We start from the raw sequence: 61,301 nt of genomic DNA on the forward strand, positions 1-61,301 counted from the left end.
CACACACAATCCATGAGTGCACTGAACTACTTGGATGAAATACCATGCTTGCTTCTACCTCTTTGTCTTTCATACGCAGCCCACTTTATCCAAACCTGCTTCCTCCTTCATTTTCTGGTTGTTGCTCGTCCAGCTCAGGCATCCATTAACCTGGAAAAGCTGTTTTGACCACCCCTTCACCTCAGTCTGGGAAGGTGCCTCTCCTATGTACTCCCAAAGCTTTTGGTACTTCTGCTATCTGCACTTTCCTCCTTTCCCTCCTTCCATCCCCCCTTCCTTCCTTCCTTCCTTCCCACTCTGTATTGTAACGGTTGATTTATTTTCTCCCTCCACCAGTCTGTGAGCAACTTGAGGATAGAAACCTCATTTTACTTATCTTTGCATTCCCAGAACTGGTAAAGTAACTGGCATATAATAAATGCAGGTCTTGAGTACTGTAAGTACTATAATACCAAGTGTCACTTAATCCTTACAACTACCTTGCTTCTCAGATATGCAGAAATGTTTACATTCTGGGGCGCCTGGGTGGCTCAGATGGTTAAGCGTCAGCCTTCGGCTCAGGTCATGATTCCAGGATCGAGCCCCACGTTGGGCTCCTGGCTCAGCAGGGAGCCTGCTTCTCCTTTCCCTCTGTCTCCCCCCACTCATGCTCTCTCTCTCTGTATCTCAGATGAATAAATAAAATCTTAAAAAAAAATGTTTACATTTCAGTAAGTTGAACAATGCATAAATTTTTTCATTTACATCCTTCTGCTAGTGTAGTTGATAATTTAAGTCATAAGAATATTCTTTTTCTCGTATCTGAAGCCCAAAAGATACAAGAATAGTTTCTGTATTCATTTAAAATGTTCTATCCAGATACAACTTAAGTCTTAAGGATCACCATCCCCCTCCATTGCAAAAAAGATGGCTCTGGTAGGAGCTACAGAGCCAAATGTAACAGAGGGTAGAGTGCTCAGGAATGGGAGGAGCATTCATGAGTGCCCTCTTTTCTTTAGAGTTCTCTCTATTCTCTTCTTGTGATACCTGAGGAGTAAGGCAGGTTTGGGGATGACCTCCTTTGGGTATGTTTCCCATCTTCTCTCACTTTGGGAACTCCTAAGAGGTCCAGGGCAGAGTCTAGGGTGGGGGAGACAGGGAACAAATAGTTTTTGCAGGTATGGCCCTGGGCTTAGGGAAATATCTCTACATCATGGACTTACTTTCCCCCTGACTCTTTTGGTCAAAATTTAAAATCTAGAGGAGCAAGATCAGAGAGTGAATATCCAGGGTTAAAAGGTGTGATTACCTAGAAGATCTTCTCTGTTTAAATATCATTCATCTCTTTTTTCCCCCATATCTTTGCTTCCAATCCTGTTTCTAAAACAAAAACATTGCTTCCAGAGTTTACACAATGAGAGGTATCCCCTGCAGGAAAAGGCTGGGGGAGTCCTGAAGGAGAAAGACAGAGACAGGGAATCCTGGTCAGCCACTCTTCTTGTTATCAATCACTGTTTTGCCCTGCAGTGCTGGTTGGCTGAACACAGTCAGTCCCTTAATTAGCATTCTCTACTCTGACCCCTCCCTGAATCCGTAATATGATCCTCTGACATGTCTGGGTCAAAAGGTTTAATGAAGAAGCCAAAATGTAAGTTTTGGTTAAAGGATGATCATCATCTTTAAACAGAACCTTTGGTATCCACAGAAATACGCACAGAGCCAAGGACACAGATTTTCTTTTCAAAGAAAAAAAATTTTTTAATCTATTCCCAAAGCCCTAAATTACATCTTCGCTTAGATTTAATCTCCAGGAAGACATTTTTATCTTCCCTGGATCATCCTCTACCTCCATATCCTCTCTGGAGAGTCCCCTACATGGCTAAACCACATCTCCTCTCCTAGTGGTCTTTTCCATGTAATTTCTCCTTTGTGTGATTATTCTTACTTCATTTCCCACAGCCCTTTATTCTAGCACCTATGCATCTGTGAATAGTAGTAGAAAGTAGCTGAAGTTCAAGCCTGCTCATCTGTTACTCACTCACTAGTCAGTCAGAGAAATCACATTACTGGATTGAATGTGTTTTGCTTTAAGAGGCAGAAGAATGCTGTCCAGTAATGTCACAGAGGATTAAATTAGTCTCTTTCCAACTTCTATCCTGGGAGAGGAAAAAAAAAAAAAAAAAGAAGACATCATTATACTCAGAAAATCCTCACAAGTATAGAGGAGCCTTTTCTTACTCATTTATTTTAATTATTTTTAAAAAGTTATCTCTATGCCAATGGTGGGGCTGGAACTCACAACCCTGACATCAAAAGTCACATGCTCTCCTGACCGAGCTGGCCAGGCATGTCCTCGTTTTTTCCTATCTAGGAAAAAATCTCACAAATGCACGATAAGATTATTAATAGTGTTATCTCAGGGGAGTAGAATCAGGTAATCTTTACTTTTCCCATAGTATTTTTATAAAAAGATGTAGAATGTAAAAATAATTTTAAAAATTCATTAATTTCAATCAGAAAAAAGATACAGTTTTTAAAAATCACATAGAGGGGCGCCTGGGTGGCTCAGTTGGTTAAGCATCTGACTCTTGGTTTTGGATCAGGTCATGATCTCAGGGTCTTGAGATCAAGCCCTGTCAATGGGCTCCACGTGGGCTCAGCAGGGAGTCTGCTTCTCTCTCTCCTTCTGCCCCTCCCCCTACTCATGCTCTCTGTCTCTCTCTCTAAAATAAATCTTTAAAATAAAAATAAAAAAATAAAAATCACATAGAAGCCCTCACACAAATGCCACTATTAACTTTTTCTGGTGTGAGCTATGAAGATTATTATTCTTCCTTTCAGAATTTGGGACAAAAAATGGGGGTGCCAGGCTGGCTCAGTCAGTAGAGCACGTGACTCTTGATTTCAGGGTTGTGAGTTTGAGCCCCATGTTGGGTACAGAGTTTACATAAAAAAAAAAAGTTAAAGACAAGAAAAAAAAAGTAAAGCCCACTTTCTATCAAAAATTAGCTTCCAAAAGACAATAACAGTAACTCAGAAGAAGGTCCCCTTAACTTTTGAATACGATCACCCTACCCTAAAAGCTCACCCTTACCTCATTCACAGGGGTCAGAGTACTGAATTGTTGCCCGTTCATCTGTAAAATGAAATGACATGTATCATTACATTACAGGCCTCATGAATTCAAAGAGAAAATACTTCTTGAAAACTACTGCGTTAGCCTTTTTCAGAAGATTCCTATAGATTATGAGCATATTAAGAATTACAGGAAAGTTCCAAACACTAATATTGTGGTAAATTATTAATCACAGCAAAAATATTCAGAATACTTAGTCCTTAAAGAACAATGGTCCGTATTGTTCTTTTGGTCTATGGACCACATCTGATAAAATATCCGTAGTACAGAAGACTTAAGAATGACATATAATTAAATTATAATGTTTTAGGAGATCGAATAATGTAATTATGTTCTATTTGGCTTGGGGAGAAGTATTTGTAAAATTAAGAGTGATATCATGAAGAAAGAGGCAGAAATATGTTGGGAGACACAGGTAGATCTCAGCCCTCACCTGGGAGGTAGTAGTCATAGACTGTGATGGTTGCTGGTTTCAGGTTAGTGACCAACACACTTTGGCTGATGGTGAAGGTATAGGTCTGAGTCTTCTTACTCAGCTGTGGGGAAGAAAGACAAAACATCATATTAAAACTAAAGTGAAAATAGGGGCACCTGGGTGGCTCAGTCGTTAAGCATCTGCCTTTGGCTCAGGTCATGATCCCAGGGTTCTGGGATTGAGCCCCGCATCAGGCTCCCTGCTCCGCGGGAAGCCTGCTTCTCCCTCTCCCACTCCCCCTGCTTGTGTTCCCTCTCTCGCTATATTTCTCTCTGTCAAATAAATAAAATCTTAAAAAAAAAAAAAAACTAAAGTGAAAATAACCCTCTCTATATGGAGGTTAAAAGACTCTTGTCTTGGGGCGCCTGGGTGGCTCAGTCGGTTAAGCGTCTGCCTTCAGCTCAGGTCATGACCCAGGGTCCCTGGATCGAGCCCCGCATCAGGCCCCCTGCTCAGCGGGGAGCCTACTTCTCCCTCTCCCACTCCCCCTGCTTGTGTTCCCTCTCTCGCTGTGTCTCTCTCTGTCAAATAAATAAATAAATCCTAAAAAAAAAAAAAAAAGAAATGAGACCTCATCATTAACTGAAAAACCCATGTGGGTGACATGTGACTTCTAATAGCTAAGGATTTTACTGAAAAACAATTTTGACGTATATGTGTCACTGAGTGTTCTAAACATTTCACCCACTGCTTTCTAAAATTGTATATCATACTTATTTAGGGCTCAGCAAGAAGAAGAAAATCCTTCCTGATCTTTGACCAAGAATTTCCTTGAAGTAAGGAAGCATAGTACCATATAACTTTAAAAATATTCCAATTATGACTTTACCATATTCAAGCTCAGTGCTCTTGACATCTTTACCAAACACTGTATCAATTAAAATCTATTCTGTTTCCAGGTCTAATTTACATGTTACATCCTCAGTGAAACTGGCCCTAATTTCAACAAGTCAGAATATAATCTTTATAAGGATAAGAAATACGTTTTCTTGATTATTTTGTTTTCTCAGTGAATTGGACATGTATTTAATACCATTTGCAGAACAAATGAATTAATGACTACTCTCTTCATGATCATTTCAGACAATTTTTATGATGGTATTTGAATTTATCATGCAATTCTACCCTTTTTCCCTTACTGCCACCTGACTAATTCAATTTCTCCTTACCCCTAACCTAGGCAAATGAAAATAGTGTCCTTATCTCTTCAAAATCCAGTGTCTTCCTGCTCTAAGTCACCCCCTACACCAATAACAGGTCAATCTTTCTGAAACAAGGTAAAAAAAAAATTAATAGCTCCTCAGAATTGGGCAAAATCTTGAGTCTGAAATGAAAGGGCCTTCATGGTATAAAGCTGCCCTACCTTTCTAAACTGAAGTCCCATTATGCTTTAGCTAACCCAGTTTTCCCAACAGTCATTCTATACTTTTGCAAACTGTTGTCTCTGCTCAAGCCATTTCCTCTTCCTTTCAATAGCTGTCTCTCAAAATCATACATACCCTTTTATTTTACCTATCTAATCTGATCTATCTTTTAAGTAGATTCTTCGTCCAATGTGGGGCTTAAACTCACAACCCCAAGAACAAGAGTCACATGCTCTACCGACTGAGCCAGCCAGGCGTCGCTACATATCCTTCTAGATCTATCTCAAATGCCGTGCCCCTGAAGACTTTTCTCATCCTTCAAGTTGATACAAGCCCTCTCTCCCTTTTGAAATGCATTATTTTGTATCTTTTTTATGTTATATAACAAAATCCTGCTCTGTAATTGTAGAACTTTTCCTAACTTTACTTCTAGTTTGTAAACTTTTTATTATTATTTTTTAAAGATTTTATTTATTTATTTGACAGAGGGAGAGAGCACAAGCAGGGGGAGCAAGAGAGGGAGAAGCAGACTCCCTGCCGAGCCGAGAGCCCGAAGCGGGGCTTGATCCCTGGGCCCCAGGATCATGACCCGAGCCAAAGGCAGACACTCAACTGCTGAGCCACCCAGGCGCCCACTAGTTTGTAAATTTTATTTAGAGTAAAGATTATATATCTTATTAGCTTCCCAATATATTCAATAGTAGAAGTAAATCAGTAAAACCTTGCTTTTATGCTTCCAATCCCATAATTGGCCTTCTAATCTGTTAATCTATAGTTTAGCCATAATTATATATGTCCTGTTCACATGTAAAATATTGATCTCAGGATGTCTCATACTTTAAAAAAAGAAAGAGCATTAAATGCATATAGTGCTTATAATGCTATATATGTGTTCATACGACCCAGTGTTATGAATCCTATATTTTTCACATGATTTTCTCCCTCCCTATAGAATTGTAAGTACCTTGACCTAGACGTCAAGGGCAACAGCTTTGTTTTGTTGTTGTTGTTGTTTTCCTATCTCCACAAAGGACCTAATCCTACCTGATAAAAAAGAATGGAGTTGGCAGTTGGAGAGGAGGTTATTTACCTGAGTAGAAGAGAAGACCCCATATGCATTACATTGCTTGGCCAACCAAGCCACTATGGCAGTGGCCTTGGCAATCTCCTCTTGAGTCAGGCTGGCTGTGCTAAGCTGGGCCAGTAATACATATGCTGTCAGTTCCACATCTACAGCCTCAGGCTGAGACCAAGGTCTGGCATCCACTGACGGAGCAGGCTTTGGGCTCCAGTGAATGGACTCTCCTATGGAAAAAGAAGCATAATTAGGAAGGTCTTAAAAGGAAATGATTTCTCATATTCAATTTGTAAATGCTGCACCTTAGAGCAGAGCAAGTGCCAACCAAAAATTAAGCATAAGTTAGAAAAAAAAATTTCTCAAAATCTTCTGATACATTGGCCATAATGTTTCCACAGGGATGTGTGTGTAGAGCGATACATCATTCCCCAAGATGAAGCTGAGAGGATCAATAAATGCCTCCAGCAATTACATGAAAACCACTCTTGTTAATTTATAAATTCTAATGCTAGTGGAGATAGGTAAGTAGAAACTTATAAGAATCTTATGTATTTGGGAGCATTTTTTTTTTTTTGGCTTATAGAATTTTAAGTCTAAATTTTCAGCCTTTATTTTACCTAATTAAAAGTTTAACATTTTTTTTAAAGATTTATTTATTTATTTTAGAGAAAGAGGGCGTATGCAAGTTGGGGGTGGGGCAGAGGAAGAAGGAGAGAGAGAGCACGGAGTCTGACACAGGGCTCGATCTCACGACCCTGAGATCATGACCTGAGCTGAAACCAAGAGTGGGACCCTTAACCAACTGGGCGTGGAGCTTGCTTAATATTCTCTCTCTCCCTCTCCCTCTGCCCCTCCCCATCCTTCTCTCAAAAAAAAAAAAAAAAAAACAAAACAAAGAAGCTCTAAGTTTCTAAGTTTAACTCTTACCCAGTCAACCTCAGTGATCTCATACCAAAGAACTGTTAAAGACCTACAAAAGGGTGATTCTACAACACCCATAGGTCTTCTGACTAGCTTCCACCATCTCGTTCCTCTTCATGCTAAAAGTATAACAGTGCCTTTTAAGGACTTCCATGGGCTTTCTCACAAAACTCTCAACAATGATCTAATGACTTCACAACTCTTCCTAAAGAGTGGCGTACCTCACAGCTGCATTGCTGGAGATGGGAAAGACCACACATGTGAGTGTCTCTAGCTCCTCCTCTTTATATCCTTCTTACTGCACCTAGTTCTAGAGGAATTCACTGACTTTTAATCCCTGTTCACCCTTGTAAACTCAAAAAGGATGTAATGACTTCCTTATCACTTTTCTCTCTCTCTCAAATAAATAAATAAATAAAATCTTATTTATTTATTTATTAGAGAGTGAGCAGGAGAGAAACAGCATGAGAGGGGAGAGGGTCAGAGGGAGAAGCAGGCTCCCCACTGAGCCGGGAGCCCGATGTGGGACTCGATCCTGGGACCCTGCGATCATGATCTGAGCCGAAGGCAGATGCTTAACCATCTGAGCCACCCAGGCGCCCAACCCAGAGAACCTCTAATCCAGTGGTTCTTACACTTCCACGAATATCAGAACCAACTCGAGGGCTTGTTAAAAATACAAATTGCTGGCCCACACTCCCAGAGTTTCTCAGAGTAGGTCTGGGGTAGGACTGGAATTTGCATTTGAAACAAGTTCTCAGGCGCTGTTAATGCTGCTGATCTGAGGACGGTACCATGAGAACCATGTGCCAGTACACATTCCCATTCTACAGACATGGAAGCTGAGGCTCAGACTGGTTAAGTATGGTGACCAAGGTCATCCGAAGCCAGGCCTGAGACCTGAAGAACACTGACTCCCAGGCTTATGCTCTTTTCATTCTGCTCAGAGGTGCAAATTCCTCCCAGACATGGTAGTGAGCTGAAGGCCTGGGAGCAGATTTGCACCTTCATAGCTGTGTGAATGAGCCTTCCCACATTGGTGTAGCAACCGCTGGGGAGCTGGTTTACCGCCATCCACTTGAGAGCATCCTGGATATTACTGTCATCAATGAAGATGAATTCTTGAGCTTGGCCAAAGCATTTGGTGACAAACGCTATCAGCCTATGTGGGTAAAGAAGGAAGTGTGGCATGAGGGGGGATTTCCCAGCAAGGGTACAATAGTGCTATAGTTTATTTTGGTATAAGGTTCCAGAAGGGGAGTAAGGAAATATAATGCCGTAGAAGCCTAGAAAAGGGAGATATTAATGGGCATTAATGGGGAAAAGAACTAGGGAAGCACAAAGTCAGGGAGAAGGGTGAGGGGCTTGACCATACGTGAGGCTGAAATAAACAATATTAAAGAGGTAGAGAGAGTGGATATAAGAAGGAATGGGGTTAAGGGGAGAGGTAGAGGAATAGTTTCATAGGCCCAGGAATTGTGCTCTGGGGTACACTGACACCTGGGCAATATTACCATGTGTTTCCATCTCCATCCTGCTCCCCAAAGGCACTGTATGAGCCATCGCTGTGTTTGTACATTAGCTCCTTCTGGTACCCTGGGAAGCCAGATACGATGTTAGTTCACAGGGACAACTTCAAAACACATGCTTTCAAGGCTTTCAAGGGTGCGGGACACTTCAGGGGGAATCGTCCTATATCTTATTAAACCATCATTAGGCTCTAGAAAACGTGTCCAAGAAGAAAAGATTGAACCGACTCACCTAGCTTCAGGAAACCCACTGCCCGAGACCTGATTTCCTCAGTCAGCAGCCTTGCCTTCTCCAGGTACTGCAAGACGTAGATTATGGGAGCAAACAAGACCATGTTCTGCTCCCCACAGCCGTTTGGCATCTGTACCAGATTGTCTAGGTTCTGTAGGGCTGTGCCCATAATGTCTCCTGAGATCCAAAAGGAGAGAGAAAGTGATGGTAGAGAGAAGGAGCCCTTGTGAGTTACTGGCATTCATTTAACAAACATGTATCAGCGACCATTTAGTTGAGTACCCACATTGTGCCTGGGAGACAATACGTCAAATACAGTCTTTACTTCAAAGGATCATAATCAGAGGGGGAACCAATGACAGAACATTGCAAGTAAAACTCATTATAAACAATTACAATATAGCACTATAATACTAGGTTCGTACAAGGTGCTAGAGTACATAGAGAGGTACATAGGCTACCTAAGGCAGTTCAGGTTCAAGTTCAAGTTCAACTCAAATCTATAAATAGGCACTGAAGGTCAACTATTTGGCAGGAACTGTCAATAGTAAAAGACAAAGTAAAAGACATGGCCCTTATCCTCAAGGAGCCCACAAGGCAGTGTGAAAGACAGACATAGACAGTGAGCTATACTACAATAAGATGAGTGATATACAACACGTATGAATCAAATACAGTCCAAATAGAGAAATTTTAACCTGGAAGGGATCTTGGTAGGGGATAAGAATAAAGAAATAATCTAACTCGTCCAGGACTCCTACTATCTGCTAGATATTATGGTGGAAACTTTATATTTAATTTTTACACCAATCCTGAGAGGTAGGTTATCATTAGTGTCTTGCAGAAGAGGGGAAAAAAGGATCAGAATTGTTCACTTATTTAATAAAGGTCACGTGGCTATTAAATGGCACAACTTGGATCCTAACCCAATTTGGTATGATTTTCAAGCTCAGGCTTTTCTACTCAATCCCTCTCCTTGCTCAGAGGAGTGAAGTGTCCCATCTGTGTAAATATGGTTTTATCTTCCCTAACTATACTCAAATACATAAATTCCTCATTTTTTTAAATGGCTGCTACAAACACTGTGTTTCTCCTCCACTCAATTTATAGACCACCTGAACCTAAATACGTATGAAGCTTTGCTGACCTTTAACTTCCTCCTGTCCAGACTCCTGTTTTTAACTATCATATACATCTAATTCTACATGTACTGTTACCTATAGGGTGTATTTGCCGACTGTATAAAATAAGTTCTTCTGTCACTTCTAATCTAACATGCCTTCCTTCAGATAGGTCCATAGGCCCCAACCCACTCCATGTTTTGGCAGATTTCAGCCCCATTTTTTTTTCTCTTTTGAGCAAGAATCTCTGGCTATTTACCCAGAACCATAACATAAGCCTTGCTTGAATCAGGAACAACATCCACAGGGAGCTCTAAGGAGATGGATTCTGAAGCCACTTGTCCTGTGAGAGGCAGAGAAAAGGAGAAAGTAGAGAAGGTGGACATAGTGCGAGTTCAAGTCCAAACCATAGAAAAACTTTCTATAATCCAGGGTTTTCTGTACCCAGTGCTTTCTGTGGGTTGGAGGCAATTTTTTTTTAACCTGTTCATAGTGTTCTCTGCTGAAAATAAATTCCCAAAAAACCCATAATTGTGTTGTACATTTTTTATTCTTCATCCTGTCTCTCAGCTAATTGGCCCTATTAGGGGATAGCACCCCAGACTCTCTCCTATCCCTTCTTGTCCTATGTATTCCTCCCTTGGCCTACAAAAATCTCCTGTCGCTGACAGGAATTCTCAGCACCAACCCCTCTCTGCATTCACCCACCTTTTGGGCAAAGCAATGAACTGTATGTCTTCTCCACAAGGACTCCCTCAGGCTGACATGAAGAGAGACAAAGGGTGAAAACAATGCAGATAAATGTCAGGGCATATGGCACTGAAGGATTAGGAAGGGGAAGGGAAATGGGGAGAAGAGGCCCTCCCTGTGCCCCCAGGGGTTCTCAGAACTGGAGAGAAGAGAGCTTCTCTTTGAAGCTCAGGAGAACTCCACTTCAATGCAGGAATGGGCCTATCAATAAAATTCTTTCTGAGCAAGGGCCAGAGCTAAGGACAAGTTTAGGAAACTTCTAAGAGGCAAGATTGACAATGGGGTTCATAATGGGATAAAAAAGCAGTTAATGATGATATTAGAGATTTTAATAAGAGAAACTAACATTCACTGAGTGCACCAGGTACTCTATTAGGCACTTTCATAGAGCATTGGAATGGGTTAAGCCAATAATTAAGGGCAGAAAGGGGCCACAGAAGAAGGAAGGTGAGAAGGTGAGCTACCTGACTGAAGTTGGAGTCAGACAGCTGTGAAAGACTAACCGTGTGGCTAGACATACACAGAACATCCCTGGGGTGACTGCTATCTCTACCTCTGAAGATAGGCCTGTGGAAAACTTGAAAGAAGAAAGAAAGAAAGAAAGAAAAGAAAGAAAGAAAGAAAGAAAGAAAGAAAGAAAGAAAGAAAGAAAGAAAGAAGGAAGGAAGGAAGGAAGGAAGGAAGGAAGGAAAGAAAGAAAGAAAGAAAGAAAGAAAGAAAGAAAGAAAGAAAGAAAGAAAGAAAGAAAGAAAGAAAGAAAGAAAGAAGGAAGGAAGGAAAGAAGGAAAGAAAGAAAGAAAGAAAGAGATGGGAAGGGAAGGGAAGGGAAAGGAAGGGAAGGGAAGGGAAGGAAAAGAAAACTCACCTTGACCAGAACTGGTTTGATGAGTGTGTCACTCTGGCCCTTTGCTGGAATGAACCCCTTCTGCCCCTTACAGAGTTCATTGCTGTCCAGAATCTTAGTAGTGACGGTAAAGTTCACATGACCTGGAAGAAAGAAGGGGAAAAGAAGGCATTAGCCCTACTGCCAGAGGTACCAATGAGGTCTCTTCCCCTGTAGACCAGTGCTTTTTAAACTTAACAACATGCAAAGACCTGCAGATCTTGTTAGAATACAAACTGAGTCAGTACATCTGGGGTGGGGCCTATATTCACATTTCTAACAAATTTCCAGGTGATGTCAGTAATACTGGTCCAGTGTGGTAGGCAGCCTCTAAGGGCCCCCAATGATCCCTGCATCCCAATATTTACACTGTTGTGTAAGCTCCTCTTGGAGTGTGGGCTGGACTGAGCGACTTGCTTCTAAGAGGATAGGGCAGAAGCAATGAGATGCCACTTCCGGGACTAGGTTATAAAAAAGACTATAACTTCTGTCTCAGGTGCACTCTTTCTCTTGGGCCACTTGCTCAGCAGGAATGCAGCTGTCCTGTCCTGAGGCAGCCCAGTGGAAAGATTCATGTGATGAGATACTGAGAGAGGCCACTAGCCCACAGCTGAGGCCTCTGAGGGACAGAGGCTTTGGGAGGACAGTGGAAGTGGATCCTCTCCCAGTCAAGTCTCCAGATGAAAACACAGCCCTGCTGACAGCGTGACTGGTATTTCGTGACAGACCTTGAGCCAGAGGCACCCTGCTGCACTCTGCACTTAGATTACTGGCCCATGGAAACTGGGTGATCATGAATGTTTGTTCTTTTAAGTCTCTAAGTTGTTGGTTTTCGGGGGTTTTTTGTTTTGTTTTGTTTTTTAAGATTTTATTTATCTCTTAGCATGAGCAAGGCTCCATCCCAGAAGCCCAAGATCTGACCTGAGCCAAAGGCAGACACTTAGCTGACTGAGCCACCCAGATGTCCCAAGCCTCTTAAGTTTTAGGGTGACTAGTTAAGCAGCAGTAGATAACTATACATCTGAAAACCATACTTTAAGTTACCAGGGTTTTATCGTAAGAGCAAATGACATCTCAGGGTTATTGTGATGATTAAATGAGTTACCACATGTCGAGCAGTTAGAATAGCAGCTGTCCCACAGTAACTATTTGATAAGTAACATGACTATATATCCCTTGTCCTGGCATAAATATTAAAAGCTCCCCTTTTCACACTCAAAATTGTCTAGTTTGGATAATTTTTTGGTCATCAAAGAGCAGAGGCAAATAAAATGAGAAAGAACGAGAGAACAAAGCAAATGCAGGAGAGGAAAGGGTAAAGTTCTCAATCACTGAGCTTTTGCTCTGTGCTTTCCTTGCTCCTCTATCGCTTCCTTCTCTTACCCAGTTTGGTAGCTGTGATATTCCAGTGATAGTTTTTTGCTTCATCAGCACAGAGACAGCTGGAGCCCCAAGAATCTGTCCACGATTCCACCTGGTACTTATCTGATGTACCCAGGTTAGTCTGAATCTGCAGATGTTTAAGAAATAAAGGGTCTGAGTACAGGAAATAACACACAGATGCTTGGGAAAATGTGGGGGTGGAGACACATCCCATCTCTTTCCCAGGGGCATCTGCTTCCTGCATCCCCAACTCTTACCCTGATGCAGTCCTTCAGATAACTGAAGATGGTGGCAGTAAGGCGAAAGGATTCCCCATGAACTACTGAGTAAGGGAGAGTCAGTTCAACAAAAAATGGCTTGAAAGCAGTCAGTCCAACAGTAGGTGAAAGACCAAAGCCTCTGGACTGGGAGGTACAGAAAGTCATGGCCTTCCACTCGGTGATGGTGTCAGGAACGATGACATGGACAGTCTCCCTCCCAGAGTCACTGTGAGAACACAAGAACCCAGGTGAGGCACAGAGCAGGAGAACATTGTGATATAAGCTATAAATTTACCTACAGAAGTCATTTGTTGCTGTTGTTGTGGGGGGCGGGGTAAAAAGGCAAATGAACTGAGGAACATGCAAATCTCAGAGTGTGAACGTTCAGGTGAGCGAGGATGTATGAATATGGGAGAAGGGGGGTGTCTGAGGATATGAGGGGGTGAATGAGAGTAGGGGGGGCCCGTGTGCAAACATATCTGAAAGAGGCCAGTGCCCTCTGAATCTGGGAGGGGTTTTGATTTGCATTTCTCTGATGATTAGTGATGTTGAGCATCTTTTCATGTGCCTGCTGGACACATGAGCCTTGAGGTGAGAGGGGGCTTGTCATTCCTCTGGCTTGTCAAAATGAGCAGGTAAGCAGTGGGCAGGAGGTCAACACATGTCTTTACGTCTCTTGGACCTGGACTCCAAATGCACTGTCTGCACTCTGTAAATGTGAAGACATGTGAGTTCTTTTTGAGGGATTGCCTATGATTGCCTAAGAATTCAGGGAAAGAAGCAAGTTCCCACGTCCCCATTAAACTCTCTTGGCTTGAGACTTAGATTCATTAGAAATTATCTGAGTCTGAGTTTTCTGCTGACTCTCCCACTGTACAATCTTGCTGTACCTTTGAGGCATCACTTACCCAATAGGAAACAGATCCCAGAGCCAAGTCTCCGGGAAGTATTGGCAGACCTGAGAGTTCTCTGACTGAAGTGATGAAGATGATGATGACTCAAAACTCTCCTCACCTATTGGTAATTTGCTAAGGAGAGCAAGAATAAGGGAATTGAGGGGAAAACAGAAGACTTCCGTTGTGAGACAAATTGAGGCAGAGGGACTATTACCAAGAAATTTAGAGGGAAACAGAGAACATCCAGTCAGAGACAAGGAGGAAGGACCACTGAGGAACTGACTAGTCATAAGGCCATCAGGGGGAAGTGACAGATGAAGAGGCTGGGCCAGGGGATGAATAGGTAAGGGCTTCAGGCTTCAAAGGTTCTCCCCAGGGGGAGAGATCCGGCTGCCTGCATCTATGACCCACAACCCATTGCCATTCTGAGGCTAGAGGCTCAGTGCAGAAATAGGAGGCAAAGCGTAAGTTTTCAGAGTTCCATGATTTAAACATCTCAGAGAATCCACAAGCCACACAGGTAGCTTACCTCCAGACATTGCAATGCTGTATTTTAGAGACTGTTGACTGCAATCTACTGGCTTCTTAATTTTGGCATTGGACAGTATTTTCAGGCCCATGCCCTGACAGGCACCAAAGAAACCAGACAGTGAAGTGTTAGGGTGGTCCCCTCCCTTACTACCAGGGCAACTGCCTAGGAATTCCACCCTCAAAGGACTGAACCAAGACATTCTTTTCCTATTAATTGTGAGACTGGTGGTTACTACCCAATACTCAGCCACCAAGGTTTTGTTTGCTTCTGTCAGCTAATGTGAAAGGCCTTCAATTTTTTTAAAAATATACTTTGCAAAATGATCACCACAATAAGTCTAGTTAACATCCATCACCATACATAGTTAGAAAAATTTTTTTTCTTGGGATGAGAAGTTTTAAGATCTACTCTTTAGCAACTTGCAAATATGCAATACAATGTCAACCATGCTGTCACCACACTGTATATTACATCCCCAGGACTTATTTATCTTACAACTGAATGTCTGTACCTTTTGACAACCTTCACTCATTTTGCCCACCCCCAGCCCCTGCCTCTGGTAACCACCACATTGTTCTGTGTACCTATGAGCTTGGTTTTACTGTTGTCATTGTTTTGTAGATTCCATGTATAAGTGAGGTCATATAGCATTTGTCTTTCTCTGTCTTATTTCACTAAGCATAATGCCCTCAGGATCCAACCATGTTGTCGTAAATGGCAAGATTTCATTCTTTTTTTTATGGCTGAATAGTATTCCACTTATTTCATTGTCAAATATGTTTAACGCTTCTCCCAAATATTAGTCACTGTGTCATTATTATTCGATTTAGACTGAACTTTCTGAGGGCAGGAACCATATCGGCTCAGTTAATTCAACAAAAATACATTGAGTATTATGAAGGATCAGTCATTAGAATACAAAGATGAACAAGACATGGTTCCTGACTTCAGAGACTTCCTGGTCAGCCTTGGGCCACAGCATCCCCAACTTCTACTCATAAAGTACTCAATTTCTACTCATGTAGTACTTTTTATAACAATAGTAAGAGACCTCTGGTCTACCTTTCCTCATTTTTCCTTCTCGGCTGATCCCATGGAAATCAGTTTGTTCAGGGACCGAAAGAGGCTGCCCACAGCCTCTCATAGTGGCTCTTTCCAATGCAATCAGGCAACTGGGCCCCTTCTTCAAGCATAAGGACCAAGAGAGGCTACCTCACATATCAGGAGTTTCTTCCAAGATTTTATCCCTTCAGTGCCCACATGAGTCTCTCTGCTTTTTTAGATATGGACTTTCCTTCACCCTCCACCCCACCACCATTGTTTCTATAAGAACAAAATGGGTAAGAACATCTACCTGGAAAAAATGGAAAAGGTCCATGCCTTCAGAGAACCAAGGTCTCCACATAATTGAGAGGGGCTGAGGAGCGTCCCAGGAGCCAGACATTGGACACTCATCATATTCTGCCACCTGATAGGGGTAGTGACCATACCAGAATGAGAACATCCTATAGACCTGAAATAGGAGGGGAAAAGGAAATAAACTATTAACACAGTGAAATCATCTGAGAAACTTCACTCAGATTCTGGTGCCACAGTTCACTGTTCTTGTATTATTTCTCTTCATTATGCCAGAATTCTTCTTATATTTATTCCATCATAATCTCTTCCTACTTTTTTTTTTTAATATTTTATTTATTTGACAGAGAGAGACACAGCGAGAGAGGGAACACAAGCAGGGGGAGTGGGAGAGGGAGAAGCAGCCTTCCCGCCGAGCAGGGAGCCCGATGTGGGGCTCGATCCCAGGACCCTGGGATCCTGACCTGAGCTGAAGGCAGACACATAACGACTGAGCCACCCAGGCGCCCCATTTCCCCCCCCTTTTTTTTTTAAGTAGACTCCACGCTGGGCTCCAATGTGGGGCTTGAACTCACGACCCCGAGACCAAGACCTGAGCTGAGATCAAGAGTCAGACGCTCAACCACCTGAGCCATCCAGCCACCCCATCCCTTCCCTACTTTCTAAATTTTGATCTCTTTCTCACCTTTTTCAATAATTATCTCCTATTACAAATTCCCTACCTCTATGTCCACATGATCCATGCCTTTCTCATACCATCATTTGACCTTCACTTCCACACCAGCTTTTCTACCACCTTATGGTGGTGCACTATTTCCCTCAGACTTTCTTTCCCACTCCCTGAAACCCATCTTTTATTCTAATTCAGTCAAACTGTCTTCCCTGTCAACTCCCTGTTCCCACCCCATTAGCAGACTCCTCACAGAATCGTTGCTCTGCTCTGTCTCTGGCCTAAGTAGTAAGACACTCTCACCCACAGCCCGGACTGCACACGGGGACCCAGGAGCTGCCTGTAGCTGTACTTCCACATCTGCTCCTGGAAGCTGCTGCGGAGGTGAGAAGCCAAGGGAAACCCGTGGAAGGGAGAAGTACAACTGAGGGGTCAGGTCAGCCTGGAGAGAAGGTGAAACAATGTCATTTGGAACATCAGCCAATATGCCCCAACTCTGGCATTCAAGCCCATTCCTTCACTTTTATACTGATCTTTTTTTTTTTTTTTTTTTTAAGTCTAGTCCTTTTAGAACTCCTCTCTTGTGGTACAATTGGAAAAAGCGAGCAGCATAGCACAGAATAACATAGAAAGTTTGAGACAAAAACTAGAAAGAAAGAATAGCTTTATAGAATATACAAGTTCCCAGCACGACTTCTTAAAAGGAAGTGGGAGATAGATTTCAACAAAACATACTAAAGACATAAATACAACAATGACATCCACTTCAATATGATCTTCTTATTTCCCTGCCCCTGCCTGATCTCCAACCTCAGCATACATGTGATCTCTCTCTATGCCCAGACCTTTTCTTCACCTTCCTCAGCTGCCATTTTACCTGATTGTCAAACATCTCTACTGAGAACTGAATTTTGTCAGCTATAATGCCTCCACTGGGAAAAATGGCATAGATCACCAGGGAAGGGTCAGGGGCTAGTCTGGAAGTGAAGGTCAGTGAGAGGGAAAAGGAGCCTTTTGTTCCTGAAAAAGAAGAGGGGATGGGGCGCCTGGGTGGCTCAGTCGTTGGGCGTCTGCCTTCGGCTCAGGTCATGATCCCGGGGTCCTGGGATCGAGCCCCGCATCGGGCTCCCTGCTTGGCGGGAAGCCTGCTTGTCCCTCTCCCACTCCCCCTGCTTGTGTTCCCTCTCTCGCTGTGTCTCTCTCTGTCAAATAAATAAATAAAATTTGGGGCGCCTGGGTGGCTCAGTCGTTAAGCGTCTGCCTTTGGCTCAGGTCAGGATCTCAGAGTCCTGGGATCGAGCCCCGCATCGGGCTCCCTGCTCCGCGGGAAGCCTGCTTCTCCCTCTTCCCCTCCCCCTGCTTGTGTTCCCTCTCTTGCTGTGTCTCTCTCTGTCAAATGAATAAATAAAATCTTAAAAAAAAAAAATTAAAAAAAGAAAAGTAGGGATAGGGATGGGGTGCCTGGGTGGCTCAGTCATTAAGCGTCTGTGTTCGGCTCGGGTCATGATCCCAGGGTCCTGGGATCAAGCCCCGCATTGGGCTCCCTGCTTGGCGGGAAGCCTGCTTCCCCCTCTCCCACTCCCCCTGCTTGTGTTCCCTCTCTCACTGTGTCTCTCTCTGTCAAATAAATAAATAAAATTTGGGGCGCCTGGGTGGCTCAGTCGTTAAGTGTCTGCCTTCGGCTCAGGTCATGATCCCAGGGTCCTGGGATCGAGCCCGGCATCGGGCTCCCTGCTCCGTGGGAAGCCTGCTTCCCCCTCTCCCACTCCCCCTGCTTGTGTTCCCTCTCTCGCTGTGTCTCTCTCTGTCAAAGAAATAAATAAAATCTTCAAAAAAAAAAAAAAAGAAGAAGAAGAAGAGGGGATACACAGGGATGAGAACGCACACCCTTCTACCAACGACCTCCAACCACTTGTCTGCTCTTCTCATTGAACCTGCTGCCGGCCTCATGCTGCAAGCTGCTTCCCATTTTCCTGCTCTCCTATGGTTATCGTTAGTGTGCTGCTCTCATTGCTTCTTCTTTTGCTTCTAGTATAACATTTCCTGGAAGTTTAAAATATCCTTTGGTCTTTCAACAGAAGCGTAAACACTCACCTTCCTTCTCAAAGTTCAGGTGTTTCTGCCCCGCCATCTCCAGATGCCCTTTCCCTATTAACTAAAAAAGAAAAAAAAAAAAAAATCAACAGCATGGAAGCTATGAGAGTTTAGCCTTGACCCTACTCCGGAGCATCCCTGCACCTCTCCATAAAGAGAGGCTCCTTTCATGGCTCCAGAGCCTGGGTCAATACTTCACACAGTGTCCATCAGGTGGTCAGATGTCAGACGGTGCCAAGAGCCCTGCTGACTCTTCCTCCTGGAGGGTGAGGTCTGCCTGAGAACCACGGGGGTGGATGGGAGGAGACAAAGGTCATCAGTATCTCCGGCCAAACGGAGGAGAAACCACTCTTCACAGTAGAGAGCTGTCCACCAATTCCTCAAAGTCTCCAGGTTTTATTCTCTTATAATCCTTATAACATAACATTACCTAAAATCCACCTTCATGACCTTTTTCTTTATTATCCCTCAATTCAAAATTCAATGGAAATGTGTGTGCTTTAAATTGACTTGAGCCCTCCCTGCTCGGCAGGGAGTCTGCTTCTCCCTCTGACCCTCCTCCCTCTCATGCTCTCTGTCTCTCTCTCTGTCTCAAATAAATAAATAAATAAAATCTTTAAAAAAAAAAAAATTGACTTGAGCCCTTCTGACATTTGAGTCTTTGGAGGAGAACTCCCCTTTGCCTGAGTCTCCCTTCCTGTTCACTCCCTTGAAACCAAATTCGGTGAAACTTTCGAAGCAGGGCTGTCGTGGGCTCTATGGCCAGCTGCTCGGACTCCCAGCTGACACTCAGCCCTTCTACACTGATCAGCCGGCTACTTCTCCTGGGCCTCGCTACACCCCTGTCCTGAAGGGACTGCGGGTGCTATCACTCTGACCATTCACTCTGTTGCATCAGGATGATTGTTTCAGCTTGACGAAGACACTGAAATGAATCAATGGGGAGAAAAATCCCTCAGAAACTTTGAGAGGATGATAAGAGAATGGAGACTCTAGGCCATCAAACCCAGGATTTACACAAATCTAATTTCTCACTATCACCAAGGTGACCAGTAAAGCTGCTTATCTTTATACATTTCTTCCAAGCTACAAGTTATAGTTTTACACAACAAAGCTGCTATCCATGCTAATTTTAACCTTTATCATCTATTTTAAAATACTGACCAATGAAATTTATTCCGAGTCCCATCCCCTCCTCACGCTCTCCCCCACTCACCCACCCAGCTCCCATTCAGCCCCAACCAACAACATTTTATCCTTAATTCCTCATGTTATCTTCCCACACAATTTCCCTGTTTAAAATCTCTTTTTTCTCATTCCTCCCCATCCTTTACACCTACACTGGGCAATACAGTAGCCACTGGCCACAGGTGACTGCTGGAGCCTTTGAAATGTGGCTACTATAAAATACATACCATATGAAATATCTATTCATAATTCTGATGTGGATTTCATGTTGACATGCTCATATGTTGGATACACTGGGTTAAATAAAATACTTTTTCTTTTAGTTTATTTACTTATTTAAGTAATCTCTACATACAATGTGGGGCTCGAACGCAGGACCCACAGATCAAGAGCTGTACCTCCCCCGACTGGGTCAGCCAGATGCCCCCCAAAATATATATATTTTTTTTTTTTAAGCCTTTAATCTTTTTTTTTTTAAGATTTTATTTATTTATTCATGAGAGACAGAGAGAGAGAGGCAGAGGGAGAAGCAGGCTCCCAAGGAGCAGAGAGCCCGATGTGGGACTCGATCCCAGGACCCTGGGATCATGACCTGAGCCGAAGGCAGATGCTTAACCATCTGAGCCACCCAGGTGCCCCCCCAAAATATATTTTTAAAATTAGTCTTACCTAGGGGCACCTGGCTAGCTCAGTTGGTTAAACAGGGGATTCTTCTTTTTTTTTTAAAGATTTTATTTATTTATTTGACACACAGAGAGAGAGCACAAGCAGGGGGAGTGGCAGGCAGAGGGAGAAGCAGGCTCCCCACTGAGCAAGGAACCTGATGTGGGACTTGATCCCAGGACCCCGGGATCATAACCTGAGCTGAAGGCAGATGCTTACCTGACTGAGCCACCCAGGGGTCCCAAAGCAGGGCATTCTTGATTTCAGCTCAGGCCATGATCTCGGGGTCCTGGAATGGAGTCCCAGGTCAGGCTCTGTGCTCAGCAGGGAATCTGCTTGGGATCCTCTCTCTCCCTTTTCCTCTGCCTCTCCCCCCATTGATACACATGTGCTCTCTTTCTCTCTCTCTCATAAATAAATACAGCTTTTTAAATAAATAAATAAATAAAATTAGTTTTACCTATTCTTTTAATTTTTTAAATATGGCTTCCAAACATTTTGAAATTACCTCTGGGACTTGCATTATGTCTCTAGACAGTCTACCCACCCTCTCCGGCTCACCCTCCTCATTTCCTGTCCTTCCCCAGTGCACTTTCACCAGCCCTCATTTCCCTGTCTCACATAGTAGGAGAAGAGGACTTCCTGGTCAGGGTTTGCATCCTCTGGATCAATGTAATAATCCACCAGCACTTCCTGGGGCTGGCCACACGCCAAGATCCCATGTAGTGGGTGGATGTCAAGGAAGCTCCAAGTTGTGCTCTAGAAGGACTGCAGGTGCAGATAGCCATTTTGGTAGTAATGAGGCCTCTGTCCTGGATAGTGTACCGAATCTTCCATTTGGAATCTGCCCTAAGAAAAGGGAGAAAGAAAAAGACTCTTAACACATACCTTGACCATAGTAAGCCCATGGGCTTGTTATGGTTTTCAAACAGATCTCTCTCAAATCTTCACTGCCTAAGAATGGCATGTAGATATTTTACTAGAGGTCCAGCCAAGGATATTTGAGAAATCCACAACAGCAGCACTTTAGTATCCAGAGGAGTGAAGGACTGAATGATAACTGCCAAGTAACGGGCAATTGTGGATGATAAACCTTCAGGGACTGACGCAGGGGATATATGGATAAGCACGACTAAGATTACATAGAAATTAAAGAATACATCCTAGGGATGAGAAAACAAGGCATAAAGGATAATAAGATTAAAAATAAGTATTTCTAAGTAGAGTGATTGAGTAATGCCTTGTGTAAAGAACTAAATTAGCCACAACATAAATTGTATGTGTTTGCTTAAGTAGTATAGCTGAATGATTGCATAATGGCACAATCCATCCCTCCCCTGTTAATGTCCTTTACCATGTAATCTTACATTGCCCTTCTAGTCTAACTGCAGGCCCACCACGTGACTTGTTGGGAATGGGATGTGAGCATATGCAAGATAAGTAGAGGCTTGGAAAAATCCTTGGGTGTCCACTTTTGCTCTTGCATCTCATCGCTGCCATCAGAATATACCTGGGATAGCTTGCTGGCGCATGAGACACTGGCCTTCAGCCACAAACATGTGAGAAAGTCCACCAAGATCAGCACATCTGCCTATCTGACAAATAGGCACGAGCACGAGCAATAAAGCCTTGTTGTTGTATAATATTGAAGTTTTGTAGTTGTTTATTGAGCATTGTGTCACAGTTGATAACTGATATGAGTAGCCTTCCATACAAGTTATCCAAAATCTAGAGTTTTCTTCTTTGCCATTTTTATGAGTAATGGCTCAGGGCAGGTGAAAAGAGGGGGATAGGGAGGAAGAAAATGACTCTCAACAATTTTTTCCTCCCTACTCTGATTTTAAATATAGGATCAAATAGAGATGGGGATAAGTTGTAAGATGAATTAGTAGAAATAACAATTTTTATCTGAACGGTCATTTATTAGATTGATATTTAAAACCAAAAAAACCCTGAGGCACCTGGGTGTCTCAGTTGGTTGAGCATCCTACTCTTGGTTTCGGCTCAGGTCATGATCTCATCAGGGTCCTGGGATTAAGTTCCATGTCAGGTTCCGTGCTCTGAAGGGAATTTGCATGAGATTCTCTCTCCCTCTCCCTCTGCCCCTCCCCCCCATAAATAAATAAATCTTTAAAAACAAAACAAAACAAACTTTTGTCAACTGGGAAGCAGGACTGGTGAGTGATGGAGATAGAATTACAAATGAGGGAGGAGGGGAAAAAAACAGGAAAAGTTTGAAGTTTTCCCTCAGGGAAGCCTTACCTCCAGAGAAATATCTCCCCCATTCCAATTAACTGTATCCAGCTTGAAGGGAGCAAGGCCATCATTGTCAGTAGTTAGGGTCTGGTTGATGGTTCCATTTATGCCATAAATCACCAGAAATACTGAATGATTCTTGAGAAGGGAGCCATCATGGCCCCTAACTCTTATCTGTGGCATGAAGGTTATTGGGGCATTAGAGTTAGGTTTGGAGTAGGTTCAAGTATGAGGTAAAGTGAGGTGATAAACTCTAAGAATACATTTCAGGAAAGAGTCCAGAAACAGGTAAATTTGATTCAAGCGTTGGAAACTAACATCTATGAGGAAATGAGAAACAAACAGAAGTAGCTCAGCCTGGAGCAGAAGTAGATTTGCCATGTAGCTAATGAAGCTTTAGGACCCTTCATTTACATAGGCCCCTTCCAAGGCTCTCTGTACATTACTTTGCTTTAATTTTTTTAAACAGAGTCCCCTTCCACTCCCCAATTGTATAATCCTTAGGCTCTAAGAAAATCTGGATCACTCTTGGTCTAGAGAAAAGATGACTAAGGATGGTTCTAAATGGATCTAAAAATATACAAGGTTATTGTGTGGAGCAGTTATTTGGAAGTTAAAAAAAATAGATAGATTGTTAAGTATCAGAAAGAAGACACGAGGGGAGCCTGCTGGCTCAGTTGGGAGAGCATGCACCTCTTGATCTGGAGGTCTGAGTTCAAGCCCCACACTGGATATAGGGATTACTTAAATAAATAAATGTTTTGTTTTGTTTTGTTTTTAAAAGAAAGAAAGAAGACACAAAGGAAATTTTAAAATCTCTGAAGAAACGGCTTAAGGAGCTATGAATGGTTCTCTGTCGAGGAAAGTTTAACATTAATCTTGCTTAGCTGAGGAGCCACACTAGGTGATTTCTCTAGATACCTTGCAGGTCTAAAATTCAAAGATTTGAACATTAGATTATGAGCCCTTGGCATTGGGAAAGGCAATAAAGTCACATTCATATTCAAAGCACATCTCATGTGAGATTAAGGGCAGCACAGCATAAGGAATTAAGAGTATATACTCTGGATGCAGGCTGCCTGGGTTTGATCCTAGTTACTACTTACTAGCTGTATAACTTTTGGAAAATCACTTAACCTCTCTGTGCCTCAGTCTCCTCATCTGTAAAATGGGGCCAATAATAGTTTCTACCTCATTAGATAGTTGTAAAGATTAAATAAGTAAATACCTGTAGAGTACTTAGAACAACGCTAAATTAGCCATTATTATATGTCTACAGGAAGAAGGCAACAGTGGATGGTTAAGCATTTTTTGTGTAGAGATATGTTTCAACATACCTTCCCACTGAAGGGGAAACTGGGGTAATAAAAATTTTTGGTGTCTTCAAAGGTTATTGATCCCACTTGTGAAGAAATGTTGATATCCTGAGTGGTATTGGCTTCTACTCCTGCAGAGGGAAACCAAATGTATGACAACTGAAATACCTGATATCCTCATCTTCATGTTTAACAAAAAAATCCCTGAAAGGACGGTGCTACTGGAAGCATGAAGTTGAACATATTTCTGGCCAAAGATCCAAACAAACTCCTCCTTCCCAACCTTTTAGGGAACTAGGAACAGATGACACGTTGGAATCTGACATTTCCCTTTGACTGTGAACTAGGAACAGAGTCATTCCCAAACACTAGTGAGGGTAAGTCTTGAGTCCTCTAAGTTTATCCCTAGAACAGCCCTTCTCCTTTCTCTTTTCTTTTCTTTCTTTTTTAAAGATTTTATTTATTTATTTGACAGAGAGAGGCACAGCGGGAGAGAGAACACAAGCAGGGGGAGTGGGAGAGGGAGAAGTAGGCTTCCCACCAAGCAGGGAGCCCGATGTAGGGCTCGATTCCAAGACCCTGGGATCATGACCCGAGCCGAAGGCAGACGCCCAACAACTGAGCCACCCAGCTGCCCCTTTCTCTTTTCTTAATGAACCAAGGACTATCCTACCTACCTGTTCCTTCCTCCACCACAGTAGCCACAATATTGATGGTGTGGCTGTACATGTAACCAGTGAGGTTGAAGGTGGACATGTCCACAGAAGTGGAGAAGCATCCTGCTTTGTCAGTCTAGTGAAGCAATCAGGGAGAGAGAGAGAGAGAGGATGAATAACCTAACTTTTACTCCCATTTCATAATGTACTATCGAAAGAAATTCTTATCTCCATGCTTTAGTTTCTCCACTTTGAAGATAGAAAAACTCTCCTATAACAATAGAGTATACACCTGCACATACACAATCATGAAACAACTTTGAAGATCCAAGATATAGGGGGGAAAAGAACCAACTGCAGGACAGGAAAATTGTATCTCCCAAGGATTTAGGTTAATTTCTTGACTCCAAGGCAGATTTTAAAAAAGACTTCATCTGGGGCGCCTGGGTGGCTCAGTCGGTTGGGCGTCTGCCTTTGGCTCAGGTCTGATCCCAGGATCGAGTCCCCGCATTGGGCTCCCTGCTTGGCCGTGGGGGGTCTGCTCCTCCCTCTCCCTCTCCCTGCTTGTGCTGTCTCTTTCTCTCTCTGTGTCAAATAGATAAACAAAATCTTAAAAAATAAATAAATAAAGGGGCGCCTGGGTGGCTCAGTCGTTAAGGAGCTGCCTTCAGCTCAGGTCATGATCCTAGGGTCCTGGGATTGAGCCCCACATCGGGCTCTCTGCTCAGCGGGAAGCCTGCTTCTCCCTCTGCCACTCCCCCTGCTTGTGTTCCCTCTCTCACTGTCTCTCTCTCTGTCAAATAAATAAAATCTTTAAAAATAAAATAAAATAAAATAAAAATAAATAAATAAAAAAGACTTCATCTGTTTAGAATAAAGAAGACTGCTTTGTTCTTTGGAACTGGGGCAATAATTGTATGAAATGATTTCTACTTTGGGCTTTTTGCCACTTTTTATTTTTACCACCTTCCAACATATTTTTTTTCCTTCTTAAGTTTTTATTTAAATTTCAGTTGGTTAACACAGAGTGTAAGATTAGTTTCAGTAGTAGAATTTTGTGATTCATCACTTACATATAACACCCAGTGCTCATTACATCACGTGCCCTCCTTAATGCCCATCACCCATTTAACCCATCCCCCCACCCCTCTCCTCTTCTGCAACCCTCAGTTTGTTCTCTATAGTTAAGAGCCTCTCTCTTTTTTCCCCCCATGTTCATCTGTTTTGTTTCTTAAATTCCTTTGCCACTTTTTTATATAGGTGCTTAGTTACTCATTAGGACATATGAATAAGGTTCCTTTTCTACATCCCATTTACTCACCTGTCCAGAAAGGTTCCTGCATTTGTCAGGTAGCTGTTCCCATTCTGCCTCTGGAAAATGGTAAGTATATGCCTTTTGACACACTGATACCTGCACTGCCCCTAGCATGGACTTTCCACAGGTGTACCTAACCCAGAAAAGCATGAGAAGTCAGAGCTGGGAGATTGCACTTGAGATCCAACCCTCCTCTTCCAAAACACCACTGTCCCTTCTTTCCCCTACTCCAACTTCCCAAAGTACTAACAGTCCTTCATTAGTCTTGTTCACTTCCCTGTTTTACTCAAAGCCTTACAATATTGCCACTACACAATAAGTACCATCGGAAGGACAGAGACCGTGTTTTTCATTCTCCTTACTCCTATCTCTCCATGGGACTCAATACTGTGTTCTGCATAAGGTAGACACTGCATCAATAATGCTGATTGAGCGAGCGAGCGGTGGAAAGTAAGAGCAGAGACACAATTAGAAAATGTGTTCTTGGGCGCCTGGATGGCTCAGTTGGTTAAGCAACTGCCTTCGGCTCAGGTCATGATCCTGGAGTCCCAGGATCAAGTCCCACGTCGGGCTCCCTGCTCAGCGGGGAGTCTGCTTCTCCCTCTGACCCTCCCCCCTCTCATGTGCTCTCTCTCAAATAAATAAATAAAATCTTTAAAAAAAGAAGAAAAAGAAAAAAGAAAATGTGTTCTTGGAGAAGTCGGGACTCTGGATCACATAAAAAGCTTAAGTTTTCACCACTGCCTCCATAATCTCTCTCCCCATGACACTCCCGTGTCACTCTTCTAATATAGCTTTACTCTCCACCAGATCCAGAGCTTTATTCTTACCTACAACAGATTGTCACTAAGAAGGATTCTTCTACTGTTGATAACTGCTTGGGCTCTATCACGTCCACCTTAAATTTAGGCAACACTGGAGAGAGTGGAAACAGAAATGGGAAAGGAAGAGGAAGAGGATTTGACCATACAGGTAGTGGACAGAGGGGAATAAAAACAGTCATATTTAAATTAATTAAATTAAGGGCGATTATGAAGGCAAAATGCTCCTAAAGTTATTGGCTGGTTTAGCATGGATTCGAAAATGAATTTAAAAAAATCCCTTCCAATAGTAGATTTTACTTTACCTTTGCTGATCTGGGGACAAGATTATGTCCAACACGTTGACCTACTAATTCTCCTACCTACCATATTCTTCCACACTGAAGATGCCAAAGGTCGCGCCCCCAGCCACTTCTACTGTATAGGTTCCCAGCGTTGCTTCTGGTGCCAGATGGAAGGACAGGTCTACAATGCCTTGCTCAGGCACCACCTCCAGCCACTGTGCAATCCTGTTCCTATTTGGATCCTGTGTTCATTAGAAAGAAACTCATGAGGTACCTGCCTGTTTCTCACTATGCACTGCAAAAAAGCAGGTAAAGACACAAAGCGCAGGTGAAGAATCCCACTCATTGCCCATGACCCCCGTGGTCTGTATCCAGGAAGAACAGCTTCCTGTTTCATTTATGATTTTCTTTATTACTAAATGAAATAAATTTTCCCATAGGTCCGACCCCACTTGGGACGAAAAGCATCTTTGTGGATTCAAATAATCAGACTGACTCCTCAAAGGGGTTATCACCAGTTTCAGAAAGTGGGCTTTTGGATGTCCTTTACAAAGAGTGTTTATTCTTGGTACCTATTTAGGGGCAACACTGAAGGAATTTATCACAAGATACCCAACAGATAATCTAACAGAACAATGGAGGGGTTGCTGTGGGGCATTCATCCTTCTAGTCCCTTTCATTCTTAGCACTTCCCACAGGTATTCGTGTCATATTCAACGGCTGAGTGTCTATGACAATAGTCATTAGAATCAGAGGAGTACAGAACCAAGCCTGGATGAACTGGCATGGCACAGAGAAGTCAGAGGAATCAGAGGGGGAGGGCTAGTCGCAGCGGAGTGATGTCCTTCTCTACAGAGCCTCAGGACTGAGAGGGTGGGGGCGCAGGCAGGAGAACAGGCGCAGCTTGGGTGAGCTCTGGGTGCTCAGTACTTGGGCAGAGTCTCGGGCTCTGGGCCAAGATCTCCGAGTTGTTTCTGGGGCTTCAAGGTTTAGCACCAAATTCATTTCCCCTTTTCCACAACTGACGGAAAAGAAAAGGAAACTTCGACTTACCTGCAGCTCCGCCATGGAGTACTGAAAAGGAAAATCAGATAATGTGGGTTAGAGCAGGATAAGCAATAAGGATGGGCTGAAAGCAGAAAGTTCACAAGCGCTTCTTTCTTTCTCTGTTGCCCATTTCTTCTTCCTAAATGGTTCTTCTGTGCCCTCATCAGGATAACAATGGAGTAAAAACTTATTGGCTAGGGGAGGAGAGAGAAGAGATTTCTTCAAAGGGATTGCCAGTCTCCAGAACATTTGAAGAAATGAAGCTTCAGGGGCACCTGGGTGGCTCAGTCATTAAGCATCTGCCTTCAGCTCAGGTCATGATCCCAGGGTCCTGGGATCGAGCCCTGCATCGGGCTCCCTGCTCTGCGGGAAGCCTGCTTCTCCCTCTCCCACTCCCCCTGCTTGTGTTCCCTCTCTCGCTGTCTCTCTGTCAAATAAATAAATAAAAAACAAAAAAAGAAAGAAAGAAAAGAAATGAAGCTTCAGACCCTTCAGCATCCCTTAGTGCTCTGGGGCTGAACGCTACCACAACATGCCTTAAAAGAAAGTCTTAACATCTGGAAGCTCCCCGATGTTTAAACCTCTTCTTGGGAGCCAACTATCTCCTTGCCTCCTCCTCTGCTGTCTGATGTCACTGGCAACATGGTAACATTTAATTTCTAAAAAATATTTTGTTTAAAAGAGTTACATCAGGACGCCTGGGTGCCTCAGTCAGTTAAGCATCTGCATTTGGCTCAGGTCATGATTCCAGGGTCCTGGGGATAGAGCCCCGCATCCGGCTCCCTGCTCAGCAGAGAGCCTGCTTCTCCCTCTCCCTCTGCTGCCCCCTGCTTGTGCTCTCTGTCTGTCTGTCTGTCAAATAAATAAATAAAATTTTTTAAAAATTTTTTAAAAATTAAAAAAAGAGTTCTATCAAAGGACTTCAAGAAAATGCATGTTAAAACCAAAAGGTTTGGGGCGCCTGGGTGGCTCAGTTGGTTAAGCGACTGCCTTCGGCTCAGGTCATGATCCTGGAGTCCCGTATCGGGCTCCCTGCTCAGCAGGGAGTCTGCTTCTCCCTCTGACCCTCCCCCCTCTCATGTGCTCTCTCTCTCCTCTCATCCTCTCTCTCAAAATAAATAAATAAAATCTTTAAAAAAAAAAAAGGTTAGTGGTGAACAGGTTACTGGGCTAGGCGCCAAAGTGTCACCAAAATTACTTGCTAATTAGAAAAAAAAGAAGACAGGGGCACCTGGCTGGCTCAGTCAGTAGAGCATGGGACTCCTGATTTCGAGGTTGTGAGTCCAAGCCCCATGTTGGGCATAGAACTTACATTAAATAATAAAAAAACTTAGGGCCGCCTGGGTGGCTCAGTCGGCAGGAGTGGGAGAGGGAGAAGCAGGCTTCCTGCTGAGCAGGGAGCCCGATGCGGGGCTCTATCCAAGGACCCTGGGATCATGACCTGAGCCGAAGGCAGACGCTTAACGACTGAGCCACCCAGGCGCCCCTAAGATCTACTTTTAAAAAGACACGTGCTACTACTGGGTATTTACCCCAAAGATACAAAAGTAGGGATCCGAAGGGGTACGTGCACCCCGATGTTTATAGCAGCAATGTCCACAATAGCCAAACTGTGGAAAGAGCCAAGATGTCCATCGACAGATGAATGGATAAAGAAGATGTGGTATATATATACAATGGAATATTATGCAGCCATCAAAAGGAATGAGATCTTGCCATTTGCAACGACATGGATGGAACTGGAGGGTATTATGTTGAGTGAAATAAGTCAAACAGAGAAAGACATGTATCATATGATCTCACTGATATGAGGAATTCTTAATCGCAGGAAACAAACTGAGTGTTGTTGGAGTGGGGGGTGGGGTGGGAGGGATGGGGTGACTGGGTGATAGACACTGGGGAGGGTATGTGCTCTGGTAAGCGCTGTGAATTGTGCAAGACTGTTGAATCTCAGATCTGTACCTCTGAAACAAATAATGCAATATATGTTAAGAAAAAAAAAAAAAAGAAGAAGAAGAAGAAGGTAGCGGGAGGGGAAGAATGAAGCGGGGGAAATCGGAGGGGTAGACGAACCGTGAGAGACGATGGACTCTGAAAAACAAACAGGGTTCTAGAGGGGAGGGGGGTGGGAAGATGGGTTGGCCTGGTGGTGGGTATTGAGGAGGGCACATTCTGTATGGAGCACTGGGTGTTGTGCACAAACAATGAATCATGGAACACTTCATCTAAAACTAATGATGTAATGTATGGGGATTAACATAAGAATATAAAAAAAAAGATACGTGCTAAAGTGTTCACTAGTAACATGTTAAGATGTCTGCAACTTACTTTTAAATGATTCAGAAAAAAAAAATATCGATTAAAATGAGTATGGCAAAATGAAACATAATGAATGTTATGTTTGAAAATTCTTTTTTTTTAAATTAATTTATTTATTTGTCTGAGAGAGAGAGAGCACAAGCAGGGGGAGCGGCAGGCAGAGGGAGAAGCAGACTCCCTGCTGAGCAGGAGCCCGATGCGGGACTCGATCCCAGTATCCTGGGATCATGACCTGAGCCGAAGGCAGACGCTTAACTGAGCCACCCAGGCGTCCTTGAAAATTCTTGTAATAAAAAATTGAGAACAAAATGACTGCTGCAGATAATCTTTGAGAAAATCATCTTTTTATTGTGTTGTTTGTATAAGATCTTCTGATTTTTTCAAATTGTAATCGTTAGAATTGTACAAAATCATAGCTAAGGAAATTGGTAATTAGAATGTCTAAAATGTTAGGGGCGTCTGGGTGGTGCAGTCGGTTAAGGCACTAACTCTTAGTTTCGGCTCAGGTCAGGATCTCGGTGTCATGAGACCAAGCCTCGAATCAGACTCTACGCTCATTGCAGAGTTGGCTTCAGATTCTCGCTCCTTCTCCCTCTGCCCCTGCCACCTCTCTCTCTCAAATAAATCTAAGACAAAGAGGGAGAATGTCTAAAATGTTAATATAATTAAGACTCTGATGAGAGACTGTACACTTACTGAACTCGGGGCATTCCAGTTAGTATTATATACACTTAAAAACTAAATGGGATTGAAAGCTGGAATTTAAATATAGGGGACTCAGAGAGGGTACAAGAATTGGATCTCACTTGGAAGGAAAAGGGAATGAAATCAAGATGGTGCTTGCCTTTGATTCTTGAACCAAGTACCACATGATGTCAACCAGTGAAAACAAGCAGAGCATCACTAAATACAACTATCAACCTTGATATCCAGGATAATGGCAATTCTTCAGAAAAGCCAAAAAATGAGAGATAAGGATTATAGGAACAGAAAATTTTCCCTTCTTCCCTTCTAGGTTTTTTGGCTGGTCTAATAATTAAATTGATATAAGATGGATTAACAGGAGAAAAATTTAATTACATACATTTGGACAATGAGACTCAAAGGCAGCCAGGCAATTGAGCTAAGGAATGAGAAATAGGGGCTTGGGGCTTCAGTGGGAAATAGGACAATTCACAGGAAGATCAGAAGAGCAGATGGTTGGTAATCAAATGTTTGCCCTACCATGCAGATAAATCTTTTAGATAAAAAAAGTTATATCTGGTAACTGGGTCATGCCCCCATATAAGTTCTTTTTTTTTTTTAAGATTTTATTTATTTATTTTAGAGAGAGACAGAGAGCATGAGCAGGGGGAGGGAGAAAGGAAGAATCTCAAGCAGACTCCATGCTGAGCATGGAGCCCAAAGTAGGGCTCGATTTCACGACCCTGAGATCTGACCTGAGCCAAAATCAAGAGTCAGACGTTCCACTGACTGAGCTACCCAGTGCCTCCCCTACTGTATAAGTTCTTTTAGTCAGTTAAAGGAGAGGTAAAATATTTTTTCTGAGTATTTTGGCTCTTCACTGCCTTCAGCTCAAAATAATCCACATGGCAAAGTGGCCCATTTTGGGGTGGCACATCCTGCTCTCCCTCAGGATCAAGGGGGAGACAGGATTTTTTACAAACCAGAGCTATACAGACAATAAGGAGACAAAAATGAGACGACTATGGATTGCTAAAAAGTACAGAAAAAGAACACGTCTCAGATGACAAAGTACTTTTCTCACACAGAGAGTCAAGAAGCAGGGAGGACACCAATTATCCAGAAGTAGGCTCCAGAAAAAACCAAGTGTTCAACAATGCTAGGAAGATAGCATTTCCAACCAGAAGCAGGCTGAGATTCCTGAATAATGGTTGTAGCAACCAACCCAGAGAGGCTCAGTTAATGTCAAGTATACTTCAGTTGCCTAAGGATAAAATATTGTGCTCTGTAACCTCACAATTTTTGTCCCTCAGTTTCTTAGTAAAATTCCTTCCGTTTATCTCAGTGTTTCAAACTGGAGTTTCAAATTTTCAGTGTTTCAAGTTGGAACTTGGAGTGGGGGGATGGCTAAAGAGACGGTGTGAAGAGGAGGAGTAATTTTACAACAGAAATAGAGAATAAGGATGGAAATCTGAACAACTCTCAGTACTGGGGTCTAATCTGAGCAGAGGACAGTGTAACAAGGGTGGCTACTGAGATCCACCTTCAGGGAGCGATAGAGTCTGAACTAACGCTTGGCTGTGGTGGTCACGCTCTCCCCTAGCACTTCCTCCTTTCAGCTCTGGGATTAAGAGTCTGTTGAGGGGCGCCTGGGTGGCTCAGATGGTTAAGCGTCTGCCTTCGGCTCAGGTCATGATCTCAGGGACCTGGGATCGAGTCCCGCATCGGGCTCCCTGCTCCTTGGGAGCCTCCTTCTCCCTCTGCCTCTCTCTCTCTCTGTCTCTCATGAATAAATAAATAAAAATTAAAAAAAAAAAAAGAGTCTGTTGAGAAAGTCGGCAATATTAAACCAGATTGATGAAGAAAGGTACAGGTGATAGGAAGGAGCAACTGAGAAGAATTCTAAATTGGGGAAGAAAGTAGTGGTGGAGGAAGCTACTAATCAATAAGCTGATCGCTTCACTGTCTGTATAGGGAAAGGAAACAAGCTCTGAGAACATGGAGAGGGAAATAAAAATAACACTTGCCCTATCATTATCTTAAAAAGCTTCATGACAGGGCGCCTGGGTGGCTCAGTTGGTTAAGCGTCTGCCTTCGGCTCAGGTCATGATCTCAGGGTCCTGGGATCGAGTCCCGCATCGGGCTCCCTGCTCCTTGGGAGCCTCCTTCTCCCTCTGCCTCTCTCTCTCTCTGTCTCTCATGAATAAATAAATAAAAATTAAAAAAAAAAAAGAGTCTGTTGAGAAAGTCGGCAATATTAAACCAGATTGATGAAGAAAGGTACAGGTGATAGGAAGGAGCAACTGAAAAGAATTCTAAATTGGGGAAGAAAGTAGTGGTGGAGGAAGCTACTAATCAATAAGCTGATTGCTTCACTGTCTGTATAGGGAAAGGAAACAAGCTCTGAGAACATGGAGAGGGAAATAAAAATAACACTTGCCCTATCATTATCTTAAAAAGCTTCATGACAGGGCGCCTGGGTGGCTCAGTTGGTTAAGCGACTGCCTTCGGCTCAGGTCATGATCCTGGAGTCCCTCAAGTCCCGCATCGAGTCCCGCAGCGGGCTCCCTGCTCGGCGGGGAGCCTGCTTCTCCCTCGGACCCTCCCCCCTCTCATGTACTCGCTCTCTCTCATTCTCTCTCTCTCAAATAAATAAATAAAATCTTTAAAAAATAATAATAAAATAAAATAAAAATAAATAAAAGCTTCATGACACAGCATGTATCCTGGGCTGTGACTGAAGGAGAAAGAAAGCAACAGGGATCACCGAGAGGTAAGTGTTTCAGAAATGTAAAAACGACACAAGCCCTAAATTGAGATCAAACGTATCATAAGACTTAGGATTCCAGGGATTGAGCTGTTCAAGGAGCATTTAAGTAATCGCCAAATGTTACCACCTTTTTACCTTTGGCTCGTAATGTAGTCTTTTTTTTTTTTTTTTTTTTTAAGATTCTATTTATTTGACAGAGAGAGACACAGCGAGAGAGGGAATGCAAGCAGCAGGGAGTGGGAGAGGGAGAAGCAGACTCCCTCCTGAGCAGAGAGCCCGACGCGGGGCTCAATTCCAGAACCCTGGGATCATGACCTGAGCCGAAGGCAGACACTTAACCGACTGAGTCACCCAGGTGCCCTTTAAAAACCCTTTTAATATGAGCATTTCTCAGGAATGTTAACCTAATGGATGTCCTCAGCTATCCACTTGAGAACCGGGCATGCTGCCTGTTTTTAGGAGATGGGACAAAGAGGGTTTAGACTTACACCCTGAGGCTAGCACAAACATTCTGCATCTCAGAGGACTTCACTCATCACACTTTTAGAAAGAATCTCTTCTCCTTTTGCCTACTCTCTCTCAGTCTGCTCTACTCCTCTCCCCTTCCCTCTTCCCAACTAAATTCTCACCTTGTCACTCACTGGAACAAAGCTGCTGTTCAGGGTGACAATGGGGAAGTGCACTAGAACAGAACAGGAGGCATTGTCAAAGGGAATTTTCCCCTCGCTGAGTCTTTCTTCCACCCTTTCTACTTCCCCACACATACTTCTGAGTCAGCAAAATTCCATCAGGTTTTACTTTAAAAAAAAAAAAAACAACTAAGTCTGGGAGAGAGATCAAAGCACCCAAAGGGTTTCTCTTCACAGCTCCTGACTTGGAAACATTAGAACGGAATGCCCTTCTAAGGAAGAAGGCACAAAGTACAAATACCAGGGGTTCAAGCCAAATGCCCTTGATGCTTTTATTCACACACAAGCAGCTGGTCCACAGCAGCCCAGTTAAACTTGCAAAATTCCATCCCAGGAAAAAATGTGTACTTTTGTTTCAGATACACACACATACTAGCAACTCCACCCACTTATTCCTGCTTATGTAACACAGCGTGTCTTCAAAACTTGTGACCCTTCCTCCCTCCTGCCTTCTTCCATAGACCTCCCACCAAACCACAAAGCCCCTCTTTCTGAATATTTGCAGTAGTTTGCCCTGTATTTTGTCGAATCCCATCTGTGTGTCTCTTACCTTCCTGCCCTGGGTTGTAGATAGGTTTGTCAGTTTGTATAAAGATGCCATTCCCCTGCCTCTGAATTAAAACCTTTTTCTTCTCCTCCAAGCTGATATTACTTCCGGTCGCCGACGCCCACATTGTAGCCACTTCTTCTGTACCACCAGCAGGAGGTGGTACCTGAACAAGAGAAGGCAACTAGCTCTGTGGAGGAGTAGGATATTGGGGACTGGAATCAACTGAGTTAGATGGGGGTAGCAAGGGTAGGGCCATAAAACAAGTTGCCAGGAAGAAGAAGGGAAACCATATTCAGAGGTTAGTCAAAAACTAAAAGAAGAAATCCAAGGTCAAGGAAACTATGAATGCATTATGGCCAGGAGTTGAGTTTAGGTTTAGGAGAGACAGGTTTGAAGACTGTGACAAGAGTAGATTGCCTAAGTGCCTAGGAAGGAGGATAAAAAAGGAAGGGAGCAAAGTTGGGGTTGAATCTGTGCTTACCGGAAAGGAGATGCACTGCAAGGGTCTTTTCTTCGATTCAGAAGTTTCTAGCAACTTCTGAGTCTTGTTCTTGGTCTCCAGAGTAATAGTGAATTTTACATCATGGGACCCCGGGCGCAGATCCAAACAAACTTTCTGGGTAGAGGGGAAGTTAAGCTGGGCTGGTACTGTCACCAGATAGTTTCTATTAAGGAAGCAAAAGGATTTCGGGTCAGTAATGATTCATTCATTCAGTGAAAAATTAAGCCCTCTCATAAGCACTCAGCATATAGCAGTGAATTAAACAGACTGATTCCCTGCCTTTATGAACCTTATTTTCTATAATGGAGAAGCAGATGAGTAACAAATAACTCAGCCTTAAGCTGTGTACATCCTTAAACTAACCACAATTAGGAGGCCATCACTGAGAACCTACACCTAGGGTACCAGGAAGGAAATTAATTCTATTACAGAGAACAGGGTATGAGGAGTCGCCCCTTCTTTTTTTTTCTTAAAGCTTCCTTTCAGTGCCTCTGCCTTTCTCTCTGGGTAGAGGAGAAATGGAACCAAAGAAGGAACAGATGAGAAGGAAATTAAAACAAATCAGAGGTTATCTCTTCTCTCCCATATTTACATTTGAGAAAAATAGACAAAGAAGCCACCTGCCCTAAATCAACTCTGACGCCAAGCACTTACAAGAGATATTTTTCTGCAATGGCTAGTGATAGGGTCAATATTCCTAGAAGGAGCTGAGTCCACATCCTTGTGGGTGAGATTCCTCAAGAGCAGGAACCAGAAGTCTGCGTCCCTGCTATAACATATATATAAACCACACAGGGTGTGGCGCTTTGATTAATGCTCTAGCCAATCACCTACTGGAGCCTCAGGCTAAGGTGGTAACCCCGGCTAGGACTTCTGTACACTTCCTCAAATTAATTTCTCCCTGAAACATTCATACTGGCTCAGCCAGTCCTTAATACCTATTCTGGGAGAAAACCCAGGGTTGAGTATTCACAGCGGTAATGCTCTCAGAATAAATTTTGGACTCCTCCCTTTTTTTCTGATTTCATTCCAAATTTCCATCCATATTTGATCTTTGTTCTCTTTTTATTATTAAGACATACTTGGGGGGCGCCTGGGTGGCTCAGTTGGTTAAGCGACTGCCTTCAGCTCCGGTCATGATCTCAGGGTCCTGGGATCGAGCCCCGCATCGGGCTCCCTGCTCGGTGGGAAGCCTGCTTCTCTCTTTCCTACTCCCCCTGCTTGTGTTCCCTCTCTCGCTGTGCCTCTACCTCTCTGTCAAATAAATAAATAAAATCTTAAAAAAAAAAAAACAGTTGAGAACCTTCAAAGCAGGAATAGACAGACATATTGATTTAAAATACAAAAAAAAAAAAAAAAAAAAAAAAGACATACTTGGGAACACAAGTATGGGAACAGTTATCATTAGAAAAGCAATATATCGGGGCACCTGGGTGGCTCAGTTGGTTAACCCTCTGCCTTCGGCTCAGGTCATGATCCCAGCGTCCTGGGATGGAGCGCCTCATCGGGCTCCATGCTCGGCGGGGAGCCTGCTTCTTCCTCTCCCTCTGCCGGCCTGTCTGCCTACTTGTGATCGCTCTCTCTCTGTGTCAAATAAATAAATAAAATTTAAAAAAAAAGAAAAGAAAAGCAGTATATCTTTTATCTAGTTGGGAATTAAAAAAATTAATACTACTCAATATACTTGTGACTATGTGGAAATAGGGACATATACACTTCTTATAAAAGTATAAATGGACAACCTTTCTGAAGGCAATTTCACACATCAAAATCCTTTCAGATTTCTATGACCCAGCACCTCCTATATTGGAAATGTTTCTTTTTTTTTTTTTAAAGATTTTATTTATTTATTCATGAGAGACAGAGAGAGAGAGAGAGGCAGAGGGAGAAGCAGGCTCCCAAGGAGCAGGGAGCCCTATGTGGGACTCCATCCCAGGACCCTGGGATCATGACCTGAGCCGAAGGCAGACGCTTAACCATCTGAGCCACCCAGGCGCCCAGTTGGAAATGTTTCTTAACGAGGACAGAGAGCATGCATGTATGCAAAAGATGTATCAACCCTAAGTTTCTTCACTGTATTCTTTATAACGGCGAGACTTGAATGCTACCTGGGGTATAAATTAGTGAGGATACTTTCTGGAGCAATGAACAACCCAAATCAAACCAACTTAAACAAGAAAGAATTTTGTGGTAATGGGTGGATCAGACATGAAAAACCAAAGGAACTAGAGAAACTGGAAACGTTATGGCCTGAAATTAGGCACTGATGCTGTCAGGACTCCTTTCGCCCACTCTTTCAGTCCCACTGTGCACAGGATTTCCTTCAGGTAGTGAAGAAGGAGCTGGGAATCCTTCCACAACTCTATGATCCCAAGAGACAGAAATTTCTCATCTAAGTCAAGAGAAAATTTTTTTTTTTAATTTATTGATTTGAGAGAGAGAGAGACAGCCAGAGAGGGAACACAAGCAGGGAAGTGGGAGAGGGAGAAGCAGGCTTCCCGATGTGGGGCTCGATCCCAGGACCCCGGGATCATGACCTGAGCCGAAGGCAGACGCTTAACCATCTGAGCCACCCAGGCGCCCAGTTGGAAATGTTTCTTAACGAGGACAGAGAGCATGCATGTATGCAAAAGATGTATCAACCCTAAGTTTCTTCACTGTATTCTTTATAACGGCGAGACTTGAATGCTACCTGGGGTATAAATTAGTGAGGATACTTTCTGGAGCAATGAACAACCCAAATCAAACCAACTTAAACAAGAAAGAATTTTTGGTAATGGGTGGATCAGACATGAAAAACCAAAGGAACTAGAGAAACTGGAAACGTTATGGCCTGAAATTAGGCACTGATGCTGTCAGGACTCCTTTCGCCCACTCTTTCAGTCCCACTGTGCACAGGATTTCCTTCAGGTAGTGAAGAAGGAGCTGGGAATCCTTCCACAACTCTATGATCCCAAGAGACAGAAATTTCTCATCTAAGTCAAGAGAAAATTTTTTTTTTTAATTTATTGATTTGAGAGAGAGAGAGACAGCCAGAGAGGGAACACAAGCAGGGAAGTGGGAGAGGGAGAAGCAGGCTTCCCGATGTGGGGCTCGATCCCAGGACCCCGGGATCATGACCTGAGCCGAAGGCAGACGCTTAACGGACTGAGCCACCCAGGCGCCCCTCGAGAGAAATTTCTGAAAAGGATTTTCTCCCTCCGGCTCTCCCACCGCCGCCGCGGCAGGTCGCAGCAGCTCGAGCGGCGGGAGGAGCGGCAGCGGCCAGCAAGCCCAGCTTCGCGAAGGCTCTCGGCGCACCCCGGGCCCGCAGGCACCCGGCACGCGCCCGCCCGGCCGCCACGATGCCCAAGAGGAAGGTCGCCTCCGAGGGGGCAGCGAAGGAGGAGCCCAAGAGGAGGTCGGAGAGGTTGTCAGCTAAACCTGCTCCTGCAGAAGTGGAAACGAAGCCAAAAAAGGCGGCAGGAAAGGATAAATCTTCAGACAAAAAGTGCAAACAAAGGGGAAAAGGGGAGCAAAGGGAAAACAGGCTGAAGCGGCTAACCAAGAAACGAAAGAAGACTCACCGGCAGAAAACGGAGAAACTAAAAATGAGGAGAGTCCAGCCTCCGAAGAAGCAAGAGAGAAAGAAGCCAAGTCTGATTAATACCGTAAACCATGTCTTATCAGTGGTCCCTGTCGTCCTTCTTGTACAATCCAGAGGAATATTTTTATCAACTATTTCGTAATGCAAGTTTTTTAGTAGCTCTAGAAACATTTTTAAGAAGGAGGGAATCCCACCTCATCCCATTTTTTAAATGTAAATGCTTTTTTTAAGAGGTGAAATCATTTCCTGGTTGTTTAATTTTTGGTTCAACCAGGAAATAGTGGGATATTGAATGTGGGAGGCTTTGATTGTCTTGGGGTCAGTTCAACATTCCATAGATGGGGTAGTTTTTATATCCTATAATACCAAGCATGCTAAATGGCAATTTGGAGTCAGCCGCGCATTTACTATGTCTTGAATATTTTAAATTACTTCTATTCCCATGTTGTTTTTGGTAGAATTGTTTCCTAAAGTAAACCACTCGTAGATCTTGGCTCTCCCGGTCAGAATTCTTGGGCACTCTGTAACATCTTGGTCATAGTAGTCCAGTTTTCCTAGTAACTGTTAATGTGCTGTGCAAGATTGAGAATTTGAGCATGTAGTGTATATGATATTAAATTGTGAATTAATGGAACTTAACAATGTAACAGTGTATCAGCATTTGAAGATCTTGGTACTTGATATACTGTTAAGGAAAATTTGCCTCCAAATTTTAAGCTGGAAGGTCACTGGAATAACTTTTAGAAAAGAATCACAACTATGTGATTTTTAGATTTTCGGTGCGTACATTAAGAATTGTGTACAAATTGAAATGTCTGTACTGATCCTCAAAACAACCAATAAAAACTCAACTAAGAAAGAAAAAAAAAGGATTTTCTCCCTCCTTCTCTCACATGCTCACCTCTGAATTAATCACTGTAGCCAAGATACAACAGGGTGGACCTGGGTCATTCTTATCACCCAGAGGCCAGTACGATGAACTACTGTGATTGGCAACCCCAAAAAGACACATGGAATTGGACAGGAGGGGGTTCTCTAAAGAAAGGAGTCCACTGCTATAGGAAGTGCACTGGGGTAAAGATGCTGGGAAAATCAAATGTTAAGTCTATTACAATGCCCGATAATTTAAATTTGGTTGAAAAAATGGTTATATTAATATAAAGCAACAATACACAGCCATTAAAAATAATATTTTCATGACAAGGGAACTGTTTGCAATACTAATTGAATGGCACGGTGGAGAAGAGGGAATATGATACAAAACAATATGTAGGAAGCTCCACTTCCACTAAGGATGTTAAAAAACAAAAACAAAACAAAACAAAAAACTGGAGAGAGCATCTTTCCCTCCCTGATAGTAAAAGCCAGATAAACTGCAAAATCGTAACTTTTCTTGAACCAAAAAGTTGTATCTGAGAGCTGAGCAGAGGTTGCCAGTTAACTAAGTAGCCTAAAATCCAAGGAGGCACAGTTCCTTTTGAGAAGAAACTGTGTGTTGAATTGTCTCAGCTGTGCCAGAACATGGAAGGTATTTGGGCCATCATAGAAGCAAGTAAGAACACAGCTAAGATTTTAATGAATCACTAAAGGTCTAGTGTGGGCTAGAATAACAACAAAGAGTCTCTGTGTGCCACACGGAAGCTTGTACTTATTTACAGGTTCTCTTCCATGGCCTTTATCAAGTGCTCATAAGAAAGACTGGATACAGAATGAGACTGAAAAGAGCCTCCCATAGTAGTATAGACATAGACGGTAGTATTATCTATCCCATAGGAAAGGCCCTAGCTGCCCAAACTTTTTTCAAAAGGTTTAAGACTCTGGGGAGAAGCAGTAAATACTGTTGCCCTGATTGTTGCACAGGTAAAGACCCACTGTTGCCAGGGAAAGGAAGAAGGAGGAGGAGGAGGAGGAGGGGAAGGGGGAGGAGGAGAGGGAGGGGGAGGAGGAGGAAGAGGAAGAAGAAGAAGAAAAAGGAGAAGGAGGAGAAGGAGAAGAGGAGGAAGAGGAAGAAGAAGAAGGAGAAGAAGGAGAAGGAGAAGAGGAGGAAGAGGAAGAAGAAGAAGAAGGAGAAGAAGAAGAAGGAGAAGGAGGAGAAGAAGAGGAGGAAGAGGAGGAAGAGGAAGAGGAAGAAGGAGAAGAAGAAGAAGAAGAAGAAGAAGAAGAAGAAGAAGAAGAAGAAGAAGAAGAAAGAAGAAGAAGAAGAAGAAGAAGAAGAAGAAGAAGAAGAAGAAGAAGAAGAAGAAGAAGAAGAAGAAGAAATAAACCTACCCCACAGGGAAGGAAAAGAAACAGACCTCAGCGCAGAATTCTATACCCATACTTTCAGAGGTTTCCTGAGACTAAAGGAAGGGCAGGAAAATCTTTCCCACACAAGACCTGCCATAGACACAAAGCAGAGTATGATTGGGAGTTGAGGCAGTAAGAAAAATCTCATCCTCCAAGGTCCAGACATATAAACTACCTACGACTGAGGATGAAAAGGACAAGAGAGAACGACTGCACCTTCTCACCAGCACCCCGGCAAAAAACGTAAGTAGCAGCAGTCCACCACTGGCAGAGGGGCAAGAATATGGAGAGACCACCTCTGTGGTGCCTATAATGTATATAGGGAAGGTTGAGAGCTGAAAGTGGAAAACAAACATTGAGAAAAGCCTCCAGTATTCCAGGCCCTACCCTAAGTACAAGGCATCATAAGAGGAATTTGAAGCTTATGGTACACTAAAAGAGCAAAACCTAAATCTGCCTCATTTTAACTAGAATGACTCCATCTACCATGTTAAACTGCCTGAGAAGACATGTGTCCCTTTCTAGGCATAAAGGCTATTTGCCTAATCTCCCCTGTTTTGCACAAGATATCTGGCATTCAGTCAAAAATTATATGATGGGGTGCCTGGCTGGCCCAGTTAGTAGAGCATGAAACTCCTGATCTCAGGGTTGTGAGTTTAAGCCATGTTGGGTGTAGAGCTTATTTAAAAAGAAAAAAATTATATGACTTACAAAAAGAAGATGATGACAACAAAGACAACAATGGTGACAACGCCCTGTGAAGATCAAAGTAACTGACAGAGTCAGACTCAGAGATGATATAGGTGTTAGATCTATTCAAATGGGACTTTAAAATGGCTAGAAGCGGGGCTCCTGGCTGGCTCAGTCAGTACAGCATGTGATTCTTGATCTCAGGGTTGTAAGTTTGAGCCCCTCGTTGGGTGTAGACTACTTTAAAATAAAATCTTTAAAAAAATAAAAATAAAAAATAAAATGGCTAGAAGTAATATGTTAAGGAATGTAATAAAAAAGGTGGACAACATCCATAAACAGATGGGAAATTTCAGCAGAAAGATGGAAGTGATAAAGTCAATTAGAAATACTGAAAATAAAAAAATAAGGTATCAGAGATGAGCAGCTCCTTCTTCAGGTTCATAAGTAAACTTGACACAGCTGAGAAAATAATTAACAAATATCTACCTTATAGATAGGTCAATAGAAATTATCCAACTGAAACACAAAGAAAAAAAGGTGGAAAAAATTTAACTTCATCAAAAAGGCAAGAGGTAACAAATACTAGCTTGTACGTGGAAAAAAGGGAACACTTGTGAACTGTTGATGAGATTATAAATTGGTGTAGCCACCATGGTAAACAGTATGGAGGATCTTCAGAAACTTAAAAATAGATCTATCATATACTCTCACAATTCCACTTCTGGGACTATATCCAAAGGAAATGAAATCACTAACTTGAAAAGATATCTGCACCCCATGATCATAGCAACATTATTTCCAATAGCCCATACATGGACACAACCTAAGTATCCACTGATGGATGAAAGGATAAAGAAGTTGTGATATATAGGGGCGCCTGGGTGGCTCAGATGGTTAAGCGTCTGCCTTCAGCTCAGGTCATGATCCCAGGGTCCTGGGATCAAGTCCCACGTTGGGCTCCCAGCTCAGTGGGTAGTCTGCTTCTCCCTCTCCCTCTGCCTCTGCCTATCCCCCTGTTCATGCTCTCTCTTTGTATCTCTCTGTCTCAAATGAATAAATAAAATCTTAAAAAAAAAAAAGTTGTGATATATATATGTGTGTACACACACAGGAATATTATTTAGCCATAAAAAAATGAAGAAATCTTACCATTTACAACAGCATGGATGGACCTTGAAGGCATTATGCTAAGCAAAATAAGTCAGACAGAGAAAGACAAATACTATATGAGTTTACTTTTATGTGGAATCTTTTTTTTTTAAGATTTTATTTATTTATTTGACAGAGAGAGACACAGCGAGAGAGGGAACACAAGCAGGGGGAGTGGGAGAGGGAGAAGCAGGCTTCCTGCCGAGCAGGGAGCCTGATGCAGGGCTTGATCCCAGGACCCTGGGATCATGACCTGAGCTGAAGGCAAACGTTTAATGACTGAGCCTCCCAGGCACCCCACTTTTCTCTAAAAAGTAAAACAGGTGCCTGGGTGGCTCAGTCAGTTAAGCATCCGATTCTTGATTTCGGCTCAGGTCATGATCCCAGGGTCCTGGGATTGAGCCCTGCATCAAGCTCCCTGATCTGCGGGAAGCCTGCTTCTCCCTCTCCCGCTCCCCCTGCTTGTGTTCCCTCTCTCGCTGTGTCTCTCTCTGTCAAATAAATAAATAAAATCTTAAAAAAAAAAAAATTCTCTCTCTCCCTCTGCCTCTCACCACCCCCCCACTTCCACACTCACATGCACACTCTCTGTCTCTAAAAAAGCAAAACAAAACAAAACAAATCTCATAGAAAAAGAGATTATACTTGTGGTTACCAGAGACAGAGGGGAAGGGAAGGGGAATTGAAGGATGGTGGTCAAAAGGTACAAACTTCCAGTTATGTGATAAATACATACTAGGGATGTAATAAACATCATGATGACTGTAGCAAACACTGCTGTAGGATTTATAGGAAAGTTATTTTTTTAATTTATTTTATTTTTATTTTAAGTAGGATTCATGCCCAATAGGGGGCTTAAACTCATGACCCTGAAATCAAGAGTCACATTCTTTACCAACTGAGCCAGCCAGGATCCCCAAATAGGAAAGTTGTTAAAAGAGTAAATCCTAAGAGTTCTTTCTCATTGCAAGGAGAAATGTTTTTTCTTTTTTCTTTTTTTCTTTTTACTGTATCTATATAAGAAGATGGATGATGGATGTTAGCTGAACCCTTTATGGTAATCATTTCACGATATATGTAAATCAAACCATCATGCTTTATGCCTTAAACTTATACAGGGATGTATGTCAAGTATTTCTCAGTAAAACTGGAAAAAAAATCGAACAATATATCCAAAAGCTGCAGGAACATATCAAATAGTTTAAAATATATCCTAGAAAGAGAAGAGAGAAAGAACAAGCAGAAGAAATGTTTGAAGAGATAACAGGTGAGAATTTTCCAAAAATAATAAAAGACATCAAACAACAGATCCAAGAATCATAGAGAATTCCAAGCAGGATAAATGCCAAAATAAAACACACCTAGGAGTGCCTGGGTGGTTCAGTTGGTTAAGCGTCTGACTTTTGATCTCAGCTCAGGTCTTGATCTTAGGGTTGTGATTTCAAGCCCTGCATTGGGCTCCACACTGGGTGTGGGGCCTACTTAAAACACACACACACCCCTAATCACATTATTTTCAAACTGCTGAAAATCAGAGATAAAGAGGAAGTCTTGAAGATGGCCAGAGGGGGGAAAAACACATTATATATAGAAAAATAAAGGTAAGAATTATACCAAACTTCTCATGAGAAACAATGTTAACCAGAAGATAATGGATTGACATTTTCAAAATAGGAAATGTTTGAATGTTGAAAATGTTCGAAACATTTTCAAAAAAGGAAAAAAACCCAAAATCCAGCATTCTGTAGCCAACAAAAATATCTTTCAATAATGAAGGGAAAAAGACTTTTTTTAAAAAATATTTTTATTTATTTATTTGAGAGAGAGAATGAGAGAGAGAGAGCACATGAGAGGGGGGAGGGTCAGAGGGAGAAGCAGACTCCCCGCTGAGCAGGGAGCCCGATGCGGGACTCGATCCCAGGACTCCAGGATCATGACCTGAGCCGAAGGCAGTTGCTTAACTAACTGAGCCACACAGGTGTCCCCGGGAAAAAGACTTTTTCAGAGAAACCAAAGCTGAGAGAATGTATTGCCAGATCTGTGCTACAATCAATATTAAAGGGAGTTCTTTAGGCAGAGGGTGGCAAACCATAGCCTGCAGGTTAAATCCAGCCTCCCACAGGTTTTGTAAATAAAGTTTTATTGGGGCACAGTAACACTCATTTGCTTTTGTACTATCCTGGTAGACTTGAGGGCTTACAAGAGACCATTTGGCATGCAAAGCCTCGTTATTTACTATCTGATCATTTATAGAAAGTGAGCTAACTCCTCTTAGGATACCAGACAGAAACTACACAAATAAATGAAGATGTCTGGAAATGGTATCAAACAAAATAAATATAAAAGACATTCAAATCCATTTTTAATCACTCTAAAAGATAAATGATGCCCTAAAGCAAAACGTAGTTCATTCTGAGCTACATCATAGGCATGAGGCATTTTTTACATGTCAAGACAAAGGGAATGAAAAGTGAAGAAAGAAATATTGAGGAACCTGCTTCGCATAATTTCTTTGGCACCTTTTCCTTCTCTCCTATTTTGAATTTTCTGATGAAATTTTTCTCCTCTTCCCTTTGTAACTTTTTCAAGGCCTACTACTACTCATGTCTGCTTCTCTCAGCTTTTCTAAAAGCTCAATAAAGACATCTTAATTGTCTTCAGCCATTAATCTTCTTTTATCCAGGCCCTTTGATTATAGCAGGTAAGATTGGTTAACTTTGGGATCCTATTGAACATTTTCCAATCCTGTGGATCTAAAAGAGAAGCTAGAATGGATATAGGTATGGTTCCAGCCATGGGGGCTATCTGTGCATCAGGTAATGTATTAGTCATGGAATGAAGAAATAGTATTGCCTGAGCTAGAAAGGGGTGCTTACTTACATCAAATGCATTTAGCTTAAATTTCTAGGAAGTTAACTTCACTGCAAAGGGAGATTTAAAACAGCTATTTGCTGCCCTAGCAACCAGAACACACCAGTCTTGCAGAAGAAAGACAATGGTGCAAAGAATCTGTATACTGAATGCCATTTGTTAGCTGTGTGACTCATGACAAGGTATTAATGTCTCTGTGCTTTGGTTTCCTCATCTGTAAAATGAGAAGAATAATACCATGTATCTTACAAAGTTGGTGTAAGAATCAAATGATGTGATGCATGAGAAGTGTATAGAACAGTGCCTGACACATACTTAGCTTCCTATAAATGTTAGCTTTATTTTTTTTTAAGATTTTATTTATTTATTTGAGAGAGAGAACGAGTGGGGGGAGGGGCAGAGGGAGAAGCAGACTCCCTGAGGAGCAGGGAGCCTGTTGCGGGACTCAATCCCAGGACTCTGGGATCGTGACCTGAGTCAAAGGCAGACACTTAACTGACTGAGCCACCCAGGCAACCCAAATGTTAGCTTTAATATTATTAAAGACTATGGTGGAACAGGCTTTCTCAGAGTTGGCAACTTTCAAGCAATCAACATTTTGAAGAATGATATGAGCAAGATTTGCGGACTTGTTATACAACAATGTGAATATAGTTAACATTCCTGAACTGTACAATAAAACTGATTGAGGGTAAATTTTATTTTATATATTTTTTACCATCATTAAAAATTAAAATAGGGGCACTTGGCTGGCTCAGTTGGTGGAGCATGTGACTTTTGATCTTGGGGTCATGAGTCTGAGCCCCATGTTGGGCACAGAGCCTACTTATAAATAAATAAATAAACTATCTTTAAAATTTTTAAAATAATAATAAAAAGATCTGGAGGTTGGGAAAAAAACAGCAAAAGTAAATTAGTGTTTCAGTATTTCTTAAACTTAAAAACTTGCAACTTTCATTAAAAAGAGAAAGATCTGGGGGCGCTCAGTCCGTTAAGCGTCTGTCTTCAGCTCAGGTCATGATCCCAGGGTCCTCGGATCGAGCCCCCACACCACAGGGAGCCTGCTTCTCCCTCTCCCTGTGCTGCTCCCCCTGCCTGTGCTCTCCTGCTCTCTTTTTGTCAAATAAATAAATAAATAATTTTTTCTTTTAAAAGAAAGATCTATAGAGAGATGTTTTCTTTTGTTTGGCTACAATGAGGGTTCCACATGATCAGCAGAAGGCACAGAGAGACACAGCAAAGCAGATAGAAAAAGACTTCATACGTGTAGCTTTGTCCATGCCATTCCCTTTGCCTAGATTGCTTTTTCTCCTTCTCTACCTGGAGAATCTCTCACCATCCTTTCAGATTTAGTTAACACTTCCATGAAGGCATTCCTACCTTACCTCATATTCTTCACTGATAGAACTAATTTCTCTTTCCCCTGTGCCCCAAAACTTGGGTTCCTACTGAGCTTGACCACAGCACTGGTCATCTTGTCTTACCACTCTTTACTTGCATTCCTCTTTCCCAGCCTATTCTGGGAGATGCTTTACAGTGAAAGGCAAAGCTTATCCTAATTCTTCCCCTAGCCTAGGTACTCAGGATGAATGCATAAATAAGGAGCAAAGGGCGAAGATGATCCCACATTATCCATCTCTTAATTCTCTCTAAATTAATTTCCTCTGTTCCGGCTCTCCAAAGTCTTTCAATGTTCCCTCCCTGTTTGCAGCTCCTATTTGGTATGATTTTATGATTAGTGGCACCATTAATTAATTGTTCTTTCTTGTAGCTACCTTCCCATACTAGGAAGAAGGATCCATCTTTTTTTTTTTTTTTTTTTAAGTAGGCTCCACACCCAAGGTGGGGCTTGAACTCACAAAACTAAGATCAAGAGTCACACACTCTACCAATTGAGGCAGCCAGGCTCCCCCAAAGAATCTATCTTTTGTCTCAGTTGATTTATTAATAAGAGAGACATGACAAAATGTTTGTTAAAATACCCTGTCCCAGAATTTCTGACTCCTTGGTCTGTGGTGGGGCCTGAGAATTTGCAATTTGCTGATGTTCCTGGCCCAGGGACCATACTTTGAGAATAGCTACTATAATGCTAGGTCTAAGAGTAGTTACTCAGAAAGGCTGCCTGGAGTTTAGAGCAAAGTTCTGATAATAAAGGTGCAGAATGTCAACTCTCCTCTGCATTTCCCACACCAATGTCCAATAGAAAGAGGTCATGAAACTGTCTACCTTTCCCTCTTTGTTCTCTTTCTCTTGCAGTCAGTTTTTCCCAGGACTTCTCTGAACTTATCATTAGCAATTGTAGTTTGGTACTCTGCTACCTGGAATAAAATGAAAATGGTAACCATATGGGGTAGAAGAAATAAGATGCCAACACTAATGAGCTCTCTGTGGAATGAATCCGGATGAGCTCTCCCTTGATGGGAAAGGATAGTTGTTCAGAAAATATGAGAGACTGCCTCTGTGTTTTATTTTCTATAATTTTCTTTAATATATGCCCATATAAACACTAACATGTAAGTAAAACAGTGAATGTTAAATTCAACCCACAACGTGGAACAGTTAGCTAGCATCCGAAGGCTGAGGATATAAGATTCACATCTACATTCATTTGGAAACCTCTCTGGTATGCACAGACTATATTACCTCTGAGGACAGGAACTGTTTTGCTTATTATTTTATCTCCACATTTAATATAGTGACTGGCACCTAGGAAGCTTTCAGTCAGTCAGTCAACACTGATAAGTACTGGCGAGATCATAAATAATTCCTATGTGTTTCTCTCATTCCCACAACAAACACACACACATGTACACAGCAAAGCTCTCTTTTTTAGGTATGGAACACTTTGTGGTTGCCTCTGGAGGTTTCTGGTTGATATGGATACAAGGGAAAACCATTATATCCAATTTCAATTTTAGTCTACATCAAATAAATCTTAAGTAAGTAATCAATTTTATTATACTATATGTTCATAGTCTACAGAAAGTGGATATAAAAATGAATACCAATTTAGAGAAACATGAAACACAGAATTTTGAAATACCCTAAATTATATTCCATTTTCTTTCTATTATTAATAACTACTTGTCTTTATTGTTATTATTATTATTTTATTTATTTATTTTTTTTACTATTTGTCTTTAAATACATGGTTCTATCCTATATTATCCCTCTCCTTTCTATCTGTCTCTCCCTGGAGTGACCCTGGGATCATGACCTGAACCGAAGGCCGATGCTTAATGACTGAGCCACCCAGGCGCCCGAAGAGTAAGTGTCAGGTAGCTTTTAACTGCTAATAGGGCCAGTCTTGCCTTTTAGACACTTCAAGCACAAACTATCTGAAAAAGAAGCTTTTAAAAATCCCACTTACAATAGCATTAAAATCAATAAAATACTTAGGAATAAATTTAACTGAGGAGGTGAAAGATCTGTACATGTGGAAACTATAAGACAATGAAAAAAAATGAAGAAGACACAAATAAGTAGAAAGAGATCTCAAGTTTATGGGTCAGAAGAATTAATATTATCAAAATGTCCATACCATCCAAAGTCATCTATAGACTCAATGCAATCCCTATCAAAAATCCAATGATTTTTTTCACAGAAATAGAAAAATAAGCACTAAAATTCATATGAAACCACAAAGTCCCCAAATAGCCAAAGCAATCTTGAGAATAATAAAGCTGGAGTCATTACACTTCCTGATTTAAAACTATATCAGAAATCTATAGTAATCAAAACAGTATAGTGCTAGGATTGGAGGGGAAGATGATGGTGGAGTAGGAGGACCCTAGGTTCACCTCATCCCATGAATAGAACTAGATAACTATCAGATCATCCTGAATACCCCAGAAATTGATCTGAAGACTGACAGAATCGATTCACAACTAAAGGTACAGAAGAGGTCACATCGAAGAAGGTAGGAAGTTCAGAGACACGGCTTGGGCAAGAAGAGGATCAAAGCTGCTGTAATGCAGAGGGAGTTGCTGCAGACGCGGAGAAGGGGGAGAGACAAACTAGCACACAGGGGAGCACATGGGGGAAATGAGTGCCCATAGCAATTGGCTTAGAAAGCAAGAGAGCCCAAATTTTGTGAGTTCTTGCAACCAGTTGGCCTTAAAGCCTAGAGTTTTAAAGGTCAGCCTGCTTCGCTCTGGGAGAAATCAGAGAAACTGGGGCTGCTCTTGGAGAAAAGGCAGGCAGGCAGCCTGTGGACATACAGTGTGAAAACAGCGATCTGAAGAGTGCCCAGAGCACACAGTGGAAAGGTTATTTGCTCATCTCGGAGCACATCCCAGAGAGACAGCATTCACAAGGAGACCCCTTCTGGAAAAAAGGAACCTCAGGTGCTATCTCCCTCCCCTGCACTTCAGCATAAGCACAGAGCCACCTGTGGGAACCAGTGAATCACTGACACCACCTCCCTAACTGGCTTACACCAAGCCCTGTCCCCTGCACTCCGAGGAACTGCCTTTCCCAGTCACACCTTTTTCAGTCCCAGCACGATGGCCTCCTCCCCCAGAAGACTGGCCCAAACTGGCCCCTGCCAGCACCACATCTCCAGACCCAGGAGTTTTGCAAGGCCTCCGTTCTTGTGGCAGTAGCCACAGGTCTCACTTCACAAGCAGACCAGAGCACACCTAGTTAAAACAAGCCACGTTCAGGCCAGGGACCAAACACTGACCAAAACAGGTAAAGAGAGCCTCTGCAGACAACTGGCCTGAAGGTTAAAGTGACCAGGACACAACAGCAGAGCACACGCAGCACACCCTGGAGACGCTCCTGGAAGCGCCAGGCCCTGCGGAACAGAGGACTCTACGCGGCAGGCACTACAGGACCTCTTCTTCATAAAGCCATTACCCTCAAGAACAGGAAACATAGCTGACTTTGAGCATACAGAAACAGACACAGAGACTTAGACAAAATGAGAAGACAGAGGAATTTGTCCCAAATGAAAGAAGAGTACAAGGCCATAGCCAGAGATCCCTATCTCAAAAAATTAATGGATTAATGGATTAAGGACTTAAATGTAAGACCTGAAACGATAAAATTCTTAGAAGAAAACATAGGAAAAAAGCCCCATGACACTGGTCTTGGCAATGATTTTTTTTTTTTTTTTAAGATTTATTTATTTTAGGGGCAGCTGGGTGGCTCAGTCCATTAAGCATCTGCCTTCGGCTCAGGTCATGATCTCAGGGTCCTGAGCCGCATCGGGTTCCCTGCTCAGCAGGGAGTCTGCTTCTCCCTCTCTCTCTCTCAAATAAATAAATCTTTTTTTTTAAGATTTTATTTATTTGAGAGAGAGAGAGAGAGAACAAGGTGGGGAGAGGGCAGAGGGAGAGGAAGAAAATCTCAAGCAGATTCCCCACTGAACTCAGAGCCCGGCACAGGGCTCAATCTCATGATCCTGAGATCATGACCTGAGCCGAAATCAAGAGTTGGTCGCTTAACTGACTGAGCCACGCAGGCACCCCAGCAATGATTTTTTGGATATGGCACCCAAAGCACAAGCAACAAAAACAAAAATAAATAAGTACATTACATGAAAAGCTTTTGCACAGCAAAAGAAATTATCAACAAAATGAAAAAGCAACCTGTGGAATGAGAGAAATATTTGCAAACCATCTATCTGTTAAAGGGTTAACATCCAAAATACAGAAGGAACTTGTACAACTCAATTGTTAAAAAAAAAAAAAAAGGCAGGGCGCCTGGGTGGCTCAGTTGGTTAAGCGACTGCCTTCAGCTCAGGTCATGATCCTGGAGTCCCGGGATCGAGTCCCACATCGGGCTCCCTGCTCGGCGGGGGGTCTGCTTCTCCCTCTGACCCTCTTCCCTCTCGTGCTCTCTGTCTCTCATTCTCTCTCTCAAATAAATAAATAAAATCTTTAAAAAACAACAACAACAACAACAAAAAAAAAAAGGCAAATAATCCAGTTTTAAGATGGGCAGAGGATCTGAATGGACATTTTTCCAAAGAAGACATACAAATGACCAACAGGTACCTGAAAAGTTACTCAACATCACTAGTCATCAGGGAAATGCAAGTCAAAACCACAATGAGATATCATCTCACACCTGTCCGAATGGCTACAATCAAAAACACAAGAAATAGTAAGTGTTGGTAAGGTTGTAGAGAAAAAGGAACCCTCACACACTGTTGATAGGAATGTAAATTGGTAGAGCCATGGAGGAAAGCAGTATGGAAGTTCCTCAAAAAGTTAAAAATAGAAGTACCATATGATCCAATAATCCTATTATTGGGTATTTACCCAAAGAAACAAAAACACTAATTCAAGAAAATATATGCACCCCTATGTTTATTGCAGCATTATTTATAGTAGCTAAATATGGAAGCAACCTAAGAATCCATTGATAGACAAATGAATGGATTAAAAGATGTGGTGTGTGTACATACACATAAACATACACGTGCACGTGTGCACTTCAATATTACACAGCTATAAAGAAAGGATAAGATCTTGCCATTTGCAACAACATGGATGGACCTAAAGGGTACTATGCTAAGTAAAATAAGTCAGAGAAAGACAAATACCATATGATTTCACTCATACATAAATCTAAAAAATAAAACAAATGGATAAACAACAAAAAGCAAAATCAGACCTGTAAATTCAGGGGAACAAACTGATGGTTGCCAGAGGAAGGAGGGTAGGGGATGAACAAAATGGATGAAGGGTAGTGGGAGGTACGGGCTTCCAGTTATGGAATGAATTAGTCATGGGAATAAGACACAGCACAGGCAATATAGTCAATGATATTGTAATATCCTTGTGTGGTGACAGATGGTAGCTACACTTGGGGTGAGCACAACATACATAGTATATAGAGATGTTGAATCACTATGTATACATCTGAAATTAACAACACTGTATGTCAACTGTATTAAAAAACAAAAATCAGGGCGCCTGGGTGGCTCAGTTGGTTAAGCGACTGCCTTCGGCTCAGGTCATGATCCTGGAGTCCCGGGATTGAGTCCCACATCGGGCTCCATGCTCGGCAGGGAGTCTGCTTCTCCCTCTGATCCTCCTCCCTCTCATGCTCTCTCTCTATCTCATTCTCTCTCTCAAATAAATAAATAAAATCTTTAAAAAAAACCAAAAAACAAAAATCAAACCACAGTGAGATAGCACCTCACACCTGTTAGAATGGCTATTATTAAAAAGAAAAAAAGATAACAAATGTTGGTGCAGATGAAGAGAAACAGCAGGTGTTGTGCACTGTTAGTGGGGTGTAAACTGGGGCAGCCACTATGAAAAATAGTATAGAGGTTCCTCAAGAATTAAAATAGAGGGCGCCTGGGTGGCTCAGTCATTAAGCGTCTGCCTTCGGCTCAGGTCATGATCCCAGGGTCCTGGGATCGAGTCCTGCATCAGGCTCCCTGCTCGGTGGGAAGCCTGCTTCTCCCTCTCCCACTCCCCCTGCTTGTGTTCCTGCTCTTGCTATCTCTCTGTCAAATAAATAAATAAAATCTTTAAAAAATAAAAAAAAAGAATTAAAATAGAACAACCATATATGATCCAGCAGTTCCAGTTTTGGGCATATATCCAAAGGAAATGAAATTGCTATATTGAAGATATATCTGCATCCCCATGTTCATTGCAGCATTATTCACAAATGCCAAGACATGGAAGCCATCTAAGTGTTTGTCAACGGATAAATAAAGAAAATGTGATATGTACACACACACACACACACACACACTGGAATACTATTCAACCATAAAAAAGAAGGAAATCCTGCCATTGGCCACATCATGGATGAAACTTGAGAGCATTATGCTAAGTGAAATAAGTAAGATGGAGAAAGACAAATACTGTATGATCTCACTTTTTGTTTTTGTTTTTGTTTTTGTTTTTTTTTAAGATTTTATTTATTTATTTGACAGAGAGAGAGAGAGCACACAAGCAGGGTGAGTGGGAGAGGGAGAAGCAGGCTTCCCACAGAGCAGGGAGCCCGATGTGGGGCTTGATCCCAGGACCCTGGGATCATGACCTGAGCTGAAGGCAGACGCTTAACGACTGAGCCACCCAGGCACCCACTGCATGATCTCACTTTTATGTGGAATCTAAAAACCTTGAACTCATAGAAACATAGGATGGTAGTTGCCAGGGGCTGAGAGAGGGAGATATGGGGAGATGTGGTCAACGTGTACAAACTTTCAGTTATAGTAAGTTCAGGGATTCAAATGTACAGCATGATGACTGTAGTTAACAATATTGTATTCAAGTCAAAATTGTTGACTGAGCCACAAAGGTGCCCCAAGAGATAGCAATTTTAAAATGGAACCAAATAGAGGGGTGCCTGGGTGGCTCAGTCAGTTAAGTGTCTGCCCTCAGCTCAGGTCATGATCTTGGGGTCATGGGATTGAGCCCTGTGTGGGACTCCCTGCTCAGGAGGGGCGTCTGCATCTCCCTCTCCCTCTACCCCCTCCCTTGCTTGTGTTACCTCTCTTTCTCTCTCTCATGCCCACAAATAAATAAATAAATACAATCTTTACTTAAAAAATAAAATAAAATGGAACCAAATAGAAATTCTGGGGTTGAAAAATAAAATAACTGAAATGAAAAATTCACTAGAGGGGCTCAACACCAAATTTGAGCAGGCAGTTAAAAAAAAAAAAAATTGGGACGCCTGGGTGGCTCAGTTGGTTAAGCGACTGCCTTCGGCTCAGGTCATGATCCTGGAGTCCTGGGATCGAGTCCCGCATCGGGCTCTCTGCTCAGCAGGGAGTCTGCTTCTCCCTCTGACCCTCCCCCCTCTCATACTCTATCTCATTCTCTCTCTCAAATAAATAAATAAAAAAGAAAGAAAAAAAAAATCTTTAAAAAAAAAAAATCAGTGAATTTAATGGTATGTCAATTGAGATTATCCAGCATTAGGAACAGAAAAAGAATGAAGGAAAATAAACTGAGCCTTAGAGACCTGTGATACCATCAAGCATGCCAACATACTCATAATGGACATGGTGAGAGGGTAAGGGGCAAGAAAAAATATTTGAAGAAATAATTGCCAAAAATTCCCCAAATTTGATTAAAAAACATTAATCTACACAATTAAGTGCAATGAACTCCAAGTTTATAAACTGAAAGAGAGCCACACCCAGATGCATTACAAACTATGAAAGGAAATGGAGAGAATTCTGAAAGTAGCAAGAGAGAACAACTCATCACGAACAAGAAATCTTCCGTAAGATTAACAGATGATTGCTCAGAAACCATGGAGATCAGAGGTGCCTGGCTAGCTCAGTCCCTAGAGTGAGCAACTCCTGATCTCAGGGTTATAGGTTTGAGCCCCTCATTGGGTGTCGAGATTACTTAAAAAAATAAAATCTTTAAAAACAAAAAAGAAACCATGGAGATCAAAGAGCATAATATATTTAAAGCACTGAAAGAAAAAAAACTGTCATTCCAGAATTCTATATCCAGCAAAAATATCTTCCAAAATGGAGAAATTAAGACATTCCCAGATAAATAAAAACTTCAAGGTTTCCTTAGTAAAAGAACTGCCTTATAAGAAATCCTATTGGGAATCCTTCAGGCTGAAATCAAAGGAATTTAGACAGTAACCTGAATCCTCCTGTGTTTTTGTTTGTTTGTTTGTTTGTTTTTATTTGTCAGAGAGAGCAAAGCAGGGGGTGCGGCAGGCAGAGGGAGAAGCAGGCTCCCTGTAGAGCAAGGAGCCAGATGTGGGGCTCCATCTCAGGACCCTGGGATCATGACCTGAGCTGAAGGCAGGTACTTAACTGACTGAATCACCCAGGCGTCCCTCATGTTTTTTGTCTTTTTTTTTTTTTTTAAATAAGCTCTACACCCCACGTGGGACTTGAACTCACAACCCCAAGATCAAGAGTCACATGCTCTACCAACTGAGCCAGTCAGTCATCCTTAAAGCCACATTAATAAAATAAAGAGCACCAGTAAAAGTAACTACATAGAAAAATGTAAAAATAGAGTATAAATGTACTACTTGTTTGTAATGCTTTTTTTCCCTAATTTAAAGGACAACCGCATAATGCAATAATCACAAATGTAAGTTGGGCATATATGTATTAAGATGCAATTTCTGACAATAACAGCATGGGAGGGGGCAGAACTACATAAAAACAGAATTTTATATACTCTTGAAATTAAATTGGCATTAATCCAAACTAGATTGTTATAACTTTAGATATTAATGGTAATCCCTAGGGCAACCACTAAGGAAAAAAAAGTTCTAATTATAAATTTAGCATTGACCTATTGTGAAATATCACTTAGACGTTTGCATGGAATTTATTCTACTTCTCCAATAACTGAAAAGTCAACTGTAGAGACTTATCTTCAGAAACTTGTCTAACAACTAGGCATAATAGGATTCTATAAAAATTCCAAGAGCATCCTTCTAAAAATGCCTTTTATACTGTCTGGCTTTGTTAAGGTCTTTGGACAGATTTGGTAGGAACTTGAGGGGTAAGATTAAAGATTAAGATTAAGATTTTTTTTTTAAAGATTTTATTTATTTATTTGAGAGAGAGAGCACATGAGGGGGGGGAGGGTCAGAGGGAGAAGCAGACTCCCTGCTGAACAGGGAGCCCGTTGTGGGACTCGATCCCGGGACTCCAGGATCATGACCTAAGCCGAAGGCAGTCGCTTAACCAACTGAGCCACCCAGGCGCCCAAGATTAAGATTTTTAAAATCCAAAGAATGTCACTATATTCCTAGAAGAGATGCTTATTTCCGTCAATAACAAATTCCATCTTCACAGCAGTAAAAGGAAGTGGATTGATGGTGAAATCCATTGTTATTTCAGGCTCCAACCAGTAGGTGGAATCAGAGTACAAGGGACCCATCCAAGCGAAAAAGGGTGTTAGAATAGGACAAAGCAATTATTTTAAAAGGCATGAACAGAAATGGAGAGTCACATATGCACAGACATTAGGAAGCATCCTTTCAGACAGATTGTTACCTTTGGGCTAGAAGGCTAAAGGGAGGTAACAATCTTTGTGAAAGAAGTTTTAAGAAACTAAGCTAAAATGTCATTTGCCCCGGTTGTTCAAACATGAACTTAACTCATGGCAGAAGGATGACCTAAGTGACTTATTCAGATTCTTTTCATTTCACTGATTTTTTAAAAAAATTAATCTCTACACCCCGTATGGGGCTTGAATTCACAATCCTGAGATGAAAAGTTGCACGCTCCACTGACAGATCCAGCCAGGTGCCCCTCATTTCACTGATTTTATTCAATCTTTTTATATACCTCCTACATCTCTAACATCCCCAGTGGTTGGCCAGTCTTTCAAATGCACCCAGACTCCTAAGAAGTAATTGAAGGACAATTAAGAATTTTTAAATGTCTTCAGAGAAAACTTTCTAAGTAGAGATTTTGATTAAGTATGCTTGCTTCCCTGCCAGCTGGGGAGCTTTAAGATGGGGCCAAGTGAACTAATGAGGCAAATGCAAAATACTATGAACATTCTAGTGACATCAAAAAAATGAGGAAGGCGCCTGGGTGGCTCAGTTGGTTAAGCGTCTGTTCGGCTCAGGTCATGATCCTGGAGTCCCAGGATCAAGTCCCGCATTGGGCTCCCTGCTCAGCTGGAAGTCTGCTTCTCCCTCTGACCCTCCCTCCTCTCATGCTCTCTCTTTCAACTAAATAAATAAAATCTTAAAAAAAAAAACAAGATAAAGAGGAAATATTAGAAACAATGTTATGACAACATATTTGACAACTTATCTAAATGAGGACATTTTTTGAAGATACAAACTACAAAGCTCTTTAAAAAAAATAGATAATGTAACTAGTCCAATATACATTAAAGAAATCAAATTTGTATTTAAAAACCCTCCCACAAAGAAAACTCTAGGCTCATATGGATTCCCTGGTGAATTCTACAAATATTTAGAGAAGGATGATAGCAATTCTACACCAGCTTTTCCAGAAAATAGAAGAGGGAATACTTGACAGTATACATGGAATGCTACTCAGCAATAAAAATAAATGAACTATTGTTAGATGCAAGGTGAGAGAGTACATACTTGCCCTGTTCCTGGGCTTAGGAGGAAACCATATAATGTCTCACTGTTAAGTGTGATGCTAGCTATAAGTTTTTTGGGTAGATGCTCTTTGTTAGGTTGAGGAAATTTCCCTCTCTAGTTTGTTTAGAGTATTTTCTTTTTCTTTTTTTTCTTTTTTGCTTTTAAAAATTTTAATCAAGAATGGGGGGTGGATTTTGCCAAATGCCTTTTCTGCAACTATTGATATCGTATTTTGATATAATGGATGTGATGGATTACACTAATTGATTTTGGAATTGACTCAACCTTGCCAGGTGTCCTTTATCCAGTCAAAGGAGTTTCCTTCTATTCTTAATTTATTTATCATGTAAGGATATTGGATTTTGTCAAATACTTTTTCTGCAACTCATGTTGAGATATTCATGTGGCTTTGACTTTTATTCTATTCATATGATATATTACATTCTTACATTGATTTCTGGATGGTAAATTAACTTTGCACTCTTTTTTTTTTTTAAGATTTTATTTATTTATTTATTTGACAGAGAGAGAGACACAGTAAGAGAGGGAACACAAGCAGGGGGAGTAGGAGAGGGAGAAGCAGGCTTCCTGTGGAGCAGGGAGCCCGATGTGGGGCTCCATCCCAGGACCCTGGGATCATGACCTGAGCCGAAGGCAGACGCTTAATCGACTGAGCCACCCAGGTGCCCCTAACTTTGCATTCCTAAGGTAAATCTCACTTGGCCATGGTGTATAATCCTTTTTATATAAAGTTACATCACTTTGCTAGTATTTGGTGGGATTTTTTTAATCTATATTCATAAGAGATATTGATCTATAGTTTGTGATGTTTTTGTCAAGTTTTGGTAATACTGACTTCATAGTAATACCAACTTCACATACTCAGTTGAGTAGTATTCCTTACTCTTCTATTTTTTAGAAGAGTTTATGAAGAATTGGTGTTAATTCTTTAAACATTTGGTAGGATTTATCAGTAAGGTCCCTGGGCAGGGTTTTTCTTTGTAAGAAATTTTTATTACAGGGGGTGTCTGAGTGGCTCAGTCAGTTAAGCAGCTGCCTTCGGCTCATGTCATGATATCTGGGTCCCAGGACTGAGTCCCAAGTGGGGCTCCCTGCTCAGCAGGGAGTCTGCTTCAAACTTTCCTCTGCCCTTCCCCCCTGCTCATGCTCTTGCTCTCTCCCTCTGTCTCTCTCAAATGAATAAAAAATCTTTAAAAAATTTTATTACTAACTCAATGTCTTTATTTTTTTATATACCTATTTCAGATTTTCTATATTACCTTGAGTCAGTTTTGGTAGTTTGCATTTTTCTAGGAATCTGTCTATTTTTTCCAGATTATCTAATTTGCTGACATGTAGTTGTTCATAGTATTCTCTATTAATCTTTTCTATCTCAGTAAAGTCAATAGTAATGTTCCCTATTCCATTCATAATTTTAATGAGTATTCTCTCCACCACTCCCACCCACACTTTGGTCAGTTTAGCTAATGGTCTATCAATTTTGTTGTTCATTTTAAAGAACCAACATTGTTTTGTTTTAATTTTCTTGATTGTTTTTGTATTCTCAATTTCATTAATTTCTAATTCTAGTATTTATTATTTCCTTCCTTTCACTTGCTGGGGATTTATTTTGCTCTTCCCTACTTAGTTCCTAAGGTGGAAGTTCAGGTAAATGATTTGCGTTCTTTCTTCATTTTTAATGTAGGTGTTTACAGTATACACTTACCTCTAACCATTGCTTTCACTATATAAGTTTCTGTATATTGTCTTTGTTTTTATTCATCCCAAATTATTTTTCAATTTCCTTGTGATTTCTTCTTTGGCCCATTGATTACTTAGATGTTGTTTAATTTCCAGATAGCTGTGAATTCCCCTAATTTCTTTCTCTTACTGGTTTGTAATTTCTTCCATTGTGGTTAGAGAATATAACTTGCATAATCTCAATCCTTTTACATTTATTGAGGCTTTTTTATGACATAGCATATGTTCTATCCTGGAAAATGTTTTGTATGTGCTAGAGAAAATTCTGCTGCTGTTGGGTATTGAAGTATTCCATAGATGTCTATTAAGTGTAACTGGTTTATACTACTGTTTAAGTCTTCTATTTACTTGTTGCTCTTCTGCCTGGTTCTATCCATTATCAAAAGTGGGTATTTTTTCTCTCTTTGATTTTGTCCATTTTTTTGTTTCATGCTTTTTGGGTTTCTCTAATTAAGTGCATATATAATTGTTATTTCTTCTTGATAGACTAATGTTTATCATTATGTCCTTTTTGTTCCTCATAACAATTTTTGTCTTAAAATCCATATTATCTGATATTAGTATGGTACCCTAGTTCTCTTTTGGTTACTATTTCATGGCATATCTCTTACCATCCTTTTACTGTGAACCTATTTTTCTTTGAATCTAAAATGACAACAAAATTGGATCACATTTCTTTTTTCCTTTTATATAGCCATATGCCAATTTCTGCTGTTTGAGAATTTAATCTGCTTACATTTAATGTAATAAAGCATAAAGGAGGATATATGTTGGGGCGCCTGGGTGGCTCAGATGGTTAAGCGTCTGCCTTCGGCTCAGGTCGTGATCTCAGGGTCCTGGGATCGAGTCCCACATCGGGCTCCCTGCTCCGCAGGAAGCCTGCTTCTCCCTCTGCCTCTCTCTCTCTCTGTCTCTAATGAATAAATAAATAAAAAATCTTTAAAAAAAAAAAAAGGATATATGTCTGCCATTTTGCCATTTACTATATTTTTTTTCATTCCCCAGTTCTTCCATTACTGCATTCTTTTCTGTTGGGTAGATGTTTCTATGGTATTGTTTTAATTTTCTTATTGTTTTACTATATATATATATATTTTTTTTTAAGATTTTATTTATTTATTTGACACAGAGAGAAATAGTAAGAGCAGGAACACAAGCAAGGGGAGTGGGAGAGGGAGAAGCAGGCATCCTGCCAAG

The 61,301-nt window shown here is 41.8% G+C and overlaps 1 protein-coding gene and 1 pseudogene across 1 annotated transcript; one reads left to right on the top strand and one right to left on the bottom strand.

Moving 5' to 3' along the window:
• Positions 1-1,445: 1,445 nt before the first annotated feature.
• A2ML1 (alpha-2-macroglobulin like 1) lies at positions 1,446-36,722 on the bottom strand. Its single transcript, XM_064590288.1, is given in 30 exon segments — positions 1,446-2,135; positions 3,074-3,115; positions 3,549-3,651; positions 6,045-6,289; positions 7,922-8,115; positions 8,468-8,549; positions 8,715-8,891; positions 10,095-10,178; positions 10,544-10,595; positions 11,451-11,572; positions 12,852-12,978; positions 13,109-13,337; positions 14,020-14,120; positions 14,526-14,630; positions 15,894-16,052; positions 16,819-16,989; positions 17,443-17,585; positions 18,660-18,720; positions 21,132-21,359; positions 22,773-22,940; positions 24,104-24,213; positions 24,760-24,874; positions 26,060-26,186; positions 26,884-26,968; positions 27,241-27,400; positions 28,212-28,232; positions 34,608-34,660; positions 35,218-35,380; positions 35,699-35,882; positions 36,374-36,722. Coding segments are annotated over 29 exon segments (3,675 nt in total). The 5' UTR covers positions 36,439-36,722; the 3' UTR covers positions 1,446-2,135; position 3,074.
• Positions 36,723-38,303: 1,581 nt separating this feature from the next.
• Positions 38,304-39,700, top strand: LOC123843992 (non-histone chromosomal protein HMG-14-like; annotated as a pseudogene).
• Positions 39,701-61,301: the final 21,601 nt, after the last annotated feature.

This window comes from Mirounga angustirostris, unplaced genomic scaffold (assembly GCF_029215605.1).
Source record: "Mirounga angustirostris isolate CCGP_5_RB_7025 unplaced genomic scaffold, mMirAng1.0.hap1 SCAF_5, whole genome shotgun sequence".
Classification (NCBI taxonomy): Eukaryota; Metazoa; Chordata; class Mammalia; order Carnivora; family Phocidae; genus Mirounga; species Mirounga angustirostris.